At 45.1% G+C, this 71,756-nt stretch overlaps 3 protein-coding genes across 7 annotated transcripts; all 3 read left to right on the top strand.

Annotated features, from left to right (window-relative positions):
- The first annotated feature begins 30,272 nt into the window (after positions 1-30,272).
- On the top strand, positions 30,273-39,482 carry LOC136491357 (DNA (cytosine-5)-methyltransferase 3-like). The gene is made up of 20 exons (XM_066487636.1): positions 30,273-30,835; positions 30,937-31,033; positions 32,164-32,271; positions 32,343-32,480; positions 32,563-32,662; positions 33,390-33,568; positions 33,676-33,741; positions 36,386-36,601; positions 36,763-36,821; positions 36,896-36,962; positions 37,037-37,366; positions 37,456-37,524; positions 37,596-37,682; positions 37,748-37,835; positions 37,966-38,087; positions 38,158-38,262; positions 38,426-38,469; positions 38,546-38,615; positions 38,708-38,811; positions 38,948-39,482. The coding sequence occupies exons 1-20, from the start codon at positions 30,342-30,344 to the stop codon at positions 39,138-39,140; spliced, it is 2,736 nt and encodes a 911-aa protein (XP_066343733.1). The 5' UTR covers positions 30,273-30,341; the 3' UTR covers positions 39,141-39,482.
- Positions 39,483-48,030: 8,548 nt separating this feature from the next.
- LOC136491349 (proline-rich receptor-like protein kinase PERK7) lies at positions 48,031-50,855 on the top strand. Its single transcript, XM_066487625.1, has 3 exons — positions 48,031-48,140; positions 48,687-49,216; positions 49,336-50,855. Exons 2-3 carry the CDS (start codon positions 48,838-48,840, stop codon positions 50,619-50,621), a joined length of 1,665 nt encoding a protein of 554 aa, XP_066343722.1. The 5' UTR covers positions 48,031-48,140; positions 48,687-48,837; the 3' UTR covers positions 50,622-50,855.
- Positions 50,856-57,896: 7,041 nt separating this feature from the next.
- LOC136539095 (uncharacterized) lies at positions 57,897-67,997 on the top strand. Of its 5 annotated transcripts, XR_010779539.1 has the most exons (8): positions 57,897-58,407; positions 60,488-60,812; positions 60,916-61,005; positions 61,087-61,203; positions 62,405-62,548; positions 62,649-64,512; positions 64,617-65,134; positions 67,604-67,997. XR_010779539.1 is itself a non-coding variant. In XM_066531036.1 (7 exons), the coding sequence occupies exons 1-6, from the start codon at positions 58,401-58,403 to the stop codon at positions 64,468-64,470; spliced, it is 2,505 nt and encodes an 834-aa protein (XP_066387133.1). In that variant the 5' UTR covers positions 57,898-58,400; the 3' UTR covers positions 64,471-64,512; positions 67,604-67,997. The 5 variants fall into 5 exon arrangements, 4 of the variants coding, with proteins under 4 accessions (XP_066387133.1, XP_066387153.1, XP_066387147.1 ...); XM_066531036.1 differs by lacking the exon at positions 64,617-65,134 and having other exon boundaries at positions 57,898-58,407; XM_066531056.1 differs by lacking the exon at positions 64,617-65,134 and having other exon boundaries at positions 57,899-58,407; positions 62,432-62,548.
- Positions 67,998-71,756: the final 3,759 nt, after the last annotated feature.

Raw genomic sequence — 71,756 nt, 5'->3', positions numbered from 1 at the left:
GAAGCATGACTCCCTCTAGATCACCTATTGCATGCATATACATAGTATAAGAATCATGCATGCACAAGAGATGGAAGGTGATGATGAAATGTATAGCCATGTATAGATGGACGCATGAAAGACACGATGATACAACATTAACATCTATTTTACTAAGTAGGTGCATATCTTTTTTAGAAACCAAAAACTACACACTCACCAAGCTCTAAGAACCTAAGATAAAGTTGTTCATCTTCAGTAAGTGGTCTAGTATCTGCAACTAACAAGTTATTTTAATTAGCCTAGCATCTAACTCATCACATCAACACATATCAACCAAACAAGTTATTCACTGCAATCACAGAGTCAAGGCTGCAAATAGCAGTAGCTTGTTTTACTCATAACTGGAGTTTTACTAATCCAAAAGACATGCAACAAGACAATCTGGAAAGCTTATAAAATTGTCTACAATTTTTGTTTAATCATCAAAGTCTAATTAAAACTCAAACTAGGTCAAACGGACTGATCTTACAAAACTGTCTATGGATTCCAGAGAGCAGGCAGTTGGGAGTGCTGTCTTCCAACTGATATAACTCTCAAACTACTAGGCTAAATGCCCTAAAATTTTGACACAAGCTAGATAAACAAGTTCCCTACAACTTTGTTATTGACAAGATTCAAAGCAAACATCAAATTCACCAGTTAATTTGCTTAACTCTAAAATCTATCCAGAAAGTCACTATAAGTGAATTATAGTGAAAATAATATTTCATTGAGTACAAGAATAGTACTATGAGCACTACCAATATTACCAATAGTTAACATATATCAAATGAACATAAGAAAACATAGTGGTCATTCCTAAATAAATTATTTTCATACCTTTATTAATTTAGTTAGATAACTAGGTTAAATAATAAACACATATCCAAAGTATCCAGAAAATTCCACAAAAAGTACAGTAGCTTATGCATGTCACCAATAGACTACTGTATAAATTTCACATCATTTGAAAAAATATAACACCCTACACAAAAATGACAAGCCCGCAGGGCTTAAAATAGCATAAATAGGAAACCCTAGTGAAATATGTCAAGCAACAGATTTTATATTTTTCTTAGGTTCATCATAATACCATAACACTGTACACAAAGTTTTATGCTCACTGGATACATATTTTTACCATGAAAAATAGCACAAGAATCTAGTATTTATTTAAGATAAATAGTAAACTCATATTTCTAGCAAGATCACAGTGCAACCAATATTTTTCCCATGTAGTACATAACAATACAAGACTAACAAACTTGGATTCACATTTTTAGCACTTTCCTAGCTCAAGTTATAGATTTAACAAAAGTGAAACCATTTAAAAGCACTTATTAAACTCTATTTTATTCACCTAGAAAATACAAGAAATAGTGTATTACATATTTTTATCACATATTATACTTTATGTGGAACACCACAAAATTTGGTTCTCCAAAATTGGACCTCTATATCTCCACTTATGATTTTCCAAAGTTGCATGCAAATCAGGAAATAAATGCATTATCTTTCTATTCAGAGCCACTGACAGCCAGGACCCTCAACTCAGTCAGGCCCACTTGTCAGCGAAAGCAAAGAACAGAGGAGCGGCGCAGGATGGCTCGGGATCGACGGAGTTCACCGATGACGACCTTTTCTGGCGACGACAACCGAACTACGAGCATCCCCACTACATCACGAACACATCGAGCTAACTAATTGGACATAAGGCCGGAGCTATCGACTACGACGGCGGCCATGGCGGTGTGGCGGTGCGGTTCGTCGGCGAGATGTCGGAGGTGGCCATGACGGCTCGATCTAGGGTTCAGCCAAGACTCTATAGACCTCGACAAAGCTAGTGAACATGCTATCGAGGCAAGTGGCGGGTGGATGCGAGCTGGCCATAGCGACGGGGCTCGATGGCGGAACATCGGCGAGGCTGTGCATGGTGAGAAGACCTTACCGAGCGATTCTAGCTAGCAATGTGGGCGCGGTGAGACAGTGGAATCACGGTGAAGCTGCTGTGGTGGTGGAGAAGTGATGTGGTGCAAGCTACGGGCTGGCAATGGCAACGGTGCGAGCTCGGCATTGCTGCAGCTGCTGCGGACGAGCGCTACAGTGAAGGAGAAGCTGGAAATCAAAATGGGAGAGCTGGGGAGTCATGGGCGGATGCTGGGGCTTGAGTTGGTGTGCGGCAGCTCGACATGGCCTGACTGAGCGCACCGACGGCAACGTGTGGCCTCCACGCGGCGCGGGAGTTCTAAACCGGTCGGGCACTGTAGATCGCCATCAGAGCTCCAATTTCGGCCTAACAGCGAGACTTGGCGACCTTCAATCTCCTAATCCATAGCTTATCAGTGCAAACAATCTAAACCAAAGTTGAAGCCCTATATACCATCTTCAACTTCCATTAAAGGATCAAGTTCTAATTCGTAACCAAAATGGAGTAAAATCATGCCAAAGTCGAGCCTGCGAAACTGGAAATCAGAAAAGGACTTAGAAAATTTTCTAAGTGTTGAATCAGCACCCAAATCTGACTTGTGGGCCATGTTTGGGACTATTCCACATATTTTCATGACTTGACCTCTAAACAAAGTTTGTTCCACATATAATTTGATACAACTTTGCTTTAGGTTGCTTAGACATGCAAACACTCTATGGCACTTCCAGTTTCAGTCAAACAAAAGCACTCAAGAGGAGCACCTAGTCAAACTAAACCCTAGAAGCATAATTAGGCAAGGTCATTAACATGAACATTATTCCATTAGACATCCTAAGTGTAGATAAGGTATTTTAGTTACCAACATCAATCGCTTGCACTCAATCACACATGATCATAAAGCATACATACAATGAAACATAAAAGGACAATAGTATGTTTCACATGTTTCATATAGAAATGCTTATGCATGAATGAATGATGCTTATGCTATGCAATGCAAGTGCAATTATGCAAGCCTAACATCTAGGGTGTTACACTCTTAGAGGCGGCGTACCCTCTGAAGATTGTGGTTATGGTCTTATTGGCATCTTGGAAAGCGGGTCATGCATCCTTAGGATGCTCCTCCCCTTTGCCATCATCTAACTCATCGTCCTTACACGTCTGCCATTTCTGTTCATCATCACAGAAAGCTTTGGCCAAGCCATAGCATTGTCGCATGGTTTGCTTGCTGTTCTTGTGGATTGGGCATGGACCATCGAGGAGCTTTGTGTAAGCAGCGTTGAAATTGTGCTTTGCGCGTGGCTGCTCTACGTGGTTGTGTAGCCCTCGATCCCTCTGTCCGATCATTATGACAGTGTTCGCGATCATCGTAGCGCCTGTCGCAATCTTCATAACGCCATTCTTCGCAGCGATCATCATCATGACGTGGATGGTGATCTGAACGGGAAGCACAAGCAATGTTGTCCTTGAACTGCCGATCAGCTTCTTTGGAGTCTGGGTACGAGTTTGCAACCTTGAGGAGTTCACCGATGGTCTAGGGCCTTTTGTGGTAAAGTTTGGAGCGTAGCTCCAAATGGTGATGGAGTCCTCTTATGAAAGCGGAGATGGCCTCACTGTCCCCAATGTTGGGGATGGTGTTCCTTGTTTCTGAGAAACACCTAATGTAGCTTCATAGAGGTTTCCTAGAGGTCTGATGGAGATTTTCTAGATCATATTTCGTGCTAGGCTGCTGGCATGTTGCCATATAATTTTTGATGAAGACTTTCTTGAGATCATCCCAAGATTCGATGGAGTCCTCCCCCAAGCCCATAAGCCAATTATTGGTAGATTGGGAGAGCATAATAGGTAGATAGTTTGCCATTAGTCGTTGTTTCCCCTGGCAGCATGTACGGTGATCTCGTAGAGCTGCATCCACTGCTCTGGATTAGCCTTACTATCATAGGGATTGACCCCAAAGACCTTGAAGCCTGTGGGCCACTGTACAGCTCGTAGCCTTGCTATGAAGGGGTGATGTCCCATCGGCTCGACAGCTAGGAGTGGTCGGAGGCCGACGGGGTTGCTGTGTTGGTCGTCATACTCCTATCGGCATTGAAGTTCTACCTAATGTCACTAGGCATGACTGTTCTTGATGTGATTGTGGACATTGAGACTGGCATTGATGCGGTTGTTGGTGTCACTGCACAGGGGTTGATTAACCTCCTGGTTGGTATTATGAGCTGGTTGGACACGCTAATTTCATGGTCCTTGTTACTCAGGATTGATGGCAACATTACCCCTGGACACCCCCTTGGACGATTTGGCTACTATGGTAGCGACTCCCCCATCATAGTGAGAGCCACAGGGGTTACGACTGTGTACGGACACTATTGAAAAAGACGAAGCATGGTTTTAGATGTCGTTGACCTAGACCTAAGCTGCTTTAAGCAGTGCTTAAATCTTGAGTACCTTCAGCGTTAATGGGAGTCTAGCCAACTCATGGGTGGCCACAGCCAGATTGGTGCTCAGCGTTTGCTCCACTTACTAGTTGTCCACCATGAGGAACTCTAGTTGGAGATTATGAGTGAGAGGCGGTGGTTCACCTCTGTCCACTTGGGCAACATTTTCTGCATCTTCATTATGGCGTCATTGGCGATCAGCGTTCCTAGCTTCACGCTCACAGTGCTGGACACTGGTTTCCCCATCGATAGCAATGCTGTCATGGCTAACCATAAAATGCTCTCTCCCAAAGCCTGGAGGGAAAGGTGGGTAGTTGCTGGTAGAGCCCTCGGAGTATGGCTCAGGGCTTTCCACCAAGATTGTATGGAGCATGCCATCCAAAAGATATGTTTGGATTTGCACCATGTTTACCATTGGCATGGGCTAGTCGGCCTTAGGGAAGTCGATCTGATAGAGGTCATCGATGTGGCTGCACTCGGCATGGTCGGTGAAAAGATGGTGGACGATGTCCTAATAGATCTAACCCGCACCCACCAGCCCAAAAGAATAGGGCTTTGGCATGCTCTCCGTCAGGGCAGGGAGTGGTCGGTGTTGGACGATAAGCCCTTCTAGAGTTGCCATGATCACCAAATCTTCATCTTGCCACCTCGGACAACGTGCACAAGTAGGGTGCTCATCATTAGTGGCATGGTGACCTTGGAGTGCAAGAATTTCATCGCTCGCTCTAGATTGATCTAAGACTGAATCCATGAGGAGCTAGCATTCCGCAAAGTGGTCTGTGACCCAATCAATGGATGCAATCAGATTATCATTGCTGATGGATCTCCTAACCCAGTGATGAGGCACCAAGATTGAAGATGTCGTTGTAGATGTTGGCACGATCAGCGTAGGGTGATTCTACACTGCCTCCATGATTTCCTCGACACCATCGACGCCGATGACTTAGGTCATAGATCTGACCATGAAGGTCTGACCTGGCTCGGGAAGGATCATGGAGCTCGGGAAGCGGGCCATCTGGCTCGCCATGGAATTAGCACGCACACCCCCTACCTGGCATGCCACTATCGATGAAATCTGGTCGATAGTCCCTCGAGGGGTATGCCCACGGTAGTAGATGAATCGATGGAGGTGCGCATAATAGGAGTCGGATGGTGACACAAGCATAGAGACAAGCGATTTAGATAGGTTTAGGCCGTCTGATCGACGTAATACCCTACGTCATGTGTCTTTGGTAGATTGTATTGAATATGAGATGCATTTGAGAGGGATCCTTACCCGCCTCATATAGTCTAGAGGGTAGGGTTATAGGTCAGTTTAAGTCTAAATCTATTTGGCTATATATTAAGTATTTATAAGGAATACGATATCTATCATATCTGAATAGATCTTCCTTCATCGTCAAAATGTCTTCTGATTGCCTTGCAGTGCACGCCGACCAGAGCCAAGCACTATAGGCTTTGATCTTATAAGATGGACCTCCCCTAGCGGTGTAGCCCATGCTCATTGTCGTGGGTGCCTGGGCTTATAACCCCCCCACAGTTCGACGGCTAAGAGGTGTTACATGAACCTTGTCCACATAATTGGTCACCGCAAGAACCTACCCATAAGTGAGGTAACTCAATGACACGAGTAATTTACTAGAGCTACCTATGGCTCTTCACTGAGGAAGGTGCAAGACCCCTCACAATCACTGGAGCCAGCCTCGAACAACCACGAACACGTGCCAAAGCTCCTCCGCTACTCCAAGCCGTCTAGGTAGCAGCAACCACCAAGAGAAACAAGAAATCCATAGCCACAACGATCCCCAAGTGCCACTAGATGCAATCACTCAGGCAAATGCACTTTGAATCACTCCCAATCTCACTATGATGATGAATCAATGATAGAGATGAGTGGGATGTGTTTGCTTAGGCTCATAAGGATGTCAAGTATGTCAAAGTACCAAGAGAGTGAGTCCCAAGCCGGTACCTTCCTATTTATAGAGCCCCAAGACTCAGTGTCGTTGGGCACTCTCGGGCTGACCGGACGCGCCCCTGCATCCTGTCAGCCAATGTTTGGTCGCCTATGGCCGTCCACATGTCCCCATTTGAACTAGAGCCGCTCGATGTCAATAGTTGAATCCCAAGTACGTGATTAGTTAAGTTATGACTAGACGTGTTTGAGCAGCAACCGGACTCGGTGCCACTCAGGGTTCGGTCATTTCCAATAAGCTCCCTGAGGCATTTTCTATTGACCGAACGCATCAGGTCAATGTTGACCTGACGCGCCCAACGTCCGATCCTTGCTCCTCTTCTCTACGTGCGCCCGTAAAGCCGATGTCAGTGTATGTCATCGTGACCTAACTAGGACCCTGCGCGTCCGATCAGGTGAACTCATTGCCTTTCAACATGTGACCAGACGCGCTAGTCAAGCCAGTCCTAGCATCCAGTCCCAACTTCTCTCCTTTGGCTAGTTCGCACCAAGGTTTAAAATGACCTGACTCACCTAGCCAGCGTTTGGTTAGGATGTGTCCAGCGTCCGGTCGACGTGCAGCTCCCCCTTTTCTTTTTCTTTGTCCACAACCACTTCACCCTTGCTTCCAACTTGCTAACCACAAAGTGTAGAACTTGTGTGCATGTGTGTTAGCATTTTTCAAAGCATTTTACAAGGGTCAAAGTTAGCACACTATGTTCCTAAATGCATATGCAAAAGTCATGTCACCTAGTGGCACTTAATAAACCATTTAGCCAAAGATTTCCCCTCTTTATAGTATGGCTATCAATCCTAAGTCACTCACACCCTCTATGGTGTCTTGAGTGCAAAACAAAAACCTATCATATACCTTTGCCTTGATCTTCTTGGTTTTTGTTTTTCTATTTCTTCTTTTCCAAGTTGAGCTTGATCATCATCATTTCATGTCCACCTTCATCACCATGGACCTTATCTTGCTCTATCAATTGGATTTGACCACATTTTCTAATTCACACACTTAGATCAAAGGTTAGTCCTAGGTTTCATCAATTATCCAAAACCAAACTAGGGCTTTCAATCTCTCCCTTTTTGGTAATTGATGACAACCTATTTACAAAGATATTCAATTAAATGTTTTTGGATTCATGTTGCTTGCCCAAGCATATTACCATGTGTAAAGATTATGAACAAGTTTCATCAACCCAAAATGGTAGTATTAGCTCCCCCTACATATGTGCTAAGAGTTTGGATTTGAAAGCTTGCACATATGCATGGATTAGAAGTTTGGGAGAGTAATAGCTACCAAATGATGCTAAGGTTTAGAGAATGGACCTTTAATGCGTGATACCAATCGAAGTTGCCATTTGAACATCATACTTAGCACCATGATTTGCTAAATACCACTTGAAAAGCAAAGATAAACTAGATACCTCATGACATCAATGTTAGAGGCAAGGTTCTAGTACCACTTGTAAAAGATCAAGGTGTATCTAGCTATCCTATGCATGCTAGTTTTCATTTCATCAATTATTTTCTACAAACTAGCATACACCACACAAGCATGAATAAGGAATTTAGAACTTGTGCCATGCAAGCAAACATATGTACTTCACATACAAATGCAACATACAAGTTTATGAGCTTGCTCCCCTACTTGTGTTCTTCAAATTTTAATTGATCCCCTTACAATGTCATTTCATTTGTTTGCATCCCCTATCTTACTATCTCTATGAATTTCTCTCCCCCTTTGTCAACAATTAGCACAAAAGGTGAGCTCAAATTTTAGATAGGTTGGGGTGAAACCATGTGAAGTGAGGATCATTTTCTTAATTTGGTTCTATCTAGATCACTTGCAAAAGATATTTAACTCGATTTGATCTAAGGGCAAGCTTCTTCACACCTCCAAATAAGGGTTATCATGCACCATGTTGAGTTAAACATTTATAGCTCATTTTCTAGATTAAACACTAGGTTTACAAGCCCACAAACATGTCATATGCTACCACTAGATCATTTCAAGCATAGAAGCAATAGTGGTACCATGCAAGCATCAAACTCATTTGATTTTCATGAATGAGCCTAAGACATGATAGGAATGACTAGATGCACTAAACAAATCCATAGCAATGGATGGATGACATGTCAATCAACTTTACCTTGCTTTGCTTGAATGAGAGGCATGTCATATAATGGGGGTGCATCAACACATATTTGAGAAGTCAAGTATGTTCAATTCATTTCTTAGCTTGCAAAACCTCTTCTCATCAAGTGGCTTGGTGAATATATCGGCAAGTTGATCATCAGTGCCCACACTCTCTATACAAATGTCCCCTTTTTATTGGTGATCTCTTATGAAATGATGATGGACATCTATATGCTTTGTTCTTGAATGTTGAATCGGGTTGTTGGTGAGCTTCACAGCACTCTCATTGTCACATAGCAATGGCACTTGTTTGAGTTTGATTCCAAAGTCACTCAAAGTTGCCTTCATCAAAAGTAATTGAGCACAACAACTAACGGTCGAAATGTACTCCACTTCAGCAGTTGAAAGTGCTACACTATTTTGCTTCTTTGATGACCAAGACACAAGTGATCTTCCCAATAGTTGACATGTGCCCAATGTGCTCTTTCTATCAACTTTGTATCCCGCATAATCCAAATCTGAATATCCAATCAACTCAAATCTTGCTCATTTAGGATACCACAATCCAACATTTTGTGTATGCTTCAAGTACCTCAATATTATCTTTGTTGCCTTCAAATGACTTTCTCTTGGTGAGGCTTGAAATCTAGCACACATGCATACACAAAACATAACATCCAGCCTTGATGTGGTCACATAGAGTAGGCTTTCAATCATAGATCGATACATCTTTTGATCCACCATGTTGCCATTAGCATCACTATCCAAGTTTCCATTTGTCCCCATTGGTGTACTAATAGCTTTAGCATCATCCATTCCAAACTTCTTGAGCATATCTTTGATGTACTTGCCTTGACTCATAAATATGACATTCTTCATTTGCTTGATTTGAAGACCAAGGAAGTAACTAAGCTCTCCAATCATGGACATCTCAAACTCACTTGCCATCATCTTTCCAAACTCCTTACAAAAATCTTGATTGGTTGATCCAAAAATAATATCATCAACATAGATTTGTAACACAAACAAGTCATTGCCTAGTTTCTTGGTGAAGAGAGTGATCTCAATATTTCCCATCTTAAATCCCTTAGTGTCAACGAAATCTAGTCGGCAGTCTACCGAGGGGTATACCCATGGTAGTAAATGATCAGTGGGGGTGCTCATGATTAGGAACCAAATGGTAACATGGACATAAGACACAAGATTTATACAGGTTTAGGCCATCAATGTGACGTAAAACCCTACGTCCTGTGCTCTATTATTTTGTATTGATTGTGTATCAGATTTGATATATCTCATCTAGGGGACCCCTACTCCTCCTTATATACTCTAGAGGGGTAGGGTTACAAGGAAAATATGGTATTACAATATCTTTTTGTAGCCTTGCGGTGCATGCCGACCAGTGTCGTGCACCGCATGCCTTGATCTTGTGGGCTAGGCCACCTCTGATGGTGCGGCCCATGTCTTGTCCTATGGATACCGGGGGTCATATCCCCCACAGCTAGTCCCCGAGCGCCTTGTATCTACTTGGCGATGCCGTCTTGATCAAGTCCGAGTAGTTTAACACAAAGGCCAATCAGTTTTGCTAATGACCTGGATGGTGAAAGTTGAAGCCGACCAGTTAAACCGGTGACCTAAGCGGTGAAAGTCGTAGCCAACCAATGTAATCGGTGACTTGAGCGGTGAAAGTAGGAGCCGACTAGTTTAACATGTTAATCGATCTCGGACTTAGCCAAGTAAGGCTTGCTAGAAGGATGTAAGGGGCTCAAGATTAAATTGAAAAATTCTCCTGGCGAAGTGTAGCCACTTAGACTCTGTTTGCAATGAATCATCCATGAGACCATGACTTAGTCAATAAGGAGGGTAAATCAAGAAAAGAGCACTACATTCACCACTAGGCGAAGTGTAGCCACGTAGTCCCTGAGCTTGCTGGAAGATGAAGAAATAAATCTTATAGCAGGGTCAAAGAAAATAAGCCTAAAAGCTTGCCAATGTCATCTGTCATGTGTGTATCAAGAGCCCAGATGTGCTACCTAAGATCAGCACCCAGATCCGAACAACATGGAGTAAGTTGATAGCATGCCAATAAGATGTAGCAAGATCCGACCACCATGGGAGTCCCTAGCTTAGCTGGCGACTCTTGCACGAAGAATCCAAATGTCGAGGAGTCCCTAGCTTAGCTAGCGACACTTGCACTAAGAATCCAAATGCAAGGAGTCCCCAGCTTAGCTAGTGAGCCCCCAGCACGGCTGATGATGAAGCGATGAACAATCCAAACATTATGGAGTCCCCAGCTTAGTTGTCAAGCCACCAGCATAGCTAATGATGAAACGATGGACAATCCGACCAGTTGGTTGGTGAAAAATCAAGCATCGAGTAGCCCAACCAATTGGTCAGCGACAAAGTGAGCACTAAGTAGAAGTGAATGCCGAACAGTCCGACCAACTGATCAACGATGAAGTCCATGAACCTAGCGGTCCGACCAGTTGATCGATGGAGAAGTCTAAAGGCCAAGTGGTGTGACCACCTGGACGATGATTGTCGGGTTCATAAACCCGGGGTCCCTAATGGACTTGCTTCCTAGCAAAAGCCTAGCCCAGTAGACGACGTTGCAAACAACGCACAACTCCTAGGCTGGCCTAGATACCCAACGATAGGCCAGAAGGGTGATCCAGTCTCCGATCGGAAGGCCTAGTCAAGGAGGAATGACACTTGCTTTTGACTCTGACTCGTCTCTCCAACCGGAAGGCCTAGCCAAGGAGGAACGACGCTCGCTTCTGACTCCGACCTGCCTCTCTGACTGGAAGGCCTAGCCAAGGAGGGACGATGCTCGCCTCCAACTCCGGCCCACCTCTCTGACCAGAAGGACATCAAACCTCTGCTTATAGCTCTTCTCTGACCGTTATGGTCAAAGCCAACTAGGAAACAACCAAATAGGGACGCTCACTTGGTAAGGACCCAAAGAGTCAGGCGGAGCAAGTAAGGTAGGGTGCTGAAGTCAAACCATAATACTGAGGACCGTACCCTATACACCTACGTGATAGTACTGTCAGGTCATGTTAGAAGGGTGCTCCGCAACCTTCTAGACATGTCAGAACATAAACAGTGTTGTGGGCGCTGACATTTGCCCTATAGTATGGTAGGCGCCGACATTGGCCATACTAGAAGAACACGATGGAACCAACCACATGCATCAGGGCATCAATAGTATTGTAGGCACCAACAACTGTCTCGTACCCAATGGCGTGGGCAACAAGACTGGGTAGCACACACTCTCTCTTGTAAAAGTTGTCCCCTTCATCTATAAAAGGGGATGCACTCTCTCCAAAAGGAGGATGATTCCAGCGAACAACAGACAGATCACTTCGATTCTCTCTGCTTGGCTCTAGAACTCTAAAGCCAAACAAAGCATACGTTCGAACACTTAGCGCTCGTCGGAGCTCCTGTCACTCTTGGCCCTTTGGTCTAGAGTCCGACCAGACCTCTGATACCCCCCATCTTACTCTCTCTCATTTGTAACCCCGCAGCAAACTTCGAGCACCTAGGCTCAAGAATAAAGTCACTGACCGACTCAAACTGGATGTAAGGTACGTTGCCTGAACTAGTATAAACCCTATGTCATTGAGTGCTAGGCCACATCCGATCACAACGTATGGCAAAACTACAAATATTTATGTGTTGGTCACTTTTTGCACCGACAGTTGGCACCATCCATGGGGAGGACGCCATACGTTCATGCTTTTGGTCATCAGATGGCCCACCTTTCCGCCATCTTTGGCATGAAGGGCTCAAGTGATACGACTCGCTTCGGTTCACTAGAGTTTCCCGCACTCTGACCTATTGGGATGTGGGTTCCTCCTATCTTCGAGCTGTCCTAGGCCTTCCTCTTTGGAAGCCTGGACTTCGTCGCCGACCGGCTTGGCATGCTTCACCTCCATGAGGAGGCACTTGTCCTGACGCCCATCAGAGGAGGAGCGCCCTCCGTCGGCGCTAGGCCACCGGGTGACCTCAATGATGAGACGCCTACGCTTCACTCCGAGCCTATGTTGGGCTCAAACCCCACTGTGAGTAACATACATACTATTCTTTACTCACTTTTTTATATTTTATGTCGACTCTCTAGAGGGACCCCATCGTCCCTGTCGTGACCGCTATGTGACTAGTTCCCCTATGGCCTCGCATCCCTCATGGACGCGTATGCACAGGGGCTCCAAAAGATGCTAGCGCCACCCACTCTCACATCTAAATTCATGGGGATGGTGGGTCCTGCCTCTTTTTCATAACCTCATGGATGAGGATGTTGAGAGCGATGGCTCCAGCATCGGCGATGTCGTGGCACCTACCACCCTCTGTCCTGGGAGTGCGCTATGGTGGACGCTCTAGGATAGCCACCAATGGTGGCGGAGTCTCTATAGACCCACACCCCTCTGGACCCTCGTGTAGAGGCCCTCGCATGTGCGCAGGATCATGGCGAGGAGCTACAACAAAGGTGGTAGAACTAGCCACTACCACGCTAGCACGCTCGACACAGCACGCTGCGCCCCATGTGTGTAACCCAGCGAGCGGCGCCCGGGCTCATGCCCGCCAGGTCCAGCACGACATCATGGACAGGGGGAACGATCCCCACAATTCGCTCAGGCTGGCCAGAACATCATCACTGTGATGATGCTTCTGCGTGGCCTTCTAGAGCCTGTCGACCCCTAGGAGCAGGCAATCCACCAAAACCTCTGGGCGCTGGTGGAAACCGCCACTGTTCAATAGGTGGAGAGCTCTGCATCATGACACTAACTCACAGCCTCTCTCTCCACCAGGGGAGCGAGGACGCACTAGACAAATCGCTCCATCTGCTCACTACTATAGTCACTGGGCATGGAACAGGAAACCACAGCTACACCACGGCTGGACCTGGTGCTTGCTCCACACCGACCCCCTATGCACGAGTGGCTCGGGCCAAACCAAGACACTCACAGCATCATCAACAACTGGCATCAAGACTGGCATGATGATGACATCCATTAAGGGGCAGTAAGAGTAGGCGACATGGGCCTCGGCCAGACCATCAAGGGGAGCGGTGAAATACGCCCTAGGCATGGTTGCCAACCTGACGACTAGAGTCCCAGCTCAGATGGCCCGAGACCACAGTCCTTTGGCTGACGCATCTAGAGAGCGTCGTTCCCACAGCACTTTCGATCGCCTACCAACATCGCCAAATATACCGGTGAGATGAATCCCAGTATATGGCTTGAAGACTTCTAGCTCGCCTGCCGAGGCGGGGGAGTGGATGATGACCACTTCATCATTCAGTATCTCCCCATCTATGTGGGGGAACATGTTCGAGCATGGCTCAAATTCCTCCCACATGACAACATCCACAACTAGGTGGACCTCAAGAGGATCTTCGTCGGGAATTTTCAAGGGACGTATGTCCGCCCGGGGAACTCCTGGGACCTCAAGAGCTACCAGCAGGAGCCCAATGAGTCCCTATGGGACTACATCTATAGGTTCTCAAAGCACAACTCCCTTCCCGATGTTGTTGACATGGACATCATCAGCTCATTCCTTTTTGGGACAACCTATGAGTCCCTGATCCACAAGCTTGGCTATCTAAAGCCCCGAACCATGCGCGACCCGCTCAACATCACCATGAACCACGCCTCTAATGAGGAGGCTATCGGAGCAGTCTTTGGTAGAGGCCAGGACAAGGGCAAGGCCAAGTGTGAGGACCAAGATGAGGGCCCCTCCACATAGAGGGGCAAAAAGAACAAGGATCGGCGGTGACTGGCCAACTTCACATTGCTCGCCGTGGCTGATCCCGTGGGCAAGCAGCCCTAGTAGGGCTAGCCTGACCACTTCGACAAGCTCATGGATAGCCCATGCACCAACCACGCTTACCCCATCAAGCACCTCTACAAGGACTATGAGCTCCTCAAGCGCTTCCTATGATAGGTCGGTGGGCCAAAAGAAGGAAAGGGCAAGGAGGTAGCAGCCAAGAAAGGAGACACAGCAGGCAAGGATGGGGACGACTTTCCTAACCCTAAGGAATTCATCATGATCTTTGAGGGATCCGATGCCATCTACTCCAAGTGCCAGCACAAAGTGCGCTATAGAGAGGCATGTGTCACCGATCACTTTTGATCAGAGGGACCATTCCATCCCATGTCGCTAGACCAGGTCGCTATCTGCTCAACATCGACCCCATCATCCACAAGAAGCGCCTCACCAAGGTTCTGATGGACGGAGACAGTGGCCTCAACATTCTTTACATCGACACCCTCGACACCATGTGCATCCCTCGATCGAGGCTCCACACAGCGAGCTCTCCCTTCCATGACATGATCCTAGGGATGTAGGCATACCCACTAGGGCAGATCAATCTGCTCGTCACATTTGGTGACTGAGCCAACTTCTGCTCGGAGGTGCTTACCTTTGAGGTGGTGGACTTCCTAGGGTCTTACCACGCCATCTTGGGGAAGCCATGCTATGCCAAGTTCATGATGGTCCCCAACTATACCTACCTAAATTTGAAGATGCCGAGACCGAATGGTGTCATCACTGTGGGTAGCACCTTTTGCATGCCTACACATGTGACCATGAGCATTATGAGCTTGCCACTACCGTCATCAACTCATCCGAGCTCCCATGGCTCGGGGAGTTGTCGACCCCAGCAGTCCCGGACTGCAACAAGCCAACCTCCTCGACTGCCTTCCACCCACTTGAGAAAACTAAGGTGGTGGGGATCGACCCCACTGACCCTACCAAGATGGTGGTGTGGATCGGGACCCAGCTCTCGTCCAAATAGGAATGTGAGCTCACCAACTTTCTATGCACCAATCGTGATGTCTTCGCATGGAAACCTTTTGACATGCTAGGCATACCACGGGAGGTCACCAAGCATGCACTAGGCCTCATCCTAGGCTCAAAGCCTGCCGAGCAACGCCTATGTTGCTTTGACGATGAGAGGCGCAGGGCCATAGGCAAGGAGGTTGCCAAACTCCTAGCAGCCAGATTCATCAAAGAGGTATACCACTCTGACTGGCTACCTAATCCTGTTCTTGTTAAAAAGAAGACCAAGAAATGGAGAATGTGCATTGATTATACTGGCCTCAACAAGGTGTGTCCAAAGGACCATTTTCCTTTACCATGCATAAACCAGATAGTTGACTCCACCTTAGGATGTGAAATCCTCTCCTTTCTGGATGCCTACATAGGCTATCACCAGATCATGATGAAAGAGTCCGACTAGCTCATGACTTCGTTCGTCACTTCACATGGTTCATACTGTTATATAACCATGCCTTTCGGTCTGAAGAACGCTAGTGCCACCTATCAATGGTGCATGCAGCAATGCTTCACTGATCAAATCGACCCGCTCGATCAGCCTAACCAAGTCAAGCGGCCAAAACCAACAATTGTCGTCTATGTTGATGGCATAGTGGTCAAAACGGCTCAAGCTTGCGACCTGATCGCAAACTTGGCTGCAACGTTCATGAACCTCCGAAGGTTCAACATCAAATTGAATCTCAAAAAACGTGTTTTCGGGGTTCCAAAGGGGAAGCTGCTTAGATACATCATGTCCAAATGTGGCATCGAGGCCAACCCTGAAAAAATCATGGCCATCTCCAACATGGGCCCTATACGCAACGTCAAGGGCATATAGAGGCTCACCAGCTGTTTGGCCACCCTAAGCCAATTCATCTCCTGGCTCGACGAATGGGGATGCCTCTCTACAAGCTTCTCAAAAAGATGGATGCTTTTGTCTAGACTGAGGAAGCACAGCAGGCTTTGGAGAGCCATAAAGCATCACTAACATCGACCCCAATCCTTGTCGCTCCTGAACGGGGAGAACCCCTCCTCCTCTACGTTGCAGCAAGAACCACGTGGTCAGCGCCACCCTAGTCATCGAAAGGGAGGAGCCGGGACACCACCTTAAGGTCCAATGACCTGTATACTTCATCAAGGAGGTACTCACCGACCCTAAGGTTTGGTACCCCCAGGTGCAAAAACTCTTATACGCCATGTTGATGGCAACCCGGAAGCTCCTGCACTACTTCACCGACCATGAAGTCTCTATCGTCACTTCATACCCGCTAGGAGACATCATCCACAACCACAACCCTGCAGGACGAATCTCCAAGTGGGCACTTGAGCTAATGGGCCACAACATCAGGTATATCTCCCATACCACTATTAAGTCTTAGACTCTCATGGACTTTGTCACTGAATGGACGGAGGTCCAGCTCCTGACCCTAGACGTCACCCATGAGTACTAGACAATGTACTTTGACGGGTCCATAATGGTGCCTGGCTCAGGGGTTGGGGTGGTTCTGATCTCCCTAGACAGGAGTAGGCTCCACTATGCAATCCACATCCACTTTTCGGCCTCAAACAACACCGCAGAATACGAGGCCCTCATCAACATACTACGCATCGCCATCGAGCTCGGCGCTACGCGGCTCTACGTCCACGGCAACTCGAAGCTAGTCATCGACTAGGTCATGAAGGAGTCCTCTTGCAAAAGCCCCCTCAAGATAGCATATTGCCAAGAGGTGCGCAAGCTTGAGGACAAATTCTAGGGCATCGAGCTACACCATGTCCCCCAAAAGGACAACGATGCCGCCGATTTTCTCGCAAAATTGGTTATCAGGCGAGTTCCATCTCCGGACAGGGTCTTCATCAATGACCTTTATGAACCATCTACCCGCATCCTAGAAGGTCTAATCTAGACACACCCCGATGCCAACCCGACGCTCAGGGGCTCAGACCCTGATGCCCCCATGACAACGACGCTCGCCGATGTCATCGTGGTAGCACTCGATCAAGTCGACTGGCAAGCGCCGCTCCTCGCCTACCTCCTCAAGGAGGTTCTCCCACCCAAAAGGACTAAAGCATGATGGATCGCTCGACACACCAAGACATTCATCATGATCGGTAATGAACTCTACAAATGAAGTCCATCGGGAGTACTCATAAAATGCATCCTTACCGACTAAGGCAAGTAGCTCCTCCTCGAGGTCCATGCCGGAATCCATGGACATCATGTGGCCCCAAGGTTGCTAGTTGGAAAAGCCTTTCGCTAAGGTTTTTACTAGCCCACCGTGCTACAAGATGCAGAGGAGGTCATCCGCAGGTGCGAGGGATGCCAGTTCTACGCTCAGCAAATGCATTTGCTGGCATAGGAGCATCAAACCATCCCCATCACCTGGGTGTTCATTGTCTGGGGCCTCAACATGGTAGGACCCCTCAAAAAGGGCCCAGGCGGCTTCACTCACCTACTCATAGCAGTGGACAAATTTACCAAGTGAATAGAGGCAAAGCCCATCACCAACATCCATTTGGAAGAGGCGGTAAAGTTCTTCTTGACATCATCTACTGGTTCGGTGTTCCTAACTGTATCATCACTGACCATGGAACTAACTTCATCGGCAAGAAGTTCCTAGACTTTTGTGATGGATACAGCATCAGGATTGACTGGGCCTCAGTCGGACATCCATGTACAAATGGTCTGGTCAAACAAGCCAATGGCATGGTCCTCCAAGGACTCAAGCCATGAATCTTTGACTGACTCAATATGTACATCGGGCGATGAGTTGTAGAGGTCCTAGCGATCCTCTAGAGCTTGAGAACAACCCTGAATAGATCCATGGGGTTCACACCCTTCTTCTAGGCCTACGGAGCTGAAGCAGTGCTGCCCTCTGACCTCAACCACGACGATCCAAAAGTGAAGGCCTTTGACCATGACTGAGCCATGGAGGCTCAGCAAGACACAATTGACCTACTCAAGGAGGCCCATGAGATGATCGTCATCCGCTCCGCTCGCTACTAGCAAACTCTCCGCATGTACCATGAAAGAAAAATCAGAGGAAGAATCCTCGAGGTCGGAGACCTCATGCTTCGAAGGACCCAATCGACCAAGGAGAAACACAAACTCTCTCCACCATGGGAAGGACCCTATATGTTGACCAAAGTGATCTGACCAAGCACCTACCGACTAAAGGATGACAATGACAACGTTCTCACCGACACTTGGAACATCGAACAGCTACGTCGTTTCTTCCCCTAAAAATTTGGTCTTACCGCTTTCTTTGATTCAATGTTTGCTCCTACCAACACCCCGCCCCAAACACTCTTGGCCTAGGTCACTCGGGGGCTCCACGAAGGTAAGATACCACCTCTCTTTTTTACTATCATTTAGTAAAAACTTTTTACCCAGTCGAAAGGGTAGTCCGTTCCTTTAATTACCCTATGTAACTTATGCTTTAAACATTTCGACTGATCACACCCGCCATGACCTACGGTTATGAGCAGCTAAGCCTTGCGGGCCACGCCCGAGTTCTTAAGGTTGCAGCCTACTGTTCAAATAGGCAGGTGCGAAAAAAGAAAGAATAAAAAATAAAGCTATGCTAGGGTAAAAATAAGGAACAGATGGGACAAGCTTCCCCTCACAAAGTGATTCCATCACAAAACAAAGTCAATGTATTCATGGAAACAAAAATGTTTACACAAGGGGCACCCCTTAATGGGAACGGGATCCCAATCTTCCATCGGGTAGTGGTAACTATCATTGTGGCAGAGAATGACAAACCGATCCGGCTTTAGATCGAAAGATCGAACCCTACAATCTTAGCACCACAACTCCTCTAGTTATCCACCGAGACACAAATTCAGTTGACCTCACCAAGAAGGCTAATCCTTGCCTGCGCAATGAAGAACATAAGAAAGAAAGCAACCAAATTGCAGATGAATGATTAATCTCATGAAGTTGGGGTCTCACAAACTGATGAACGGCGAAACTGTTCTTGATAGATTAATCTAAGCAAAACCCAAAACTGAATGATGGTGACATATGATTATAAAGGTCTTAGGGTCATCGCCTACCTTGGGCGCCCCTGCTAATGGGCTCAAACATGATACACGGTCCAACGGACCAAAAGACGGTGTCGCAGCACCCTGGCAGATTCTGGACGCTGACTTGTTTCGACGATTCATGTTGATTCTGAAGGGCTTTTGATGTGAGACCACTTGTATTGGCTTCCTTATAAAATTATATTTCCAACCATATGTGGATCGCTGAAAATAGAGTCCAGATGCATCCTAGGTGACCAGTTTAAGGCAGACTGGTGCTGGAGGCCGAGGTAGACTCGAACTTGAATTGCTTTGGGCCTCCACCTTGGGGACTCGAACCGAATTAGCCTCGGGCCTCCTTCTTGACTTGGACACCCTTGCTGGCCTCCTACCCCTCCATACCATGTGCCAAACATGGTCATATGCATGGGTGTCATGTCCTCATCATTCTCCCCTTCTTGACGAAAAGCCATCCTCGACGTCGATTGTGCTTGAAACTGATCCTGCACAACATAAAGGAGAACGGTGTTGCAAAGACAAAGGGAACTAAAATAATTGTGAGAAGGAACATGACCATGTTTCCAAGTTTCTAGCATGTCATCTCGCATAAAAATTTCAACAAGCATGTAGACTCCATGATCCGAATGCACACGATGTATGTCAACACTATCCTGCAAAAAGATTAGAACTAACCAAAGATAATGCAGGAATAGATAGTATAGCAGACATAGGTAGTAACCAACAATGCTCCCCTTGTTGGAAGTGAACTTGTTTTTTGAGGAACATGAGAAAATATTTGTATTATTATGGCTGCCCTCTAAACGATCATAATCTTGTACAACAAAAGGAAAATTCATATTATTACGAATGTATACTCAATGTATCATATATTGTCCTTTGTTGTTATATTTGCCAATAACACGATATGTGTGTTTAGAAAACAAAGGCAAATCAGCATATTTAAAAAGGCTCTCCTCCAAACAATCTAGGTTACACAAAACATCAAATTCAATGTAACCCAAAGTATGTAAAGAAGACAACAGTTTGAGCTCATCAGTTTTAGTAGCAATATGAATAACATGTGTTTTTTAGCACAAGTGACTGGTTCAAAAACATGTAAAACTGAAGCATCATCAACCAATTTATCTTTATCACAAGGAACATCAAGCAAACTAGCAGTGCGTTCTCTATCAGCTTGTACAATTTGAGCAGGGGTCAAAGGTACCAAAGTAATTTTCTTTCCTTTATGCACAAAAGTGTATTTATTACTTCTAGCATGGTGTATAGCATCATTATCATGTTCCCAAGGATGACCCAATAAGAGTGAATAGGCTTGCATAGGTACCACATCACAATCAACAGAATCAGCATAAGAACCAATGAAAAATGAAACTTTTCAAGTTTGTGTTACCTTTGCTTTTCCAGAATCATTTAGCCACTAAATATGGTATGGACGTGGGTGTGGGTGTGTGGTCAAGCCAAGCTTCTTGACCAAATCAGAACTCACCAAATTATTGCAGCTACCTCCATCAATAATTACACGTGCTCGACAATTGCTGATGACGAAGAAAATCTAGAACAAGTTATGGCGTTGTAGCTTCTCAGGTTGCTATACTTGTGAGCAGAGCACCCGATGTATAATGATGCTCCTATAGGCTGCCATGGCCTCATCACCAAGGACTTCACCGTCCTCCTCATCTGTACTTTGGTCTTCTTCATCCTCAATGCCAGAGGTGCTGATGTAACCATCTTCTATAGCAATGTATGCCCACTGACTTGGGCAGTCCTTCTACACATGGCCGATGACATGGCAATGGTGGCACTGAATGCCCAAAATGTGTCATGTCGATGCAACAGATGAGGCACTCTTGGTAGGCACCTGCAAAGAATTTTTACCTAATCTAAAGGTCATACGGGAGGTACCTTAGGTATAGCGGTAACTCCAGAGGCTGCTGGTCACTTGCTCGATGGTGGAGGTGCCCGAAAAGTGTTTGTCTTAGTCAGCCCCGAAGATGGTGCCGAGTGTGGCGTGTATGTGGTGCTGACCTTGCTCTTGCTCTGTTGTTCATGCCCCTGTAATTCCTTTTCTGCAAGCATAGTGAACTAAAACAACTAGTTGACAGTGTTAAATTCTTTATAATCAACAATGTCCTGAATCTCATGCCTCAAACCAGAATAAAAATGACAAATAGAATCTTTGTTCCCCTCCACAACACTACAACACATCAATCCCTTTTGGAGCTCACCATAGTAATCATGTACATATTTTTCTCCTTGTTCTAAACGCATCAATTTCTTACGTAAGTCTCTATGATAAGGAGGAACAAAATGATCACGCATAGCTATCTTAAGTTCTTCCCACGTACCAGGTAAAGTATCCTATGCAGCTAGCCCATTCCACCAAATAATGGCAAAGTCCTTAAACTCACTATTAGCTTGTCGAACTCTATGATGCTCAGGCATAAGGTGGGCACTAAACTTTTGTTCTACTATCATCTCCGAATCAAGATATCCCTCAGCATCATAATGACCCAAAAAAGATGGTATTGTGAACTTAATCTTAGCATAAGGATCATCGAGCACACGGTGATTATTACCTTGATGGTGGTGGACACCACCCATACCTGTCATGTTGTGGTGAAGACGTCGTCATAATCTTGCTTGTCGAAAGGCAACTCGATCTATGTTCTCAGTGGCATCATGCACCATGTCTTCTGGCAAGAGACCATCGGTGTTGTTGCCGGAGACAACGTTATTGACCACCACCAAGGTTTCCAACTTAGTAACCTTGTCGGTTATCATGGAAATTCATTTGTCCAATCTCTTCATGTTGTTGCCAATGTTGAGTTCAATGAGTGCGCCGGTGATGGCCTTCCTAATGGCCTCATTCATTCTTTTTTGGGCATTCTCTATAGCAGATTGTAGTTGCTCTTGGCTGACACACTCGTTAAAATCCTTGGGACTGTTATCTCTAGTCTAATCACCTCCTGCCATTGTAAACATAAAAACAGGAACAAACGGTGAAAGTTATCCCTACCAAATGACTACGTGGTTGTAGTGATGTCACTTTTCACAGCAAGTGGAAGCGTTTTACCAAGCTCTTACAAAATTCTTACCAACACAAGCAGTAGGCGGTACAATCGGCGGCTGATTCGTGATACCTGTGAGGCAGTGGTACCAAGATTGCAAGGGCCTTTTTCTGTACTGATTTGAAGAGTTTGTGGAGCTTAGAAGGCACACAAAGAATAATATGTATATTTGGCACACAAGTCAGTAACAGAAAGTAATGCTGAATTATAGTCCAAAGTACTCATTCTCGTTGCTGGTCTAAAATATTCCAAGTGCCAGGTGTGTGACAAACAAGTATGGTGGATAGCAAGGTGCCAGGTGTGTGAAAAATAAGTATGGCAGATAGCAATAGCAACACAAACAAGGAACCAGATAGCACACGCTAACACAGCTCACTTTGGCCTTCTCTATGTGCTCCTCTAGATATTGTTCCTCTTTTGCCCCTCTCTTTTTTCTATTTTTTTTGGGCTATCGTTGTTTTTCAGGAAATTTCGACTTTTTCTTTTTATTTTTTTGATATTTTTTCACTTAGGAGCACAAAAGAAGTAACCACAAAAAAATATGAGCTTAAACAAGTGAAAGGCATGGCCTGTGGAAAATTCAGAAGACGTGCTCAAAATTGACAAAAAGCTTGTGACCATGAAAAAAGGATCTTGTGACCAGTTTTTAGCCAAAATAAAATTTTCCAAACCTGGCAAAGCGAGGGACGGATGGATCCAAAAAATTTTTTTGATTGATTTTGATATATGGAATGTCGAAATCCGAGTTCATATGCGAAAACTAGACCAGTTTTACGAACTGACTCCAAATTAAAGGACAAAACGGGAACAATGCGCGCAAATTTGGTCACAGCGGCAAGGATTTGATGGAAACGATGGGGGGAAACACACGAACTAGACTCTAACATGACCTAACCTGCAATAAGTCCTCGACCAGGACACAAACTCAACACGATAGACTCTGAAACTGAAATATGCCAAGGCTATGGCGCGGAAGGTTCTAGGACAGGAAAAAAAGAGTATGGCACTAGACTATGGGATGAATGTGAAACACTCAAACCTAGGGGATAAATGTAAACCTGATGGTATACCTTAGCTCTGATTAATACTTAATGGGGATGGGGATCCCAATCTTCTGTTAGGTAGTGGTAACTATCGTTGTGGCGGAGAATGACACACCGATTCGGCTTTAGATCAAAAGATCGAACCCTACAATCTTAGCACCACAACTCCTCTGGTTATCAACCAAGACACAGATATGGTTGGCCTCGCCAAGAAGGCTAATTCCTACCTGCGCAACAAAGAACACAAGTAAGAACAAGAAAGAAAGTAACCAAATTGCAGATGAATGATTAATCTCATGAAGTTGGGGTCTCACAAACCGAAGAACGACGAAACTATTCTTGACAGATTAATCTAAGCAAAACCCAAAACCTAATGACAGCAACGGTGAATGATTATAAAGGTCTTAGGGTTGTCGCCTACCCTAGACGCGTCCCTTAATGGGCCCAAACACGATACACGGTCCAACGGACCAAAAGACGGTGTCGCAGCACCCTGGCAGATTCTGGACGCTAACTTGTTTTGATGATTTCCATTGATTCTAAAGGGATTTAGATGTGAGACCACTTGGATTGGCTTCCTTATCAAATTATCTTTCCAACCATATATGGATCGTTGAAAATGAAGTCCGGATGCGTCCTGAGTGACCAGTTTAAGGCAGACTGGTCCTAGAGGCCGAGGCAGACTCGAACTTGAGTTGCTTTGAGCCTCCACCTCGGGGACTCGAACTGAATTAGCCTCGGGCCTCCTTCTTGACTTGGACACCCTTGCTGGCCTCCTACCCCTCCATACCATGTGCCAAACATGGTCATATGCATGGGTGTCATGTCCTCATCACCCATGAACTTATCCTTTACATATGCTAAGTACTTCTACTCTAATTTCTACTGTGGCCGCCCGGCGGCATCGGCTGACGCGCGCGACCGGCGAAGATAAAGGCTGCTCGCTCTCTGACGGGCAATGTTCAGTCCGGTTGGAGGCAAGATGATGTTCACTTCCAACCTAGCCTCCACTCCATTCGTAGACTGGGGGACATCTTCTTGACGCACACATTCGGCCATGCTCACGTGGCGAGCATCCATCACCCACTGCGCGGAGACTTGCTCAGCCACCATCTATACGCATGGCAACAAGCTCTCCCCGAGCACATGGATGGTGTCCATGCCCCAGCCATCGGCGTACCCACTACAGATGGCAGCAAAGTCCAGGTTTGGGTGGTGCATCGCCACCGAAGTTAGCACCCCCGATGTCCCGTAGAACATCCCATCACAGATAAGTGCACAAACTTCATCCGAGACCTCCATCAGTTAGATGGTGGGCATGCTGGTGCTCGTCATCGACCTAAACACCTCCAAGACGATGACATGGGCAACATTGCGGATTTGGTCAAGCTCCCCCTCAAGAGCACATCGCTCTTGAAGGGACTTGGCCAGCGCCTCCATGCTCCGACCAATCGTCGCCTTGGCTATCTCTAGGTTTTGCTCTAGAGAACCGATTCTTCTGCCCAGTTCTGGAAAAAGCACGACGAGTTTAGAAGAGAGGAAGGGAAAAACTAAGGCATCGACCAAAAGTGAAACAGGTACATATCAAGGTGGGTGTTCTCAAGGATGGAGAGTCCTTCCTCCTACGGGGTCACCTGCTCACGCAGCCGAGCGTTCGACTCCTCCATCCTAAGCATCTAGCCTCAGAGCGCGAGCACTTCCTGGTCGACCTCCGACTAGGCCTTCCGCTCTGACTCCAGAGCCTTTAGGGACTCCTATAGTGTTGCCTCAGTCTCTGCCAGGGACTTCTAGAGCACCGCCTTAGTCTCCGCCAGGTGGACCTTCACCGCATCAAGTCCCTACTCAGCGGCAGTCGCCCGCTCCACCATGAGCAATTTCATCGCCAGCGCTTTCGTCGCCTCAGCCGCCCGGTCTTGAGACTCATGATGGGTGGACTCCAGCTAGCACTCGAGCTCAGTGACCCACCACAATGCCGTGGCCTCCCACTCCATCCGACCATGCTCCTACTAGAGAAAACGAGACTTGTGGCTCGACATCTCCTCTAAACCCTACAAAGCAAGAAGCAAACATGCTGAGACAACCAGTAAAAGACCAAGGAGTCAAGGACAAACAAAGAAAACTTACCTCTACGACACAAAGTAGGTCGACTGTAATCGCCTGATGGATGACCTTGACCCGCTCCAAGGCCTCCTCGAGCCTCGCCCTAGTTTGGGCAAGATCAGACTCCATCGCGAGTCCTCTCCCCCCAAGTACGTCCTAGAGATGCACCTCCTCCTCATCTCGAAGGATGAACCGAACCTTCCTCAGGTCATCAGGGGAGGGCCACACTAGGTCATGGCTCACCCCCAACCCACTAGAAGGCCCAGCCAATGACCAAACCATCGCCAACTTCCATGATGGTGGGATGGCCGATGGCTCCACCCTAGCGCCTACCTCGCCAGGGCAAGGGATCTCCACCTCATTGACTCCATGGCCCACCGGTGGATGCTCTGTCTTTGGCCTAGCCATGTCACCTCTCGATGCCTCTAGCTTCGACCAAGAGGGCGAGCCATGCATCCCTTCGCCAAGCAAGACAGGGAGCCCAGTCTCCCCCTCTCTTCTGTCGCTACCGGTGCAGGAGGGATCATGAGGGTCACCTCTGACCCAGCCACTGCCGTCGCCACCGGGATTGCCACCATCACCTCCACTACCATTGCCACTGGGCCCATGATCGGTCGGGAGGGCATAGCGCCTAGAGGGGAAAGCTACATCGCCGCCAACCTACTTTCCCTGGCGCTCATCGCAACCCACTATAGGCTGGGCCTCCACTCCTCCCACACGGGAGGTGGGGTGATGCTCAACCCCATTAGTATCTGGCCGATATCAAACAAGTACAGGTCAGTTGCGCTCAAAAAACTCGAACTATAAGATCGAAAGAAACCTACGTTCATACCTAGATGAAAGGGGCAAGGCCCTAAAGCCCCGACCCACTAGCAATGGGCCCGCCGGACGAGGACTGCTCATGGGTCGTGACCCACGCGCCCCTCACATCGACTGAGGGGGGAGTCGACCCAGTTGGTTCCTGATTGGCCAGCGAGCCACTATGACTGCTGGCTTGTGACACGCCCATCAAAGCAGCTGGTGGGGCATCCCCCCATTGTGGGTCGCGTGCCGACACCAGCCCCAAAGATGCGAGGGTGTGAGCCTGCTCCTCTGACCGACTGGCCTGCCCCGCCATGCTTGGAGTAGGGGAGGGCAACGCCGATGATGCCTCCGAAGGCCACGGCGACCGCGTCCGCTTCGCCCTTGCTCGGTGGTAGCATTTGAGCTCACGGCGCACTTCCTTGACACTAGAACGTCGCCGCGCCTCTCCGCGTCTCACCCGCCATGGGCAGAAGCGGCCGTAGGTTTGCGACGCTCTGCCGAGGTCACGATGACCTCCCAGCCTCCTTCATTCTTAGAGGAGCTCGTGTCATCACCCACCTCCGTGGGGTCACCTGAGTCGATTAGACGACTCAGGCGGCTGTTGAGAGACAGGTAAGGGGCAGTGGGATGCCCCATGTGGGCTATGCCGACTCCGTCACGAACGACAGGCCTGGGTTCCATTCGGACATATCCGATAAGAGCTCCCCGAACCCATCACTCGAGCCATCGAGGTAACTTTACCAAAACCCTTTTTTTGTTTTCTAGTGCATGATCATTCATTCATCCATACATTCATCCCATACATCCAAGCATCACATATGCAATTGTTGCATCACAATGCTTCGTGTTGCGTCACGAAGCGGTAGTCGCCTCATTCGATATGAGCGATGACTGACCAAGGTTCGAAGGCCGGCCCATGAAGGGATCAAGGCCGTCTTGTGTCAAATAGAGCTAGGGGAGAAAATGCAGATGAGCTCCAGCGGCCCTCGCCCAATCCGCTCCAAAGTGGACAGGGTCATCTCGACCTTCTCGTTCGATCCTGACCTCGAGCCATGCCCATAGAATCTCCATCGAGGGAAGGCCAGTGAGCCACCTGAGTCGATCTCCAAAATAGCTCAGGCATCTACCAGGAGGTGGGTTAAGGAGCAGTGGAATGCCACATGAGGGCTATGCCAACCCCATTACGAACGACGGACCCAGATTCCACTCGAACGTACTCGTTATTAAGCTCACTGAGCGCGTCACTCGAGCCATCAAGGCAAGCAACGTTAGCTAAACCCCTCCGATTGTGGAAACCGTGGATGGGTTAATGCACAAAACTAGACCGACCCCTCGACCGCGCTCGACACTTGAGTTTGCGCTCCACCTCGCCCGATCCCTCTCTGCGCTCGACGCTTGGGTTTGCGCTCCACCTCGCCCGACCCCTCGGCCGCGCCCGACGCTTGGGTTGGCACTCCATCTCGTTCGACGGCGGCCCACAATCTTTATAGCCACGGGGCGTGCTCGCGAAACGAGTATAAAACAACCCCTTCACGACTTCACAGAAGTTCCAAAAGGGCTCGAGGGCTCCTGTCGAGTTTATAAGCCCGGGGTTCCCAATGGACCTACTTCCCTGCAAAAAACTCGGCCCAGCAGATGGCGTTGGGACAACGCATGCCTCCCGGACCGACCTAGATATATAATAACAGGCCAGGGCAATGACCCAGTCCCCAACTGGAAGGCCTGGCCAAGGCGGGGACATAATCCGACTTTGACCTCCTTTTCCAACCGGGGATACGCCGGACCTCTACTCATGATTCTTCCCTGACCGACATGGTCGGGGCCAACTGGGAACGACTGACCGGAGACGCCTGCTCGGTGAGGGCCAGGGATCAGGTAAAGCAGATAAGGTAAGGCGGTTAAGTCAATCGCAATATCGAGGACCGTACCCTGCCATGCCATGCGCACCTTCAGGACAGTGCCACTAGGTTATGCCGGACGAGTACTATGCAACCTTCCAGGCGTGTCAGAGTACAAACAATATTGTAGGCGCCGACGTTTGCCATATCAGGCAAACATAGTAGAGCCTGCCATATGCGTCTGACATAAACAGTATTGTGGCGCCAACGACCGTCTCGTACCCGACAGCGTGGGCAACAAGACTAGGTAGCACACGTATCCATTTTTTCTTTCTTTGATTTGTAAGGCCATCCCCTTCAAACTATAAAAGGGGATGCGCTCTCTCTTCTCTGGGGGACGTTCTCTCGGCTCTCGAAAGAAAAGAGGCTAGACGTTCTCTTTGACTCTAGGCAACCTAAACACTCGAACAGCTCAACAATTCTAGAACCCTATAGCTACACAGAGCATACGCTCCAATACTTAGCGCACGTTAGAGCACCTGTCACTCTCACCCATTCAGTTCAGAGTCCGACCAGGCCTCTAGCACCTCTCTTCTCGTTCCTACTCGTTTGTAACCCCACAACAAACCTTGAGCACTTGAGCTTAGGAATAAAATCTCCGACCGAATGAAACTGGACGTAGGGCACGTTGCCTGAATCAGTATAAATCCCGTGTCATTGAGTGCTATGCTACATCCGATCACAACGCACAGCAAAACTATAAATATTTACTTATTGGTCACTTTTTGCACCGACAGTATATACAAAAGAAATTTCATACTATGAGGGGAATGCACAAACCTCCGCCTAAAATAGTTTGCCCCATACGTAGGACATCTGAGAAATAGTCTTGTAAAAGTCTAGAGCACCCGGACTGCCTATGACGATTCAATACGCGATGTCCGTCAATAGAACCTCGGCAATATGTTTGCTTGTCATTGGCCTCTGCTACTATGTGTGCAGCGGCAACATATAAATCATCCTCATCGTCCGAAGATGATGACTCAGGCACTTCATTGAACACTATATCATAGAATTCATCTTTAGAATCCATTGTTGACACACCTTGAGTTGTAGGGTAGAAGGATAAATTCTCTAATCAACGAGATAATTATCAGTGTCAATTTACAAAATTATGGCCAAATTAAGCAAACCTCCTACACGACTGGGGCAGCCACCAGCAGGCTGCCGTGATGCCCCTCAAGACGTGCGGCCGGCAACGGGCGGCCCCTGCGTGCCCTGATGGTTGGGCGACTCTGCCCCTTGTGGCCTGGTGGATGTGAGCGTTGATGATGGCCCCATTTGGTTCGCTGAAAAAACAAATCAAAATACTGTTCTGGTTAATTTTATGAGAGAAAAACACTGTTCCAGCTGGAAAACAAGCTAAAAGTACGGATTATAAAGAGAAGTGAACAGGGCCGATGCTTGGGCAGCCGACAACCAGCGGACGGGATCGGGATGGAGTTCCAGGCGGCCGGCCTCTGCTGCGGAACTTGAGTTCGAGGCGGTGCCTGCGATGATCCGAAAAGAGAGCGGACGGGATCGGGATGGATAGGAGGAGAAAAATCTGGTGACGTGGCAAGTTTAAATATAGAGAGTCTCAATTTAGATAGTCTGTTGGAGTAGTCTATTTTTTGAAGGAGAAATTCATTTTATAAAATACCAAAATCACTAAATTTAGACTTTTTTTTAACTAATCTGTCGGAGATGCTCTCTACGGCGTTGCAAATTATGACCGATAATTAAGGCGACAGCTGTGGGCAGAACTTCAGATATAAAAGTGTCCCGAATTAAAAGGCCAGACTGCGCTCCCGCAGGTGGTAAACGAAAATTCGAAACTCCTGTCTGCCCGGCGCCCGCGCGTCCTTCCAGCAGAAGCAGGCCCCGCCGACCCGCTCGGTCCAATATTCACCGCTAGCAGCCCCGCCGCTTCCCCATCTTTTCAAATTTCGATTCCCGCCGCCGTCCCCTCCCTCCCATTTTTCAGATTTCAGACCAATCCTCGATTCGATTACTAAAACCCCAGAGGCCATTCTCAGCTCTCGTTCTTCCCCCAAACCCCTCTCCCCAACCCAAGGGACAGGCACAACACCTATCGCGACCCTCGCCATGGCGCCGAGCTCCCCGTTGTCTGCCGCGCTCGCGCGCGTCTCCGCACGGAAGCGCGCTGCCAAGGCCGAGGAGACCCACCAGAGCCAGGAGGAGGAGGAGGCCGCGGCGGCGTCCTCCGTCAAGCGCCGTCGCAAGGCGGCGGCTTCTTCCGAGAAGAAGCCGAAGCAGGGCAGACCGCCCAAGGCGGGGAGGAAGAAGAAGGGGGAGGCCGAGAGGGAGGAGCCCGTGGAGGACGACGTCTGCGCGGACGAGCCCGACGAGGAGGAGTTGGCTATAGGCGAGGAGGAGGCCGAGGCCGAGGCGGAGGAGCAGGCCATGCAAGATGAAGCAGCTGCGGCCGCTGCAGGGTCGCCTGGGAAGAAGAGGGTGGGGAGAAGGACCGCCGCCGCCGTCGGCGACCACGAGCCAGAGTTCGTCGGCGAACCCGTCCCCGCGGCCGAGGCGCGCAGCAGCTGGCCCAAGCGCTACGAGCGCAGCACGGCCGCCAAGAGGTACAGATCCCCCCCTGCACTGCTTTGCTTTTGATTCAAAATCCCAGATGCTTGCTCCCTGTTCCGTCCCCGTCTTTTTTGTTGATTCGTCGCGCTTGCAGGCCGGATGAGGAAGGGGAGGTCAAGGCCAGGCGTCACTACCGCAGCGCCAAGGTCGACAACGTCGTCTACAGCCTCGGTGATGACGTCTACGTCAAGGTCGCTGATTGTTCACCGCTTTCATTGCCTTCTCTACGTGCCATGCTGCAGCTGCTGCTCTCATATATGCTGCGCTCATGTTTTTGTCAAGGAATCAAGCGATTGTGTGATTATTTGTTCAGTTCCCAGTGATGCAATCTGTGTTCAGCCAGCTGGCCCTTCGCCAAATGTACAAATCACTTTGCTGGATCTAGAAAAATGTAGATTAGCTTGCAGTTCAACACTAACCCAAATTTTTGTGGGAGCTTTCAGTACTGGGTATGCCATTTTTAGCTGCTTGTGCAGTTTACATAGTATGCCATATTTGCTTGCAAAGCAACAAGGAAATGCTACCATGAAATTGTGTGATAACTATTACACGTTTGTTTAGGTTGTGGTAATTACCTGATGATTTTGGTTCCATTGAACTGCAGTCTTATCCACTTATTTCTTTGTTCTTATGTAACAGTATGTGGAATGCTATAAAAATTGCTCATTCTTCTTTGAAATGACGCTAAACATTTCTTAAGCCTTTGCTTAATTTACATACATTAGTGATTACTTATGTCGATCTTATATTTATGATGTTCTTGTTCTTGTCTTTTGCTGGGCTCATGTCACTGATGGAAGGATGAATTGCTTTTTAAAATCTATTTCTAGTGATGTGTGTCTAACAAGTGGTTTGTGCTATTCATACATAAAGCGGTGCTTTGAATGTCTGTCTGTACACAATCCTCTGCTTGGCGTCTTGTTTGATTCTGTTGCTAGGCCTTGTTTATAGGCTGCTGTTAAAAGCTGGATCCTTTTGAACATGCACTGTTCTACATTTCTAAAGCTGCTAAATGTCCTGGTTTTCAGTATCTAAAACTTTTGCTTAATTCTGAATTTAGTTTGCATGTGTCGGTGCTTGCTTACAATACATTGTGATATCTGATATTATAAAACAGAATATAGTTTATCTTATCAATTCTAGCTTTGATGAAAGTTCTTTCTAATATAATTGGACATCAACATTGATTATGCATTAACAAAAATGCTCAAAATAAAGGTTGCTAAAGTATAACTGGATGATTTTGCTATGATGTCACTCCTTTATATGTCCAACAATAGTTTATGAATTTAAATTTCTGATTCATTTTTGCCTATCACAGGCTGGAGAAAACGAGGTTGACTACATTGGTCGCATTACTGAATTTTTTGAGGGGATTGACCAATGTCACTATTTTACTTGTCGTTGGTTCTTTCGAGCAGAGGACACGGTGTGTTTTAAGCATTGGGTTATTTTTCTGTATGTTGAAAACTAGCAAAGAATTGAACCCTATCTTTGCAGGTTATCAATTCCTTGGTGTCGATAAATGTTGGTGGACACAGGCATGATCCTAGACGTGTTTTTCTTTCCAAGGAAAAGAATGATAATGCGCTTGATTGCATAATCTCGAAGATCAAGATAGTCTATGTTAATCCAAATGTAAGTTTCCTTTATATGTCCAATAATAGTTTATGAATTTAAATTTCTGATTAACAAAAATGCGCTTGTTTTGTTGCCTTAGATGGATTCAAAAGCCAAAGCCCAACTAATAGAGCATTGCGACCTATACTATGATATGTCTTACTCCGTCGAATATTCTACATTTGCTAATATACCATCAGGTAATTGCAGTAGTAGCGTAGGAGGAAATTGCCTTACATTCTTGCAATTGTGTTGTTTTGGTTATCTTTTCCATTGGTAGAATTTGATACCCCTAGTTATGGATTAGCTCTTGAATCTTTGAATGTATATTGTGAGTATGCCACAAGTTGGTGCACTTCCAAAAGCTTGTGGTTATAAAAAATGGTGGGTGTTAGGTAGGTGCTAGGTCACTGTCTAGCATCTAATCGTTGATTAAGCATGACTAAATGTTTATGAGAAACGCACTAGCTATGTATCAGGAGATTAGCTGCATATATGAAAGAAAATATGACAAATGAATAGTTATGTCTACATAGCCCACTCGGCCCATTGTCTTAGCAAATCCCACTAGCCTATCTAAGCACCATATCTCCTAATGATGTCCTAACACTACCAACATTCATTTCCCACCCAGTCGACACCATTCTCACACAGCACCTAACACTACCAAAATGCTTCGCTATGTGGCCTTGCTGGATGAAAACGGCAATCAAACAAACTTGCTTCATCTTTTAAGCCTAGCGAGCAGTAGCTTGGGTCTCTGGTAAAAGCCAGGCTAGAAACCAATCACATCCTAAGTGTGTCTAGTTGGTGCATGTAGCTCAATAATTAACATTGATCTGGATTCTAAACAGTCTATGATGACAAACTTATCAATTTGTTTATGTTTTTTCTTACAAATCCCTAACACTTATTTTTGTCAATTAGAAAATGGCCAATCTGGTAGCGAAACTACTTCCGGTATTTCTTCTGATGATGCGGATTTGGAGACGTCATCTGGTAGGCCAGGGAGGACAGCAACCCTTCTTGATTTGTATTCTGGCTGTGGGGGCATGTCCACTGGCCTTTGCTTGGGTGCTGCATGTTCTGGCTTGAATCTTGAAACTGTAATTTTCTACCTTGTCATCTGTTGGATGGTATTTTCTTTTGTAGGATTCGATAGAATATGTTTCAGTCTCATCACTCATTTATTTTTTTTTGGCTATCATTACAGCGATGGGCTGTTGACCTTAACAGTTTTGCATGCCAAAGTTTAAAGTACAATCATCCACAAACTGAGGTATGGGTAGTAAACTGCACCTTGGATCAATGTTTTCTGATCGGCTTATCGTTCGTACCGATTAGGACGATCAGGATGATTAATCGACCTTTGATCGGTCTAATCGTCTATATAATTGTCCATCATATAGCAGGACTATATAAGTATACATTATATATGTATGGTATATATATAATATACCATATACTATATATTTATATAGTAGACATCGAGCATATTTCTAGTTAGTTGGTTACTTACCTATGAGATTTGACTCCATATTTTTGTCCTAGCCTCCATATGTTTGCTGATTTTCTGCAGGAATAATAGATAACTTGAGTAAGTAGATGCAAAAGAATAGTGTGACAGACTGACAGCATTACAGCAGCACATACTCAATCCCGATCCAGAAAAGTAGGAATTAAGAAAACTAGCATAGTCCATAGCTTACTTAATATAGTACAAGTACTAAGTACATACTACAAACTAAATAATTAAATAACAACATTCAGAGTTTTTAAGATAACACTAGCTGCCATTCAATCAACATTTAGCAGTCATCTAAATCTAAATAAGGAAATCATCATCCAAATTGAAGCTGCCTCCTCCATCTCCACCCGAGTCTCCATCCACCTCCACTTCTACTTCAGCATTAGATGTATCTGGCTGAACTTGTGCTTCATGGTCATCATCTTCATCATCAATGCTATCTGGAGCAGCAGCTGCAGCTGTAGCAGTCATTTGACGCTTCCTGGTATACATCTGACTGACAGAGGCTAATGCACGAGCAGTAGCAGCCCTAGGCAAGTTGTGGCCTTGTAGATTCTTAGATGCACCAATAGCTTCATCAACAGCAGCCCAAGTCGATTCCTCATAATTCTCATCCACCCATTCATTATCCCACTGAAATTCATCTAGCGTGAGAGGGTTGCTCTTTTGTCCTTTGCAACCGAGCTCTTTGATTTTTTGAAACCTGTTTGACATCTTTTTATTGTAACTGACATAGACCAATTTATTTAACCTCTTGTGCTCTAATCTGTTCCTCTTTTTGGTGTGGAACTGCATAAAAAATAATAAACAACACATTGGTTTGCACCAGCACCACCTGATGCAACTGATGAGTTCGCACCAGCACCTCCTTCAGGATTAGGCCTAGGCATGATGACTTACATTGCAAGCTGCCGCCTTCGATTTTCATCTATGCAAGTTCAGCAAAGAGCCAAAGAAACAAAGCATCAAGATTTGAGCATAGTGCAGAGGAAAGGAGATGACAGAAATGACAGAGCAAAGCCGATTTAATGACTCACCTTCAAAGGAGGAGCTCATCTTCGTGCTCCTTGGACTTGCAGCCTGCAGGTGGGGAAGAGAATAGGCGACCCTGCAACAGAAGGGAGGAGGAAGCAGTAGGGAAGATCCACGGATGGGCTACTTGGATTGGAACCGGAAGGGAGGGAGGAGGGAGTGAGATGCACGCAGTAGGGAAGAGATGGAGCTCAGCTGCACACACAACGGGAGTGAGGAGTACTGAGGACTTAGGAGAGAAAGAGTGGGGGTGAGGTATATAAGAGAAACCCTAATGGGCTTGGCCCAAATAAATATAGCCCAGTAAACTGAAGTAGCCCATCTGCCTATTTAGTGTTGATCGGCAAATAGACCTAATCGGACGATTAATTGTGAGTAATCGATGATTAATCGGATGATCAGGTTTTTGATCGCTTTGATCGAATCAGAGGGCCTAATCAAGTGCTAAGTACTGATAAGGACGATTAATTCGTGATTAATCGGACGATCAGAAAACATTGCCTTGTATTCCGTCTCTTCTGTACTCTTACAAAGTGTCTTTTAGGAATGAGATTATTGTTGAAATATAAACTGAATTGCCCACCTTGACCCTGACTGTTATTGTCGCATTTGTTAAGACCTAGCAGCATAGGAGATAGTGAATCACTGCAGTGACCTACTCGTGGCAGATCTGTGCCTATTACAAGATGGAGAAGAGTGGATGAGATTATTGTCGAAATATAAAGTGAATTGCCCACCTTTTCCATCACCTTAAACTTTTGGTTTGAATTGGCTGTTGTGTACAACTCAGTATGATATTACGACGGAGTTCTCGAGTTCAAATTCTGATGGGCGCAATTAACTAATAATTGTATCAGATTCCTATTTCCATGTTTGAGGCTTGAGTAATCCCCATCAATTTAAACTTTTGGGTTGAACTAGTTCAAGCAACTGGATAAATATAGATGCCAATGTGGTATGTATAAGCCTAATTGCACTAGTTTGGCGCCCATCAGTTATGTTGCAAACCAGATAAAGTTAGAGATCTCATAAAGTAATTTGCATGCTGAGGGGGCTAGGTGAGACAAGCTTACAACATCAAGGATTGGTGTTGCAACTTCCTTGAAAGGATCTGTTACATGGGCCCTGGGCCCAATAAAGTTTGACCCTAAGCTTTGCTCTTAGTATAACCAGAGTATTAGAGATATATAACCCTTGCACATGACTTGTAACTTAGACCTCAAGCCAAGTCATGTATAAGGGCTATACATCTCTAGTAGCAAGTTCCTCCTTGAAGACCTTGCATCTATTCAGAGGGGGAGAGAGAGAGCTAGCACTCCATTATCAAAGATAATTGAAAGTATCTTTGGGTCTTTGAATGTAGGTGCGGAATGAAAAAGCCGATGATTTTCTTGCTCTGATTAAGGAATGGTCAGTCTTGTGTGACAAATATGTCCATCAAGACGTGGGTTCAGATTTAGCTGGCTCGGAAAATGAAGAGGACGGAAGCAGCCCACTTGACAAGGATGAATTTGTTGTAGAGAAGCTTATTGGGATATGTTATGGTGGCAGTGGCAGGGATAATGGCCTCTATTTTAAGGTATTTAAGAGCTATCTCTTCATTTGTACTTGAATGCATACAATTTTGATTTTGAGAATTTCTGAGAAAGTAAGTTCAATTACTATCAGAATATGAAAAAATGAAGCCTTTCAAACAATGGATATTTCTGTAGATTTTGTTGTAAGACTAGATTTTTGCAGGTCCATTGGGAGGGATATGGTCCTGAAGAGGACACATGGGAGCCCATTGATAATCTGAGGTAAGTATTTGGTATATCATCTGCTTGTTGCCTGGTACATCTATTTGAACTCTAATCCTTGTTTCATAAACCAGTGACTGTCCACTGAAAATTAGAGATTTTGTACAAGTAGGGTACAGGAGAAAAATTCTGCCACTGCCTGTGAGTATTTGTTTGAATTTGATTTTCATCCCTTTTTGTTTAGCTCCACATAACCTCCTCAATTCTTTTAAAAGGGTGATGTTGATGTCATTTGTGGAGGACCACCATGTCAAGGGATTAGTGGATTTAATCGGTTCAGAAACCGCAATGAGCCACTTAAAGATGAAAAAAACAAGCAAATGGTGACTTTCATGGATATTGTGGCATACTTGAAGCCCAAGTATGTTCTCATGGAAAACGTTGTGGATATACTCAAGTTTGCTGATGGCTACCTGGGAAGATATGCTTTGAGCTGCTTAGTTGCGATGAACTATCAAGCACGCCTTGGAATGATGGTGGCAGGCTGTTATGGCCTGCCACAGTTTCGGATGCGTGTGTTCCTCTGGGGTGCTCTTTCTTCTATGGTCTGTTCTATTTCTTGCCACTCTGTATGCTTGCTACATTTATATTGCATTGTTGACTGCTGGGTAATCAGGTTTATTTGATTATGTAGGTGCTTCCGAAGTATCCTCTGCCTACATATGATGTTGTAGTACGTGGAGGAGCCCCTAATGCTTTTTTGGTAAGTGCAATCATAGTTTTGAAATCTATTGGGACCTGTAAGATTTGCTGATCAACTGATTTTGTTTGCAGCAATGTATTGTTGCATATGATGAGACACAAAAACCATCCCTGAAGAAAGCTTTGCTTCTTGGTGATGCAATTTCAGATCTACCAGAGGTAAGTGTTTTTTTGTAAAGTTCATACATTTTTCAATGTACATGCAATCTTACTCTTCTATGCAGGTAGAGAACCATCAGCCTAATGATGTAATGGAGTATGGTGGTTCCCCCAAGACAGAGTTCCAGCGCTACATTCGACTTGGTCGTAAAGGTAAAAGGCCCAGTGAACTCTACTGGTTGACCTGGTGTGCTATATGGTAGCATTTAGCTTCAGAAGAACCACCTTTTCTGATCATGCTTAGCTACTATTGCATCAAGTTAACTCTATTTTATTCTTCCAGACATGTTGGACTGGTCTTTCGGTGGGGAGGCTGGTCCAGATGAAGGTAAACTCTTGGATCATCAGCCCTTACGGCTAAACAATGATGATTACGAGCGGGTGCAGCAGATTCCTGTCAAGAAGGTTTGTGGCTTGATAGCGTGTCCCTTGTCATTTCTCCTTCTGAAACAATCATTGCTCTTTCTTATCACAGGGAGCCAACTTCCGTGACCTAAAGGGTGTCAAAGTTGGAGCAAATAATGTTGTTGAGTGGGATCCAGAAATCAAGCGTGTGTACCTGTCGTCTGGGAAACCATTGGTATGTGTAATTTTGTGCTGTCCTCAATATAATTGTTTCCCCAAAAGCGCATCATGTTTATGCTAGATATTCAAAGATTCAAACTTGAGTGATGAGACACTGCAAGTATAGTAAAATTGTGGTTAAGACATGATGACATTTTGCATAAATCTTTGTTGTCCAGGTTCCTGACTATGCGATGTCATTCATCAAGGGCAAATCACCAAAGTAAGTGGTAATTGTCATGCTTTCTTTTCTAAATAAGAAGGAAATTGGTTAATTGTCCTTGCATGTGATGTTGTAGGCCATTTGGGCGCCTGTGGTGGGATGAGACAGTTCCTACAGTTGTGACCAGAGCAGAGCCTCACAACCAGGTAAGCTTGATTACAAAATCCCCTTTGTTCTGAATCTCTGCTTACAACTTTTGTGATCCTCAAATGATTCTGACTGAACATGTTGCCCACAGATTATATTGCATCCGACTCAAGCAAGAGTCCTGACTGTCCGTGAGAATGCAAGATTGCAGGGCTTCCCTGATTACTACCGATTGTTTGGTCCGATCAAGGAGAAGTAAGTTCCTCTTTTCAGTTTGCTTATACCCAATCAATTCTCTTGAAAAATGTGCGCAGAAGCCATTGATCGGCCAGTTACAGTTACATCTCTTGAAATCCTTACCCTGAACATGTGCTTTGTCCGATGGCAATAGGTACATTCAAGTTGGTAACGCAGTGGCGGTACCTGTTGCCCGTGCACTGGGCTATTGTCTGGGGCAAGCCTACCTGGGTGAATCAGAGGGTAGCCACGTGCTGTACGAGCTGCCTCCAAGTTTCACCCGAACTGTGGCGCAGGCAGGGGCTTCTTCTGTTGCCACTCCTGCAGGGGAGGTGGTTGAGCAGTAAAAGGAGACTGCTGGGCAACAGCAGCAGCAACTCTGGTTGGTTCAGATTCGATCCAACCCGGAGCATGCTACCAATAAGCAGGGCATGTGCTGTTTCCTAGATTGGATTGGAGATGAATGTAAGCATGGTTGGCACTCGGAGCATGTGTGCTTGTTGTACTGTTGTTGAGGTTTCAAAACATTCTTAGTCTAGTTGTGGCAAACCTTTCTCATGTCTTTTCAAATTAACAATCTGCTGATTTGATCTGTGTCATGCTCGTGTATTCTGCCATTGGTTGCTCAACGACAGTGGACATCTGATTCTTGTTCAATGCAAGCAAAATTTTCATCTACTGTATCTGAGTAGTGACAAACAAATCTTTGAATGTTTCGAGTTGAGTCATCTTGTATTACCTTGTTGCAGTGTTTGCATTGTCACCCAAAGTGTGGGAAGAAAACATGCATTGAGCACATTTATGTTATTACTTTGCCTGGTACTCGTAGGCTTGCCCCAGGCTTTTGTCAAAAAAAAAAAGAGAATGAACAAATAATATTTTTTTAAAACTCTACCATCCATTCTCTCTCCATCCATCATCCAAGTGAGGAAAAATTAGGATACCATATATTTTATTATATGTAGAGCACAACTTAGTATGGACTAATAGATTTATACTTTAGAGCTTGTTTAAGTAGTATAGCATGGCTAGCCATGCACCTTGCTAAAAAAATATATAATGGAGTTGCTCTTAGTGGACAAGGCCTTTAATAGTCTGGTTAGTTGTATCGATGCCGGCGTGGATGCAAAATTGCCCAGCAAGCCTGGCTCACGGGAAACATGGATGAAGTCCGTATCTCCAGAGCCAGGCTTGCGGGATGCACGTATTAACAGATTAACAATGGTATTAGCTGATGATTGGCATAAAATAAGATGTTAATATGTATTTCAAAGTAAATTAAGGTTTAATGAAATAAAAATAAATGATATACAACCAATTCCAATCAAAGAAATATTACTCAGCATGCATTTCTACGACCAGAGGGGTGTCCTACAAAGGATGCAATTTTAGACCCATAAGAGCTAGCAGTTGTGGACCCACCCGACTACAAAGAGTGCGAAGCCTGTCATGCGGATGAAAGAGAATAAAAACTAGCATCACAGGGTCTATTCGGCAGGACTAAAAAATAAGCTAAAATACTGTTTCGGCTGATTGTTGTGAGGAAAAATATTGTTCTGCCTGAAAAACACTGTGCAGGTGAACAGTGTTTCATGAGTACGCTGGCTAGCCCAGCCCTAGCCGGCCAGCCAGCCGAACACTCGCACAGTGTCAGTGTAGGATAAAAACATAGAGGTACATGCGTCTTTCCTTCCCTTTGCTAAGTTTGTCTCGGGGCCCTGATTTGCATGAGGGAGTACCCTAGTATTTGTTTTTTTGTTTTGTTTCACTTAGCATATTCTAGCACAGGCAACCCAACAAGCGCTCTAATCAACCTGATTTTCTGGATTCAGTCAACCAAACAAGGGTTGTTTGCATTTGTGCAGTTGTCTAGCTGGAGCCTGGTTCCAGCCCCTCACCAGGCAACTAAACATGCTATAAGGGGGCTTTTGGTTGCCTGGTTGTTGACCAGCCAGGCTCCCCAAATGCAAGTTCGGGTGTTTGGTTGTTCGTATTGAGGTCTGAGCTTGGCTCTCCAGATGCAAAAGGCAGCCTAGAGCCTGGGGCTATCCAGATACGGATTTCATTTACGTTTCTGGTGAGCCAGGCTCGCATGGCGTGGCACAGGGTTCTGTTAACGATACTATTAGCATGTGATTAACATGTGTTAGATACATAATCTAAGGGATGAGATTTATGGTGGGCAGGAAGTTTTTTGGTGATAGATAATTTTCAATTTCTTCGCTCCTTTATAGTATAGATCAGTGTATTTTAAAATAGATTAAGATATTAAAAGTCCAATTGAAACTATTAGAGTGTAGTTACACAAGTTAAATATTATAAGCTCACTTGTTTTTTTTATTTTTATTTCATGCGATATGGCTTCATGCTGGCAAACAAACGTTATCTCTTCTCAGTCGGGTTCTATACATACAGACAACCAAACAACAATAGCTTGTATCTCCACAGCCTGGTTCCCAGATGCGAGCCAGGCTGCACTCACCAATGAACCAAACGCGCCCTAAGTGATTTTGGCTGCGGGCATATGGCATGTTCAAGGATAGGCTAGCTAGGCAAAAGGTAAGGTAAGAAAAATAAGAATGCTTGGTTTCCTTGATTGCCATTGTATCAGCCTCTATGCTTTTGATAAAACCAATGCCGAAGTTTAGCCTTAACATCTCTGCCTCATTAAAATATTCCATCAGGAAGTGTAGAATGGGAGCTCGATCCTTTGTATGGGAATCTGGCACCTTATGTTAAATCTTAACTATGCTTGTTTACTTAATTGCATCTTAGTTATTGTATGCTTTCGTGTGATATAAACCTAGGAGCTATTGGATACAACTATTCAATGTGCCTTCGTGTGATATCACAAAATAACACACCCTTTTGGGGTGTGCTGTGGTAATTGTTATAAAACTAGGTTTATATCGCAAAATATCACAAATGACCCTTTTGTGTGATATAAAACTAGAAAAACTACAACATATTTTGTGCTTGTGATAATTATTACAAAATTTGTGTGCATTGAGGTTTACTAACAATAGCCTTCCAACCATTTCCTTTGTTAAGGCTGTTGATGTCAATTGATGTTGAAGCTCGGCATTGTGGATCTGTTCTCGACTACCTCTTGATTTCATGACCTACTACTGTTAACTTTTTCGAGGTTGTTGATGCCACTTGATTCATGGATTGCCTCAATGTATCTCTTTTGTCAACACTCGATTTTGTGGACCATCGCTTCCAAGTAGTTGTCGGTGCTCAATTTGGCAGCTAGCTAGTAGCCTTAACTCAAAGAGGGAGAAGAATTGTTTTGATGAGCAGCCTTATTATTTGCATAGGAGAGGTGGTCTTTTTGGGAGGACCAGTTTTCCTAGCAAAGCAAAGGAATTTAGAGGTTTCAAATACCTCCTTGCTAAACAAGGGGGCAAAGATATAAGGATTATACTCCCTCCGTCTCAAGATAGAAGGCACGATTTGACTTGGTGCGGTCTTCGAGATCATACTTTAACTGTTAATTTATACTCTTATGTATATAATTAATGGTAACAACAAAAGTATCATTAGAAAGTAATTGTAAAGACAAATCTAATGTTACAACTATTGTACTATAAATTTTTTATATTATTAGACTAATTATTGGTCAAAGATAACGAAGTTTGAATTTTGAAATATGTGCATGCCTTATATCCTGAGACGGAGGGAGTAGGTCCTAAGGATGCAAAGTCAAAATAAGCGATAAAAATTGATGAAGAAGAAAGAAAAATCAAGGAAGATTCAGACAAACATGACCTAACTAGAAGATATGGTGAGGAGAAAGTAAAAACACCAGTTTTGTGTTGTTGAGAATAAAGGATAAAAGAACGAACTAGAAAGTCTGATGCTTCAAGAAACAAATGCACTAGAGTATTGCACAATAGAGTGTAACAATAGCAAAGTAAGGAAACAAAAGATAGAAAATGTAAGCATCGGAATATTGACCACAATGATGAATAGTGGCTAGGACCAATGTGTCTAAGGGTCCGTTTGGATGTAGATATTTAGGGAGCTAGAATTGAATTGGCTTCAATACCAAAGTAGCCATGGTATTGAAATGGACACAATTCGAATAATATTGTTTGGATGACCATTGAATTGGCTTATGAAATCTTAGGAAGTAGCTCAAATTCGATTTATGTTTGGATGCAAAAGCAGTGAATCGAAATGTTAGGGAAGCTTGACCCACATCCGGAGGACAAAGGACGGAGCCACCAGTAGGTCGCGCTATGTAACACCCTCGGTGTTACGCCTTAATCAAAATATTAAATCATGTCATGAGCATCATGTTTATGTATTATTGCATGTGGTAAATGAGAAATTAAATTTTATTGCACTAATTCTCAAATTGAGCTCTAATTTATTCTTTGTCCAAGTTGTCCTTCCAGCACGTCATCTCTCTCCACGTGAGAGCTCCATAGCGACAAAGTCAAATGATAAATTATTCTCATTCACTAATTATTAGCATACCACTTGGCAAGATTTTTATCTCCATCAATCTCGCGACGCGCCACTGTCATCTCTCGTTGTTCTAATTATCCCGTCTTTACTTCGCTTGCTAATCACCTCACAAAATTATCAGTGTACGACGCGCTGCCACGGCCATAGTGTGTCGCACACGCTACGCATTAATCTCAATCACAAGTTCGGCCGCTGAGCACGCCGCTCGCTCACTGCTCTGCAAACATGATGCACGCACCCTTTCCTCACGCCAGCCTGTAGCAGCAAGAGTTTCAACATGTCAGAAACAGTACCGGTGCAGATTTTCCTCACGCCGGACTGGAGCAGCGCAGATTTTCCAACCGGAGCACTGTAGCAGCGCAGAAACACTGTTCACTCATGAAAACACTGTTCACATGAGGCAAACACTGTATCTCCATAGAAACCACTGTTTATCCGAGCAAACACGTCGTTCCCGCGACGCTTTATTACCTTAAGCAAGCTAGTTTAGCCACTAACCTTACGACGCGTCGCTGTCGCGTCTTTGCTTCTCCATTCCTGCGTCTCCTATCTTTAAAAGGATACGCCGAGCTATCTCGCTCCGCTGCTCACTTGTTTCTTTCTCTCAAATCAAGTTCTTCTGTTCTTGCCCGAGAGAGCTGCGTCTATCGATTTCTCCCTGAGCTATACTCAGCTGAGGTAGCTAGTTTACAATTGATCTTCTTATTCTCTAATTTTTTCTTGACCTGTGGTCTCCTCAATTAATTCTTTGACCTGCATAAATGAACCAGCACCCCACCGCCAAGCACGTTTAGCCCCAAAGCCCACTCCAGTCCTGACGTGCTCGTAAGTCCAAGACCACTCAAAGTTCATCCTTGAATTAATTCTCTCATGACCAAAGACCACACCACCGCACACGGCACAGAGCCAGAGGACAACCCTGCCAACTCGTTTCGTGCTTCCAGACTACCTAACTTGTCATGACCACCCACAACCAGTGCTATATATGGTTCTGCTCTGCTCCACGCAGGGCAAGCAATTGCTAAGCTCCCTGGTGTCTCTCATCTTGCATTGCCTCCGCACATCGATCACCGTAGGAGGCACTTCATTCAATTCCGAGGTAGTTAGCCTACAAGAATTCCTTCATCCTCCTTCTCTATTATTTTCTTAACCCGCGGTCTCATCTAGTAATTCTAGACCCACAGTTATGTGCAAGTCAACAAGTTCAATTGCGTGATTAGCCTCCTCCAATAATATCATTTTCTTCATCTCTAGAGTTCATTTGAATTTATTTATTGATTGTGAAATAAATTTTGTTAGATTCCTAAATTCATGATCTATCTGTTAGTGTAATTAGTTCGTATAGTTCAGTGATACCTTTAGGGTTACTTTATTATTTTGAAATGCTTATTATGGTTATTTAGAGAATGAATTTTTATGATGCATGGTAGCTAGTGCACCTTGTTTTATTATATATATAGTAAATTGATATTAACAATAATGATGCCTTTAGTTGCTAAGATAATACATGAAATATTTTATACCTGTTTAGTGGGAATAATATGTAACTTTGCGTATTAGTCATTAGAGTTAGCTTAGTAGCTTGGTAGATGTATTCTTATTTTAAGAGTTGCGGTTGCCTATATATTAATTATTGCATCATCATCACTGCATGCATATAGAGGACGAGCCACTGGAGATTGTGACCTTCGGCGAGCAGGAGTATGATGAAGTCGTCGAAGAGTACGAGGAGATCCTCGTGCAGGCGGATGTTCCGGAGCCACCCGTCACTGACTTTGCTGACACCGCGCCTGCCCAAGGCAAGCCTCGGTGCATAACCCCTATTTTTAAATGATCACTGAATATATTTATATGATATGCATTTACGTTACAGGCATTTTATGGAAGCTAAATGCATAAATATATCCACCATGAGTCCTACTAGTACAGGTCGAGTAGCTGCTATGCTCAGGATGTCGGTAGCGTGAGTAACCTGTCGTTACTCGCAAATAGGTGATTAAACTATGATATCATGATGAAATAATGGAAAGGAAAATGGTGACCGGACAGGGATGTGGATTTGGTACTGGTGGGTGTGAGGGGTTGTGTCCTACGGCCAATAGGGCATAGCCCGGTTACACTTTTTCCATATCTGTGTCGATTAAGGACCGGTCATTGCATATGACTCTAGGCAAGTCACAGATTATTGTCCCGAGCACATACTTGGGTATGGGCGCAGGGAAGGCTTACTGCTCTCTTGTCGTAGATCCGGCCCTTTCCAGACCGACTGATGGAAAGAGGAGGTGGTGGAGGTCCTTGCACCGCACTGAGTCCGGGACTCAGAGGCGGGGGCTTTGAGTCCAAGTTTGGACGGAGACCTGGACACCCGGGACAGGAGAGTGGTGGGTTAGTCCTGCTTGTGCCTGGGGTACAAGCGGGACGTGTGTCTTCGGGGCACCTAACTGGGCACATTGATTCGTGAATCGCCGGGTTATCCGGTACGGCTTGTCTGCGGTTTAGCACCGTAGTAAGAACTGGAAGTGGAAAAAGAGAAGGAACAATATCGATTGCTCAACTCTTGCTTGAAAGTAGAACAGGTGCTTATATAGATTGACTAGATGAAAACTTAATACGGCTGATGATAATAATGTATCAATAAGGACTCACTATTAGTATTGCTTTTTGCTAAAAGAGAACCAGCAAACCATAAAGCCTAGCATATTCCTTGGAGTCGGGAAAGTATTTCCACTATCGGATAAGTCTTGCGAGTACATTATGTACTCAGGGTTTATTTACCCCTGTTGCAGGTGACGCTTGAGGAGTTCCTTGTGTGGAGGATCCATCTGGTGGGCTCAGACGGAATCCTCGTTATCTTATCGCTAGATGTTATCTTTTAATATTCCGCTGTTTATCATTCCGCACTCTGTATTTGGTATTGTAATAATGTACTTTTCAAGAAACTCTAATGTATGAGATAGACTTATGTTGTAACTCGTTTTCATTATTGGATCCTTGGGAAAAATGTGGATCTTTCGGGTTCTCCCTTGGGTGTGCCCGATGGATACCGCTCGCTGTAGCCTGCTTTCGGGGTGCTTAGTGTCTGGTGGAAGACGAGCGCCTCCGTAAGTGTGCTATTTCGGGCAGTTCTGCCACACGCTATCATGGAAGTACGAAACCTCGATGGCATGTATGTAAGTTGCGGAAGTACGGAACCCCGATGGCATGAGTACGGAACTCAGATCTCGCGGCGGAGCCTCGATGGCTGCTTTGGGCCGCTGGCCACGGGGAAGACGAAGACGAGCTCACGCCGCCGACCACGAGGAAGATGGGCTCGCGTCGCCACCTGCCTGGGGAAGATGGGCTCGCGCCGTCGCCGGCCACGGGGATGATGGGCTCACGTAGACGGCCACGGGGAAGACGAGCTCATGCCACCGCTGGCCATGGGGAAGACTGGCTCGCACCGCCACCGGCCATGGGGAAGATAGGCTCGTGCCGCCGCCGGCATCACGCGCTCGTGCCGCTGACCGCCTCGCGCGCTCGGGGATAAGGTGTCCGAGGATGAGTTCAATTCCACCCAATACAGAGGGGGAGAGCTTATGAGGGAGCACAGGCTTGATGAATACTGGTTGGCAATTGGGATGAATACCAATTCCGAATTCCAAACCATCCAAACAGCTATATTCAGAGATAGCCAATTCTAATTCCAAGCCCTGGATATCTACATCCAAACGGGCTGTAATGGATAGTGGAGGCAAAGTGTATATATCGGATGATCTGATTAGTACAAATGTGGTACACCAAATCAACCAGTGAGTGTAGTTATCTTCAGTTGTTAGGCAATGGTTGCTGGGGTTGTTGAGCCTATTATACCACAGCCCTTGGGCATTGAGATTGCAAGAGTCCATTAAAGACTAGATAAGTGATTCTACTTGAGAGTACATTCTAGCCACAAAATTGCTAAGTGGTCAATTCAAGGCAAAATATTAGCACATATGTTAAGTCCATTAGGGACTGGTTAGTGCTATTGGCCTAGGGGAGAGTGAGAGCTCTCGAGTTGTCGGTGATTCAAGGCATGTTTGTTGAACGACCTATTTGGCGTGGAGCATTGATGATATTTTTTTTGATGAGGAGACCCTTCCTTAGTGAAGAAGCTCTCTAGCTAGTGGACACAACATCAAGGTGACCTAAAACAAGGATGAGGTTATGCTTACCATTGTGGCGCTTGGCCTATTTATCTTGGTGGGAGCCTTTTGTGGTGAATCCAAGAACTTGATCCATAGAGACTTGATGGCTAGGAGCATATCCTTGGTGGAGCTCCATGGTAGATACTCAATGGACCAGGGTAGTGGATTATCTACCAATATCATGAGATAAATCTTTTGCCCCATGTGTTTGCACATCTCTTGCTCAAATTTGCTTGTCACATTTATATACAATGTTTGCTTATCTTGAGGCGACTCTTAAGGTCCAACTCTTGAGTGCAAAACTCTTTGAGGTGACTAAAAACACTAGGTAAACTTTAGTTGCACATTTATATAGAATGTTTGCCTATACATCTTGATGAGCAAAATTTGTAGAAGATCCTAGATTAGTTTTAAGTGACCCAATTCATCCCTCCCTCTCTTTGGTCATAAGAACATACACATGTTTATTTCAACACCTCGATGATTACCAATTATCTCATAGCACCTACATGCAGGGATGCGTGGGTTTTATTTGGAGTGGTGGCTAAAAATGGGAGATAAAAGGAGATAGATGTGGCGGTAGTTGAATGGCCGCCACGGAAGATGCGCGTGATGCCTTCTTCCCTCATTCTCTGTCGCCCCCATTCCACCTTTGACCCCTTTCTCCTTCTCCCTCCTCACTTAATCACCTGCAGGGAAAAGGAAAAGGTACACAATATTAATTCTACATATCTACCTGCAGAGCAGATTAATCAAGTTCATACGAATTCATGATTCAATTGGTTCTTCGTTGACTTGTTTGGGATTCATTTGGAGTTTTGTGCAGTAAATCTTTTTTTCACATGCATAGGCGTGCACTCAATTTGTGGTTTCGTTTCTTTCTTGAACATTAGTTTTCTAAGAGCTTAGGGATTTCCTTATGTGATCTCTAGCTCTTGTTGTTCATTTGTTTGTTCATGTCCTAACTCGTTCTACTTTGTATACATATGATTGTAATGCCTATGACAACATGTAGGGCATTACAAATTGTTATTTGGAGTAGGTTGTGAGTATTGCCTAATCGTCAATTTCATGAGAGCACATGTACACTCCATAAAGAAGTAACCATGCATTTCTCTTGTAATGTTGAAGCAATTCCTTTCATTACCTTTTCTTCAGTTGGCAACAAATTTGAGATGCAATAATCTAAAAACATTGTTGCACCTTGTGCCAGTTCATTGACCTGTAACATTTTCCCTCAATTTCGTCTTGCAGGGTGTCAGAGCACAACTAAGAGCTAAAAACTCTTAGCTATATATTTTAGCAATATATACATAGGTATAGCGCTTTTAGGTCAAGGGGGTGGAGTTCTCCCCATTTGCAGGAAGAGCTCCATCCTCCTCGGTCTACAAGATCAAACCAATAAATGGCCTCCACCCCACAGTCTTCGCCATCAAGGTCCAAGCAGTTGCCACCATCACAAGCATCAGCTTCGGCACCGAAATCATCTACAAACTCACCCTCGCCACCAAAGGGTGAATCGACTTCATCTCCTGCATCGAAATCATCGTCACTCTCACCGCCACCACCGAGAAAAAGTGCTAGTGCCTCTTCTAGCTCTAAAGATGGGAAGAAGAAGTCATCTTCGTCGTCATCGTCAGATAATACAAGCGCTGTGATCACCGGCGTGGTGCTGGGGGTGGTGGGCTTTGCCCTGTTGTTGTCCATCGTGGCGTGCGTGTGCTGCGCCAAGAAGAAGAAACGTCCGCCCCCAATGAACATGCCCTTCTACACCGACGAGAAAGGTGACGTCGATCGTGTACAATAATATAATCATGGCATAATAATAGTGTTATTGTTTGCTTGCTTATATATATGTTACACACAACTAATAAACTGTTGATTAATTGATGCATAAATGCAGGCAATGTGTATTACCCCAACGCTGGTCTGCCGCCCATGTGGCAGCAATATGGCAGCAACGGCAGCATCCCTCCTCCGCCGGGATGGCACCACGGCGGCGGGAACCCGCTGTCGCCATCACCGGGCTCGGTGGCGGCGCCCCTGAGCGGCGAGATGTACTCGTCCGGCCCCCACGGCCCTCCCCTCCCTCCACCTTCACCGAACGTGGCGCTGGGGTTCTCCAAGAGCTCCTTCTCGTACGAGGAGCTCGCGGCGGCGACGTCGGGCTTCTCGTCGGCGAACATGCTGGGGCAGGGCGGGTTCGGGTACGTGTACAAGGGCGTGCTCGCCGGCAGCGGGAAGGAGGTGGCGGTGAAGCAGCTCAAGTCCGGCAGCGGGCAGGGGGAGCGCGAGTTCCAGGCGGAGGTGGAGATCATCAGCCGCGTGCACCACCGCCACCTGGTGTCGCTCGTCGGCTACTGCATGGCCGGCAACCAGCGCATGCTCGTCTACGAGTTCGTGGCCAACAACACGCTGGAGCACCACCTGTATGCCAAGGACGGGCCCGTCATGGACTGGAACACCCGCATGAAGATCGCGCTCGGCTCCGCCAAGGGCCTCGCCTACCTCCACGAGGACTGCCATCCTCGGATCATCCACCGCGACATCAAGGCGGCCAACATCCTGCTGGACAACAACTTCGAGGCCATGGTGGCGGACTTCGGGCTGGCCAAGCTCACCACGGACACCAACACGCACGTGTCCACGCGCGTGATGGGCACCTTCGGCTACCTGGCGCCGGAGTACGCGTCCAGCGGGAAGCTCACGGACAGGTCGGACGTCTTCTCCTTCGGCGTCATGCTGCTGGAGCTGCTCACGGGGCGCCGCCCCATCGACACCACCAACTACATGGAGGACAGCCTCGTGGACTGGGCGCGCCCGCTGCTGGGCGCCGCGCTGGCGGGGGAGACGGGCTTCGCCGAGCTCGTCGACCCCCGCCTGGGAGGCGAGTACTCGGCCGTGGAGGTGGAGCGCTTGGCGGCCTGCGCCGCCGCCAGTACCCGCCACTCGGCCAAGCGCCGCCCCAAGATGAGCCAGATCGTGCGCGCGCTGGAGGGCGACGCGTCGCTGGAGGATCTGCACCAGGACGGCGTCAAGCCGGGGCAGAGCGTGCTCTTCTCCAGCGGTGGCTCCGACAACATCTCCCGCTTTAGGCAGATCGCCTTCGACAGCGGCGAGTACGGCGACTACACCTCGGACTACAGCACCGACTCCTCCGTCGGTGGCCGACCGCCGCGCAGGCCATGATTTGATTTATCAAAACTAACAACTTGCTAGAACAAATTAAAGCTACAGTCTACACATATATGTATATATATACACATATGCAAATTAGACTGAGCGAGGGAGATCGAGAGAGCTCTTATATTAACTAATTTGAGGGGGATCGATAGTTAAGCGATGGAAGCAAGCGATGATCAAGGCGATGAGGAGATGCATGGTTCATGTTATTGCTGCGCTTGTGATATAAACATGGATTTTACTGGACTGGATCCTCGATGGTTAAACGTATGCAGGATCGGAACTAGTACATGCACATACATAGAGCAAACGACCTTCCAGGATCATCAGGCACGAACAACCAAGTAGTCTAGGACTAGAATAGAATATATATTTTTCAGTGTTTTATTTAAATCTGTTTTTAAAGAATGTTTTATTTAAATCTTCGGTTAAGCCTCTTAGGAGTTGTCCTCATCAACACCTAAACACAACTATAGCCGGAGATATCTGCAGCTAAGTTATTTAGCTGTTTTTTCTAAAAAAATGAAATAGAAAACACACACGTAACCTTGGCATAATTTGATAACCATCACTAACGGATTCATAACCAGTTCACAAGAGTATATCACAGGCTAAAATATTCAAACATCAGTTTTATAGACCACAAGAGTACAACATCCAGAAAACAAACATAAACCATAGAGGTAAAGACAACATAAAGGTCATCAGTTGTTCTGGATACTAAAATACTTATATGACTGTATCTCTAAATATGAGGCAATAGTGCAGTCTTGATTTGTTCTTCTACTCATCAGACTCAGAGACATAGGAAGACTTATCAAAATCAGAAGAAGACTGCATTGGAATACTGCCATCACCATCTTCTGAGTCGGATGATGAAGCTTCAGGTTGCATTGGGACATCACACATCAAAGACTGCAGGCTCCTGAGTTTCTTCCTAGGGCGCACATGCCTTTTCCTTTTAGCTTGTACTTGTAATGTTGTGTGTTGCTGTGACTCTTGTGGTGCTTCATGCTGTGCACGTACATTGTTGTTCCATTTCACTTGGTAAAGGCACAATACAATAATGAGTTCATTATCATCGTCTGCTAGACTACCACAACATCATCTACTTCCTTCTTTACAAGATCTCTGCCCTCGTTCTCTCTCTTATTCCCGAACATAGATTTAAATTTAACAAACATAAGATCTCTGATCCATTCATGAAATAGCATGTTGCGCTTCTTTGTATGAACCTATAAGTCAAGAAGTGAACACAAGGTCGTAGGTCAGATTTAAAATCCATGAACAAGCATTATAATTCAAAATAGATAGCACACACACAAAGTTGCAGGTCACAATTTTCAGTGAACATAAGGCTGCAGGTCAGATTTAAAATCCATGAACAAGCATTATAACTCAAAATAAAATCAAAATAGATAGTATGCACACAAAGCTGCAGGTTACAATTTTCTTTGGGGCTTAAGCGTTTTTACCCTTGTTTTTAAGCGAAATGGTGATTTTACTCTCGTTTTTTTAACTTTGTGATTTTACCTCTACTTTTTCAAAATGAAGGGAGACTCTACCCCTGGTCTTTTAAGCCCCTGTAACGGTGTTAACTTTTGGACAAAAAGGACAACTTTGCTCATGCGTTTTTACCCCTATTTTATTATGCTATTTGTGTTTTTACCCTTGTTTTAGATCAGCAAGTTGATATTCTGTATACAGATTTTTTAGAAAAAATCGACAGCATTTCTGCTGACAATCCATATAAATAGAATTTAATATCACACAACAAATTAATTTCACACATATTGCATTAATGGCAACAAACCAAATCCATATAACATGCCATCACAGTACCATATTAGATGCCAACATAGTGGTCCAAATAACATGTCAAACACCAACATAGAGGTCCAAATAACATGTGAAACACCAAATGACATGTGAAACAAAAGTAGGAACTACTAGTGAGTTTTCTAGACAACTAGTAGTGAGCTACATATCAAGCATTGAAATCCAACAAAGTAGCAAGCCACCCAGAAGTTGCTCCTGTCCCGCTTCTTCCTGTTCCCCTTCCTGAAGCACTTGCACTTTGTATGAAAAAGGAACATAATTATGTTAGTAAAGTTACTAAAATATGTAGTAAAAAGAAGCAAAGGTGCCATGCCTTACTTTGTCTCATTTCTGGCCTCTCCTGACCCTCTTCCCCTTTCTCTTCCCTTTCCCCTTCCCCTTCCCCTCCCCCTTCCTCTTCCCCTTCTGCTTCCTGTACTCTTGCACTTAACAAGAATAGAGTAAAAGCAAGTTAATATAGGTGGCAACGCTGAAATTTGCTAGAAAAATAGTAACGAATAGCAGCCATGAATCACATACATTGTCTCATTGTTGTCCTCTGCTGAACCCCTTCCTCTTCCCCTTCCCCTTCCAGTTACAGTACCACTTGCACTAGCACTTGTACTTGCACTAAATGTTCGTTCGAAGAATTGTTAGTACAAGTAAATATGAATAATTGGGCTAAATAAATGGAATTGGACAACAATGCATGTATGACTCACATTGGGTCATTGCTTCCTTGTCCTGATCCATCTTGTGGTGTTGACTGCCTCCTCTTTTGACTAGTTGTAGCACCTCCTTGGTAAGTCTTGGCTGTATGGCCTAGTTCATTGCATTCCGAACACATCTTTCTTTTCTCGCTAGTGCCAACTTCATTAAATGGCTTGATCCTAGATTTTCTTGGCGTCCCAGGTTTCCTCCTCAATTTGGGTTTGTTGATTTTGTAGCCTAAGTCAACATGGGACCATTGATTTTTGGATGTTATTGGATTAAATTTACTTGCATATGCCTTTCTATACCTATCAACAGAGAAGTATTCATGGACAAATTCATCCATTTGTAGCTCCCTACTGATCTTTGCAATGAAAGTCAAAGCATAGCTGCATGGTTTTCTAGTCACTTGCCAAGCCCGACAGCTACAAGTCTTTTCCTCCAAGTTGACTTCATGCTTGAATCTATTCACAGTTACTTCAGCTTTTCCAGACCCACATACGAGAACCTCATGATCTTTGATAGTCTTCGTTTTAGCGTTCAAATCATTGATAATAGCTGGGATTATAATGCCTGACATATTACTACCACTCTTGGACCTCAAAACAAACTTCTCAATGATCATTTGTCTAATATGGTCAAGCATTTCTACAATATGGAAGTTCTTAGTTTTTGACACCCAACTATTAAAAGACTCAGAGAGGTTGTTATTGATGTAATCTACCTTGCAGTCTTCACTGAATTTGCTTCTACTCCACACATATGGATGGTTTTCATCCAACCATTCAATGGCTTTAGGATCCTTCTCCTCTATTTTCCTAATGAAGTAGTTGAACTTTGAAATTATGAAGCGCTTGGTAGCACACCACATATTCTTGCCATAAAGATCACCACTGTAACTTTTCTTCATGTTCTTCCACAAGTGCCTCATACATTCTCTATGCTCTACTCCAGGATACACATCTGCCACAGCCAATTCTATTCCCTTTACAACATCTGTGCTAAGGACCAAGCCTGTATGAACATTGAACTATGCCATAAAATGTTACAAACTTGAAATTTATAAAATAGAGTTAGAACTAGGGAACGTGTATACCTAGAGGAGTACCGATAGCCTTCTTCACATTAATGACAAACCAAGTCCAACTTTCCTTAGACTCGGTCTCAATCACTGCATATGCTACTGGGAACAACCAGTTATAACCATCCACTGCAACAGCTGATGCCAACTGACATCTCACCCTCCCTGTCAAGTGTGTTGCATCCATTGCAATATATGGTCTACACCCTTGCAAGAAGCCATCTTTGCATGGTTTAAGAGCAATAAAGAACCTAAAAAAACACACATCACCATTGTGCTCTTCAGTCTCTAGCTCCACAACACTACTAGGTACTGATCTCAGAAATTTAGCTTGATTAGTAGGCAACAAATCATAACTTTCATCCCATTTGCCATAAATCATGTCAAGTGCTCTCAAGTTCCCTCTAGCAACTCTGTCATATGGAACATCCACCGAGTATTTCTTCTTCAGTTTGTCCTTCAATGCACCCGGTCCTATTTCTGGGTCTTCCATCAACAAATCGACCACTCTGTCAACCACCCATTTATTAGAGGCCATTGTCTGACCATACTTGTTGAATGAACCACAAGTATGCTTTGGTCCGCTTGTCTTAACCTACACAGAAAACGTATAAAAACAAGTCGTTAGAATAGGTATGCTTGCAACAAAATGAACCAAATAATCGTCATTTACCTTGCAGCCAATGTATTTCTTGCTTGTAGATGTAAAAAAAGTCCACTTGCAACCTTGTTCAGCTCTCTTGCATATGACCCTAAATCTTATCTTGTCTTTTTACAAGGTATGGAAAGCATGATCATACAAGATAGCATGATGTGTGACTTCTAACTTGCACCGATCCACATCTGGAAACACCATATTTACATCAATACATGGATCATCAGCATCATAAGAAAACATGGGAGGATCATACTCATCTTCCTCATCAACAATCTCACCATCAGGATCAAATTCAGTGTCAGAGTCAGACCAAGCATCATCAGAGTCAGATGATGCAGCCAAATCAGTGTCATAGCTGCTATCACTTAGTACCTCTACATCAATAGCCTCAGAAGCACTTTCTTTGGTGGCAGCTCTCTCTTTTTTTGGTGGATATTGTCTTTTTTAGATGGGGCCATGGCTGTTTTGTTTGTTGCTATTTCATTTGTGGCTCTCCCATTTGTGGTTCTCACTGGTGTCTTCCTCAATTAGGAGCACACTAGCCCTCACAGTAGGGTGAAACCTTCTCTTTGTTGGAGAAAATTGCAGTGGTCCCTCAAAATCATTTATCTGAGCATACATACTAATCCGTTCTCTACATTGATTAGAAACCACTCTTAACAAATTTTCATCAGATTTAATTTCCATAGAATCATTCTCCAAATTACGCCACAAGGTAATGTACTGTTTAGAACCCCACAAGCAATGCTCAGCAATAAAATCAACTAGCTACAGCAGCCCAAAGCTATTTGTGTCAACAACTTTGGTTGGCAAAGTTCTATCTTGCCACCATGTTTTTGGACCACAGTCTGGCAAGCTGAAAAACGAGCGCACTCTAACAACAAGTTCCAATTTACTATGATTTAGCCTACAAATCACATCAAGGAAGAAACGAGTTAACACATCTACTGATCGCAGCTATTTTTCTACTGCATTGAAGCACACATCTCAGAAATTGCTGAATATACCTAGGCTCTTCCATGGTGGGCGACTCATCCATGGTGCCTGACTAGAGATGTCGGTCAAGATGCTGCTGTTGCGGGCTCCAGCCTGCAGGGCGGGGCTGAGCGAGACCCGAGCCGCACCACCGAGGGCGCAAGCTGGGGGTAGTGGGTTGGGCGGAGCCCGCGTGGCGCTCCCAGCCGGTAGCCGCGCCGCCAGGGGAGGACGAGACGAGCTGGGGGAAGCGGACCGGAGGAAGGAGGAGACGAGCCGAGGGGGAAGCGTGTCGGAGGGAGGAGGAGCGGCGCCACCACTTGCTGCGCCGCCGGGTAGCGAAACCCTAGCGCGAGTCCAGGCGTCGAGCTGCGAGTTGCGACTCCCTTCGGGGACGATTCGAGAGACCGTGACAAAGGAGATAGGGAGTGAGGGGTACCATGGTCTTTTTGTGTAGGTGCCTTTTATTTTTTCTTTTTTTTTAACCAGTTAATCCAATAATTGTAGACGGTGTTACAAAGGAGGGATAGATGGGAGCTTCGTTTGAATATAAGGAGGGTAAAATCATAAAGTAAAAAAATAAAGGGTAAAATCACCATTGCACTATGGAATAAGGGTAGAAACACCAAATTTCCATTTTCTTTTTACCTGTTCAAGTACTGACCAGTTCCTCTCATGAGCTGAGCAGCTGCAGGCTAGACCCTTGCTGCCAATTTCCTAAGATTTGGCGTGCTTGTGCCATGGTTCAACCACCGTTTTTACTGTAGCTCGAGTTAAGTATCTGCTACTGAGTATTTGCTTGAACAAGCATAGATCCTGCAAGCTAAACCACAGTAAAAAATTGCATACTTGAACAAGCATATATGTCTATTAAATCTTTATAGAGATGTCTACAAGCATGCAAGCACCATATTACTTGTGCGCAGGTTTTAGTTAGATCCATTAACTTCAAAAGTTGCTTTCTGTGCATGTTTAGATCCCAAAGCTAAAAATTAGTCCACCTTATGAAGATGGATTAAACATGAGCTAATTATGGACTAATAAGGGCTAATAGATTCTAAATACTAATTAGCTCTCGTTAGCTCTTATTAGCTCAGAATTAGTCCATATTTGGGCTTTCTAATTGGTATAAAAACATGGTTTAATTATTAGCTCCTTGATCTAAACAACCCCATTAGCTTATGCGTAGGTTCCTATTCACCATTTTTTGATTTTGAAAATCTCCCGATCCAAACGGTTCTAATCAAAGGGCCTATCCGGCGAAACAGTTTTCTGTAGCTTTGGTTGAAAAAATAGCTTTACGATTACGAGTGAAGTTGACTCAGTTTTTTCAAACGTTTAGAAAAAAAACTGTTAGGTCTTGTTTAGATCGTAAATTTTTGTAATCTAGACACTGTAGCATATTTCGTTTGTATTTAACAAACTTTGTTCGATCATAGATTAACTAGGCTCAAAAGATTCGTCTCGTGATTTACAACCAAATTGTGCAATTAGTTATTTTTTTACCTATATTTAATGCTTCATACATGCGTCCAAAAATTGATGTGATGAAAAGAGTGAAAAAACTTAGGTCCTGTTTGGTTGAGCTGTGGCGGTGGGAAAAAGCTGTTGTGGGCTGTGAGATGTGGGAAAGCTGCTGTGGGCTATGAGCTGTAGAAAAGCTGAAAGCTGTTTGATTAAACAAGTATAAAATATACCTTCTTTATCTCTCTTAAAACAATTATGGAAGAGCTTTTTATTCTATCAATTTTGAAAAGCAGAAAGCCAAAAGCCAAAAACAGGGTCAAACTAGCTTTTAAAAATATACTATAAAAAAGCAGCTACTTCTAAAAAAAACAGCCTCAAAAAACAACCCTTTTAGTTGGACTTTTGGCTTTTGAAGCCAAAAGCCAAAGTCAAAAACTCAACCAAACAGAACCTTAAAATTTTGAGCAATCTAAACAAGCCCTTACACAGAATGCATGAGATTCTTTTTTTTTTCTTTTTCACTTTTTTTCACGGGCACCACACGGCCTATTCTTCCACCGCACAACAGGGCACCCACTCGGCCTCCTTCCATGCCACATCGCCGCCGCTCGCGCGTCACCCGCCCCGAGTCCACCTTTGGCGCCGGCGGCCGCGCCCTCGCCGGCCCGCCCCATGCTGCGCCCACGATGGTCCGCCCCGAGCCGAGCCCCGGCGGACGCGCACTCACCGGCAACCTCGCCCGAGCCGGCCCGTCCCGACTCCCGAGCCGAGCCTCGGCGGCCGCGCACTCGCCGCTGGCCTGGCCCACGCCGGTCCGCCCCGAGCCGAGCCGCGGGGCCGCGCGCTCGCCGGCGGACTCGCCTAAGCCAGTCAGCCCCGAGGTGAGCCCTGGCGGCCGCGTGCTCGCCGGCGCTCCCTCCCCGGCCCGCCGCCGAGCCGAGCCCCTCCCATCCACTCCCCTCTCTCCACCCGCCGGCAGCCTGCAGCTAGGGACTGATGCGCCCATGGCCACGCTCGCCCCACCGGTGTCAGAGGAAGCTGGGTGAAGCTGAGCACGTGGCGTCTTCCGACTAGAATGAAAGGTAGTGGCAAAATTGTGGAAAACACAAGGGAAATTTTCTTCTGTGGGGAAAAATATCAAGAATACCCCTGACATCCGCAGCCCTAACAAATCAACCCCGCTTTGTCTTCCCCTTCCTCTCCCCGATCCCTATCCCCTTCCCTTTCCTCCCGGCCGCCGCGGTGCGCGCCCACCTTCTTCCAGTTGGAGGCAACTTCTCGCTTCCCTCCACTGCTGCACTGGTTGGGGAAGCCGTGGATCCGAACTTGGGCTGATTTCTCCCCGTGCTCTCGTGGTCGTGGGTAAGTAAATCCTTTTGCACAACCAGATTTTCGAGTGGTTCGACTGAAGTGAGAGCTCTTCCATCCAGCCCCTTGTTTCCTCCATGAGGGTTGATTTCGAATCCTCCTCCTTTTTCATTGACAAAGAGCCGGTCTTTTTTTTTTCGTTTCTTTTAAGTTGGTCTACAGTAATTTTTATTTAATCCTCGTGTGGGCTTACATATTTGCGTCGCATCCTCTGAAATTTAGTCTGTTTCGCCTTGTCTACTATTGCTGAGCTGTTTCTTTTATGTTTCCGTCCCTGTTCTATTCGCAGTCTTCTCGCGATTTGTCTGAATTTCAGGGGATTCTGATTCGCAGTCTTCTCGCGATTTGTCTGAATTTCAGGGGATTCTTGAGCAAAATGTCTCCTTTTCTCTCTTTTCCTTTTTTTTTCATCCAAAGTTCCATCCTGATGAGTTACCTTTTGTGCCAGTTATATTATCATTTCGCCCCTGCAACTGGGACGAAAATGGCACTGCCCCCGTCGTTCCCTCCTCTGCACGAGTTCAGTGCAGCTTCAGCCTTCACACATTTTTTCCTTCTGAATATCTCAGTTCAGTCAGGTCAATTCAACTTGTTTAGTTGCTCAGAGTTTCTTGGTAAATTTTAAAGCTACAAGAGCAAGCATTCCATGACAGAGTTGTAGTGAAGGAAACCAGCCCATCAGTGTGATGTTACGTTAGTGGAACCGAGATGCATGCCCCTTTGCTTTCGTGACACATTCCAATGTACTTTGTGTTGCCATGAAGTACGGCAAAAGGCTTAGGAATTCCAGAGGTTCATGGACAGTGCTAGTGTGAATCCGTCCGGGTTGAAATCCATTTATGGTTTTTTTTGAAACAATGGCAGGAGAACGTTAGCCCAACGAGATATCAAAGGGCATTCGAGGGGCTAACCAGCCCACGCGTCACGCGACGCAGCTAAGTACAAATACGACACACTGCCATGGGTCATCGTTGCCGAGCATGGAAGCAAAAGCTACCAGCAGCTCCGACTTCCCATAGCAGGCCCACACCCACGAGCAACACACCAACGGCCCCGAAGCAAGCGGACGCAACCGGTCATCGTTGTCAATCTCAAACACCACGCGAAGAGCAGCTCCGACTTCCAAACACAAACCCACGCCTTGCCCCCAGCAGATGCAGAACCCAGCAGAGCCCCAGTCTAGAAAGGGGGGGTCGCCGCATGTCATTGTTGCCGAGCCACGTATCCGACGCAGCAGCTCCAACTTCACATTGCAAAACCCGCCTCCATGCGTCAACCAGGCACCGAGAAGCAAAGTGCAACTGCCGAAGGAGACATCAAAGTCACGATGTGTGCCTGTTCTTTTTTTGTTTTGTTTTTGTCTTTAACAATCTGTGCGAACCTTAAAAGTTGAGCAGATTTTGTTAAAACATGAACCGGCATACTGCTCCACGAGCTTTTTGTTAAGTTGAATTCACTGCTTGCTATATAGCTTTAGTAGTGGTGCCTGCCTCAGATAAATGCACATGAACTATCATTTGCAGTTTCAGCTCCATCCTTACCAATCATGTGGTTTCTTCTGTGTTTCTTGTTCTATGCCTTTGCCTAGAAAAAAAAAACTTGAGTTCCAGGTTCCCTAGTGGGAGATGTTGTATGTTGGTAATGGCCTTTAAAATGCTCACAAAATAGTGTGCACCCTTTGACACAGTGCATTTTCACTGCATCATGAATTACACATGAGAAGTTTTGTGGAAAGTAAATTTCCTTTACATTTCTTATGTTTATTGTAGTTATACTGACCGCTGAACAACTCAGGAAGCATGGCGGATGGGGGTATTGTGGTAGCCATTTGCCAATATGGTGGAGAATTCACTTCTGGCCCCAATGGTAATTTGACATACAAAGGAGGCGAGGCGCATGCTGTTGATGTTACTCGTGATATGCCACTGGAGAGCTTCAAGGATGAGGTGTCCAAGGTGTTCCATGTTGATGTCACTGACATGTCATTGAAGTACTTCCTTCCGAATAATTACAGAACGCTCATCACAATATCATGTGATCGAGATTTACAAAGGATGGTTGATTTTACTATCAGTGCTGCGCAAGTGGAAGTTTTCTTGATTAGTAGAGTAGAAAACAGGTATGTTTTTTTGCACCTTATTGCTTTGTGAAATTGTGATTCTTATTGAAGAGTCAATGCATACGCTGACATGTTACATGCTTTTCTTGTGCTGAATAACCAGGAGTGTTGTTACTTACTCTGGAGGTTCTGCAATTAAGCCTGGCTCTAATGCTCCTGGTGACAAAAGGAAAAGGCCACCTTCCAAAAACAAGTAGGTTGCACTGTGCCAGTTGTCTTTATGTTGTTATTTGTAACCCATATAATGTGTTTCATGACATACTCTCTCTTTTAGGGTATCGAAAAGTAACAAGAAGACTCCGACTCCCAGTGCTCCTGGCACTTCAGTCCAACCTAGTGCCAGTAATGTGAAACAGCCAAGACCAATTGTTACTGAAAATGATGACAACAGGTGCAGAATTGATCTTCGTATAACTGCTATATCTTGGCATGCCTTCTTTGTTCTGGATGTTTCTGGTTTTGAAGAAATCGCAGTTCTGCCTTTCATTCATAAAGTGGATAGAAATAAGTTCTTGTATATATACAAATGGCTCTGGAAGTGGAGGCCGAACCCAGTTCTAAAACCATACAAATTAGCGCCAGCTAGACAACCAAGACTAATAAAAACAATTATAGCAGTTCTCACAAGTGTGGGATCAATAACCTCCTACCCAGGGGACAGTGAACAACCGTGATTTTTTTCCTTTTGTCTGTAAAACAACCTCATAGAACCTTTTACTAGAGATGTTACGCGCAATAAGCTGTTTTGGTTACATTGAGAAAGATGCATTGGTAACCTAATGCATGCCAAAGGAACACGCAAGGCAGATACTTTATCCCTTTTTAATTTCAAGAGTAGCCTCTTCTAGGATCGAAAGAAAATACAATGCCTAGGGAACACACAAGGTATTTACTTTAGCTCCTTTTAATTTGAAGAGTAGCTTATTCCAGAATCAAATGAAAATATGCCTATTTGGATAAAGTTCTTGTTTGTGCCAACAATGCCACTTTTTGTCAAATGCATCATTAATTCTGATATCAGAATTTGTAAACTTGAAAGTTCTTTCCCATATGCTAATTTATATTGTATTTTTGGCTATTTTACAGAGCATACGACTGAATAGTTAGCTCAATTTCTGTATCAATGGTCTAAATAATATGGTTATGGAGTTACAATGTTAGGCATATTTAGTTATTTACAACATAGTTCTCCTTTTGTTTTGTTGTTATAACTTGTAACTGCTAAGCAATAGAGTATCATGGGCACAAGGAGCTTCTTGCGTTGTTTAGCAGATGATGCAACATCTTCACTTTCAGATTTTTGTAAGAATGATTCTGTGCATCGACTGCCATAAACATTTCCTAGCTGCTTTTATTATAATTAAACATTGCCATCTCAAGTACTCATAGTTTGACTCTTATGGGAGCATGCACTTCATAGTTTGGCAAAATAATGCTAAGTGAAATTCTGTCTGGTCTAGTTTATCTTGAATTTTCAGCCTAATTAGTACATGCCATTTTATTGTTTACAGTCTTGTAAAGTCTGAACTATTACTTGCTTCTTTGATTAATCAGCAGTTCTGTTTTGTAATGGGTATGCTGTTAATTCTCAGTCGCTATCATCATATTTCTGAAATCAGGGTTTTCCAACTGGAATTTGGAAGCGATGTTGCCTTTGCCACCCCAGCTGGAGGTGCTTCCACTGCACCAGGCATTCTGGATCAGCAAAATCTTGCTCTTGTTGATACTGCACCTCGGTAATTTTGTTGCCATCAAATGTCTTGTACTCCAAAATGTTGTTATATTACAAAAAGGAATAGTTTCACAAATGTTGACAACTATTCATGGTTTTTGCAGGGAACCAATTGGCCTTTTTGATGATTCGGGTGACCCGTATGTTGGTTCTGAGATCACTGCAGATCCTCAGCATGGACTTGACAATCCTGTTATGTTTTGGGATGACATTATCAAAGGTGTTGGTCAAGAGTTTGATAATGTGAAGGATTTCCGTGCTCAATTGTGCAAATATGCCATTGGGAAAGGATTTGCGTACCGGTTCATTAAAAATGAAACTACTCGTGTCACGGTAAAATGTGTTGCGGAGGGCTGCACGTGGCGGTTGCATGCATCCGAGTCATCTCGTAACAAGAAATTTGTAATCAAGAAAATGACAGATGAGCATACATGTGGAGGAGGAAATGGAGAAGGTCAGCGTCGAGCGACAAGACAATGGCTGACTACCGTTATTAAGGAGAAGCTGCATGATAATCCGGTGATGAAGCCAAAGGACCTTGTCAAGGAAATATATGAACAATATGGAGTTACACTGACCTATTCACAGGTCTGGCGAGGTAAAGAAGTAGCGCAGAAGGAACTGTATCATGCTATCAGGGAGACTTACAGCCATTTGCCCTGGTATTGTGAGAGGCTTACAGAGTCCAACCCAGGAAGTATTGCTTTGTTATCTCCAATGGTGGATACAAAATTCCGTCGCTTTTTTGTTGCATTTCATGCTTCTTTGCATGGTTTTACAAATGGGTGCAGACCCCTATTGTTTCTTGATAAGGTTCCACTGAAAGCAACAAATGAGTACAAGTTGCTGGTCGCTGCTGCAGTCGATGCAGACGATGGTGTCTTTCCAGTGGCATTTAGTGTGGTTGAGGATGAAAACTATGAAAGTTGGGTTTGGTTCTTAATGCAGCTGAAATTTCCTATTCAAAATCACAGCTACGCTTACAATGCCATGACATTCTTGTCCAGTGGACAAAAAGGTCTGGATGCTGCTGTTTCTCAAGTTTTTGGAGATAGCCATCACGCCTTCTGTTTGCATCATATCATGGAGGAATTCAAAGGAGAGCTGAGAAAGGGGCCATGGTCACAACAAATAAGAGAGGGGATTATTGAGGATTTTACTCGCGCTGCTCAAGCCTGTAGTATCGAAGATTTTAATGCGTCCATTGAGAGCATTAGGAATATATCCACTGAAGCTGCTGAGTGGATCATAGCAAGCAAGCCTGAGCATTGGTCTGATGCCATTTTCAGAGGCTGTCGATACGATCATTTCTCCTCAAACATTGTCGATGCCTTCAATAACTGGATACCAACCAAGAAGGAGGGTTCAATTGTGCTGATGGTTGACTCATTGAGAACAAAAATAATGGAGATAATAGAAACAAGGCTTGAGGCTTGCAAGGCATGGTCCGGACCTTTGACGCCTTCCATGGAATACAAAGCACAGGAGGAGATGATGAAGGCTGGTAAAATGACTGTTCTGTGCTCTTCTGAAACTGTGTTTGAAGTGCGGGGCAATGCAATTTTTGTCGTTAATCTTGCAAATTGGGAATGCACCTGCCGGAGGTGGCAGCTTTCTGGCCTCCCATGCTTGCATGCTGTTGCTGTGTTCAACAGGATTGGGCGATCTTTCTATGATTACTGCTCGAAGTTTTTCAGAATAGAGAGCTACCATATGACTTATTCAGGAACGATCTTCCCAATACCTGATATGGATACTGTTGATTTTAGTGCTGGGGCAAATTTAATCCCACCTCCCAAACCACGCACATCGGATAAACCAAGAAGGAAGCGGATTAACCCCAACAAGGTCCCCACAGTAATACGGCTCTGCAGCAGGTGCAAGCAAGCAGGCCACAACAAGGCAACTTGTGAAGTTATTTTGTAGACAAAAGTAACTATTGCATCTGGAGTATGTATTTTATAGCAGGTACCTTTTACGTTTTAACTTTAAATTTTCGTGCTATATCTTTCCGAAGTAAGATAATCTTTTAAATTATGGAAGTTTTCTTTTTCTTTTCCTAAAAAATGCAGGAGAGCTGTGTGTCATACTATTAAAAGAGAACTTAATTTGCAACACACCCGACACCCCCACAAGACTGGAAATACCATGAACTCACATGCCCAGGACATTAACAACTTTACCTTGACCAGACTAGAGCTTTATGCTCCCCTTAGAGCAAGGGCAAGGAGGTATGAAATACCTCGAGCCCTGGCCAGACAGCAGAACTTTATCTCCTCTCTAGAGAGTGAAGTCACTTCAGCTAGATTAGGAGAAACATCGTTAAAAACACTATGGTTTCAGTGGTTCCAAATCAGCTAAACTCCCAAAATAATGATTGAATTGAGACCCTTCCAAACCTGTCCCTCAACACTCCCAGCTGCATTGTCCCACGAATTATCGAAATAAGTCTCATTCCATCATGCTGTTGTGGAGAGCACTTGTGGACCAACACGTCAGCAAAAAGTGGAACCAAACTTGAAGAGCAAAACAATCAGCGATCCAGTATATCTTTTGTGTGACCAACTACATAAAAAGCGACATTTTCCAGGTACCTAGGACTTCCATATTTGTTATTAATTCAATCCAGTATATCTTTTGTGCGACCAACTACATAAAAAGATCGACATTTTCCAGGAACCTAGGACTTCCATATTTGTTATTAATTTTTTTTGAACCTAAAATACAGCAGGAGTATTTGTTATTAATTCATTCGACTAATCGCGATTAGTCATCCTTATCGGTCCCCCGGTACAATTATGACATACGACTTGACTGAAGCAACTAGAAATCAAGTCATCCGATTAGGTGTTGACTAATTAAGACTAATGTCCGATTTGGGCACAGACGAGTAATCACCTGATTAGGCGGATGAAAATTCCGTCATGGGCTGGCATCTGGTATGTTGGCCACTTGGGCCCATTGTTTTTTGGTCCAATAGGGGACTCCTCTGTCCTCTCTCTCACTCCCCCATTCAATTCAGACTGTAGCCGTTACCTACAGAGCTCGAATGGGCGGGAGGTCTCTCTGGCATACCTTACCCAGCCGTAGCCACCTCCTCCCTTCCAAGCTGTGGCAGCCTCCTCCCCTCCTGGCCAGGAGCTCATGCGGGGAAGTCGCCAGTCTGGCTCCTGTCCCGGCCTCAGTCAGGTGTCGCTGGCAGGCCTTGGCCTTCAAGCGCCGCCCACGCTGGTTCACACCTCCTCCTCCAAGGGATTTTGAAGATGAGCTTGTACCTCCTTCATCTTCACTTCTTGCTCTTACATCTTAGCTCTTCTTGCTCCCAGCTTCTCCTCTGATGTGCTCTATTTTTATCTCTATTTAGCAGCTCTTTGCTCTGGAGTTCCGGACACTTCACAAATCGGATCTCACAAGTTACCAACTGACCATCCATGCTGTCTTAATTCTTTCTTTATATAGCCCTTATACTACGTACTGTAGTATATCGATCCTGGCACATACAGGACTGACTATACAGACGACTAGGGTTGACTAGGCTCGACTAATCGAGCTGATAGACAACTAATCACGACTATTCATCAATTAGACGGTTGAAAACATTTCCTTTCCCATTGTACCTTGAAAGAGACCCTCATAGGCAGAATTAGCAGAGTATGTCCCAGTGGCACAGAGGAGCCAAATATGGGAGTCCATGATCTCTGGCTGTAAAATCACATTCAAGAGGAGATCCAAAGCTCGAGATACTCGGCAATGGCACTAACAGACTGGGCTCCTTGAATATCAGAGGTCCATATCAGGTCAGTAAGAGCGTCAAAGACTGTCCTCTTATTAGCCACCAGAGCAAACAGCCGTGGTGCAAGAGAAGAAATATCAGTCTAGAAAAAGTGTTCTTGCCCCACCTCGGAGACGATTGCCATGAAGAAAAAAGTCTGGACAGAACGGTGAATTTGAATAAGGACACCATGGACGGTTGTGCTCATGGAGGTCCTAGCCCAAATTCTAGGGATTAGTAATGCGGAGCCAGCAAACTCTGGTGGCAAGCAGTGTCCTCCTTTGCATTTTTCCTGCCCTTCCATAAAAACCCTCTTTGAAATTATCTATTGCCTTGATAGCCCATGGTGGGAGGTCCATTGCCATGGCCAAATTAAATATACTAGGATGGAATTCACCATGAATCGAACAAGAATTCTCCTCCCAACTTTTCTTAAGTGGACAGCCTTCCACATACCACATCACTGGAAGCTGACCCACAATCCGATCAATAATTGGCTGGAAGCTGTTCTTGTGTCGTTGTAATGCCAATCTCTGTGGACTGTATTGGAAACACATTACTTTTCTACATATTAGTCTTCAGATCAGTAGCTTCATCAGAAAGATGGACGAGTTTGAAAGTTATCTCAATGTCACTGGCTGAGGAACGTAGAAAAAGGATCTGATTCAGCATAAAGCGATATTTGATGTTGCTACATGAGACCCTCACTGGAAGCTTTTGTCGTTATTGGTGGACATCTTAAATATGTAAATTTGACTCTGCAGTGTGGTGTAGAATGATTTTGTTTCATCAAACTGGCGCCATTTGCTTGCCATTCATATCAGTGTCATTATGTTTTGTGTATAAAAGAATTTTCTCTAGAAGTTGACAGTGAGCAAAGTCATTCTAGTGCACATTAGGTGTTTGGAGGACATGAACAACAGAAACAAAATTTGTGAATCATTCGTCGTTTGTCCTGATTAGATCGATTTGATCTTCTAAACTATAAACCTTCAACAGCCTATGCAATACATTAAAAGTTTTCTTAGGAATAAGTATATTTTTCATCATTGAACGATATGCTTTTGACAGCAGACACATCTTGTGTGGCACTATGTGCATTTGCAGCGGCAAAATGCAGTTTTCGGACAACACTTGTTTCCTCTGCTCAAACTTTTCTTGGCGCTCCACACATTGTATTTGGAGTATTCTTGAGTGATTATTCTTTTGTTACGTCGTTGGGACTGGATGCATTTTGACTGCTTGCTATATCTACTGTTTAACTTGTATGTGTTTTCTCCATTTCAGTGTAAAGGGTCTGAAGTTTTTACTGGAGCGTGATGAGTGGTGCTGCCTGCTATCTGCAGCTTCTTGTCTGGAAAGGGGAAATGGGGTATCAGGCGTACATATGATTCTCTCTGTTTATGTGGGAGCCGTAACTTAAAAACCTTGTGGAGTGGGTGGATGGTCCCAGGGATCAGGGATGTATCTGCTGGGACCGCATAAATTGTCATCAGTTCGAGAACTCTAGGTAGTCTGTAATTTAACCGTTTAGAATGAACCAGTAGATGTTTATTCGGAATGAACCGGTAGATGTTTATTCTCATGTAGATCGATCTTGGCACATGCCATTACTGGCGGCTTTTGTAACAGTTCCTTTTGTACAACTTTCCTTGTGTGCGCGCTCCTCAACTCTCAGATAGATGCTGCTAGTCAATGGTGCAAATAGTATGGATATTATACTCATGTCCTAACTAAACTCGTCTCCTGACTCAACTTTCTTTGCGTAGGGACACTAAACTCGTGTCCTGACTACTGGTACTACATCCACACGGTTCGTCTTCTATGGTGCCCACATAGAAGACCATTGCAAGAGGAAGCTGAGACCTCCTTGGTGATGTTAGAGTATATAACATGGATTCAGTTGTTATGCATGGTAGGATGGGATTACTTTTCATCTATCTCTACTTTTAGGATTTCTTGAGATATAAGCCACCATGTACTCTTTATAAACTGCACTGCGTACAAGGCCCAATATATATAGCTAGATCATCCAATATTTGCGGTATTCATATTCTCACATGGTATAGAGCTGGTGCCGTTCCTGAGTTTATACTTTATACCATTAAGCTAGGGAAAAGCATGGAGTAGATATACAAGCATATAACATATATTCAAAGTATATGCATGCCTTCTTACATTTCATCATAATGCTCATTTGGTAAGAGCAGTATTTGGCCCCAACCAGAAAATGTGCACATAATATGAACTTCGCTAGTAGAGAGCCCTACACTACACTAGGTTGTGCACTTGATCTCAACATAATGCCGGGAAATAGAGATACTGCTCCTGCTCCACATTACCTAGGGCCTGTTTGGATCCATGGACTAAAGTTTAGTCCTGCACTTTTTGCCAACTTTTAGTCCATGGGGATCCAAACATGTGGCCTAAATGAGGCTAAAGGGGGAGAACTAAAGTTTAATCCATTTGCTCTACAAGAGGGTCTAAACTGGGGTAAAAGTGTCTTGGGGGCGCAAAGACGCTCTATACCCCCACCCACTTTGAAAGTGCAATCAAGCCTTAATTGTGGGGTTTTGTGATAATGACAATGAATTAGAGAACTAATAAGATTTATCAAGATGACAAGCAGAGAATTTATATTCGAAGATGCTACACGGAACAGAGGAGTCCCCAATTACAAATGTAGATGGCTTCAAACTCAAAGGAGGTTTAAATTCTTTTATATATTGAATTTGAGTATAGGAAAAGCCATACTATAAAGGGGGGGCACAATGCTTAGGCCAATATGTGCTACCAAGTGCTCAAACAACCACAAGCATCCTCCGATTCACAGCCAAGACAGTCTGCACTTCACTATTACCCTTGCTGTCATGCATAGTGCGAGCTCCGACTCGCCCGACCCCTTGGGTGCGAGCTCCAGCTTGCCTGACCCTTTTGTCGCGGGCTCCGTCTCGCCCGACCCTAAGGTCACGGGCTCCGGCTCGCCCAACCCTTTGGTCGCTGGCTCCGTCTCGCCCGACCCCAAGGTCGCGGGTTCTGGATCGCCCGACCCTTTGGTCATGGGCTCCGTCTCGCCCGACCCCAAGGTCACGGGCTCCGGATCGCCCGATCCTTTGGTCGCGGGCTCCATCTCGCCCGACCCCAAGGTCGCGGGCTCTAGCTCCCCTGGCCCTTTGGTCGCGTCCTCGTCTCGCCCGACCTCTTGGGTGCAGTGTCCGTTGAGGGCTGGGGGTATATTACCTTTCCCTTTCCTCGCCAATGGCTATCTGCAATTTAAAGTGACCGTTAGGGGCTGGGGGTATATATACCTTTCCCCGTCCTTTCCAACGGTAACCAACCGGCTCTCTTCTTCCTCACTTCAGCATGTCAAAATAGAGCAGGAGCTCTCTCTCTCTCTCTCTCACTCCATTGTTGACCTCAAGTCCCCAAGCAAATCCATTGATTTCCCCATCAATCCTTGAGGGAAAGGGTCCAAAACTCGATTAGAGAGCAGCTCCATTGATTCCTAAATTCTAAAGAGCACTTGGTTCATGTTTTAGCCAGCGGTTGTGTTTGTTACAAATGGAGCTTGGCTCCTAGTCGGCTAGAGCGTCACCCGGTCAGCTTGCTAAGTTTGTGGCAGCACCGGGAGGTTTGTAACCACCTCTTGTAGCGATTAAAATCACCCCTCATCTTAAGAGTTCACTCTCTTGAATTGAGAACGAGGTAGGGTTGCAAATTCCTAAGCCTTAGTGGTATACCTCAACAACATGGACATAGGCAAGCCTTGGTGGCGAGCTACACCATGGGATAAATCCTTATGTCATCTTGTGTTTGTGTTGCTACACTTGTATTCTTGTTGTTGTTGAGGTGATCTCTAGAGTTTAAGGCCAATCTACTTGTGTCACCACTTTTAGCTATCGATCTGTGATCTACTACTCTGCAGGAAGTTAAGAAATTTACCTAATCTAAATTTCATTGGGTAGATTTTGAACTGTGGACTAATCTCTCCTGTAGGTGCGGTAGTGCCGCGCTCACAAAGCGGCAGTGCCGTGGATGAATTTGACTTCGGTCTAAGTTGATTTTTTATAGGCCTATTCACCCCCCTCTAGGCGTTCCAGTGATCCTACAAGTGGTATCAGAGCAGGCTACCTCGTGTGCGCTTCACCGCGTGAGGTATGGAGCCCAGGGGAGGATCTGGTGTTGTGAAGCCCATCAACGTCGATCCAGAGGACGTTGGGTTGCATGACACCGACAATAGTGAGCTTAGTGCCTCTACAGCGAGCAACTCCACGCTCCCGTAGCTAGAGGCAACCGATGCCGAAAAAGCTCAAAATGAAGAAGAAAGAAGAAGAAAGGCAGCTAGAAAAGAGAAAAGAGAAGCAAGAGAGAAGAAGGAGCAGCAGCGGTTAGAAGAGAAGAAAGCAAGAAAAGAAGAAAGAAGACTTAAGAGAGAAGCTAGAAGAAAAAGAAGAGAAGCAAGAAAGAAGAAGGAACAAGAAGCAAAAGCCTCCAATTCATCTTCAAGTGAGCTATCTAGCAGCTCCGAAGATGGTGATGATGATGAGTCCTACCAAGTGCATAGCAAGAAGGACAAGAAAGGAAAAGGCAAGAAGAATGACGATAACAAATATGCTACCGTATCCTTTAACTATTCTTCTATGTCTATGACTAACCATGATTGCAAGTCTTTCATCAATGTGCCCACGGGCAAGTTACCTCATTTCGATGGGACTAACTTTGTCAAGTGGAAGCACTTGATGAGAGCCTATCTTATAGGTCTTCATCTTAGCATTTGGAAGGTTGTTTGCAATGAATTTGAGCCACCGGTTGATCCCAAGAATCCAACCATGAAAGAAATGAGAATCATCCACCTCAACAGTCAAGCCACCAGTGTGCTACTCAATGCCTTGAATGGTGATGAGTACAATAGAGTGATTGGTGTGGATGTTGCCAAACAAATTTGAGATACTTTGCATCTTGCACATGAAGGAGTTGACAAAGTGAGAAAGGTAAGAATTGATTTGTTGATGTACAAGCTCAACCGATTTGTTATCTTGGATGGATAAGGGCCACAAGAGATGTTTGATAGGTTGATGACCATGGTGGGCAAGATTAGAGGCTATGGTTGTGATGAGCTAGATGATCACAAAGTTTTCAAAATTATGTTGGAAGCTTATTCACCCAGAAATGAGACCGTAGTAACTCTAATTAGAGACAAGAAGAAGTTTGAGTACTTCACACCAAATGATTTACTTGGGAGGATCTTGACCTTTAACATGTAAAGAGAAGAAGCAAATGAGAGAAAGAAGCTTGGAGAATTGCAAGAAAAGCTAGAAGGCATCAAGATCAACAAGGATATAGCTCTCAAGGCCAACAAATCAAGCAAGCAAGGCTCTACAAGCAAGTCCAAGAGCAACAAGCAAGCTTCAATTAGCAAGCACAAAGCAATCAAGCAAGT

The sequence above is a fragment of the Miscanthus floridulus genome, chromosome 1 (genome assembly GCF_019320115.1).
Source record: "Miscanthus floridulus cultivar M001 chromosome 1, ASM1932011v1, whole genome shotgun sequence".
In the NCBI taxonomy this organism is placed as follows: Eukaryota; Viridiplantae; Streptophyta; class Magnoliopsida; order Poales; family Poaceae; genus Miscanthus; species Miscanthus floridulus.
The sequence above is the reverse complement of the archived record's forward strand: the minus strand, read 5'-3'. Positions and strand labels throughout refer to the sequence as shown.

Coding starts and splice junctions, on each gene's coding strand:
- LOC136491357 (XM_066487636.1), top strand. CDS start 30,342: ATGGCGCCGAGCTCCCCGTTGTCTGCCGCGCTCGCGCGCGTCTCCGCA. Junction 36,963..37,036: donor GAAAAATTCTGCCACTGCCT/GTGAGTATTTGT, acceptor TTCTTTTAAAAG/GGTGATGTTGATGTCATTTG. Junction 38,088..38,157: donor AGCAGATTCCTGTCAAGAAG/GTTTGTGGCTTG, acceptor TTCTTATCACAG/GGAGCCAACTTCCGTGACCT.
- LOC136491349 (XM_066487625.1), top strand. CDS start 48,838: ATGGCCTCCACCCCACAGTCTTCGCCATCAAGGTCCAAGCAGTTGCCA. Junction 49,217..49,335: donor CTTCTACACCGACGAGAAAG/GTGACGTCGATC, acceptor GCATAAATGCAG/GCAATGTGTATTACCCCAAC.
- LOC136539095 (XM_066531036.1), top strand. Junction 60,813..60,915: donor ATTAGTAGAGTAGAAAACAG/GTATGTTTTTTT, acceptor CTGAATAACCAG/GAGTGTTGTTACTTACTCTG. Junction 61,006..61,086: donor AGGCCACCTTCCAAAAACAA/GTAGGTTGCACT, acceptor TCTCTCTTTTAG/GGTATCGAAAAGTAACAAGA.